The 72,089-nt window shown below is 34.7% G+C and overlaps 2 protein-coding genes and 1 pseudogene across 3 annotated transcripts; 1 reads left to right on the plus strand and 2 right to left on the minus strand.

Moving 5' to 3' along the window:
* Nucleotides 1-5,768: 5,768 nt before the first annotated feature.
* LOC139363940 (MARCO like) lies at nucleotides 5,769-24,091 on the minus strand. Its single transcript, XM_071099185.1, has 6 exons — nucleotides 24,030-24,091; nucleotides 20,674-20,832; nucleotides 19,331-19,389; nucleotides 14,236-16,031; nucleotides 7,240-7,322; nucleotides 5,769-5,880 (listed from the first exon to the last, which is right to left on the minus strand). Exons 1-6 carry the CDS (start codon nucleotides 24,089-24,091, stop codon nucleotides 5,769-5,771), a joined length of 2,271 nt encoding a protein of 756 aa, XP_070955286.1.
* Nucleotides 24,092-26,083: 1,992 nt separating this feature from the next.
* On the plus strand, nucleotides 26,084-31,361 carry LOC105467237 (uncharacterized; annotated as a pseudogene).
* Nucleotides 31,362-33,826: 2,465 nt separating this feature from the next.
* On the minus strand, nucleotides 33,827-45,443 carry LOC105466905 (serine peptidase inhibitor Kazal type 6). Of its 2 annotated transcripts, none has more exons than XM_011716087.1 (5): nucleotides 45,182-45,443; nucleotides 44,921-45,054; nucleotides 42,015-42,037; nucleotides 34,938-35,053; nucleotides 33,827-34,059 (listed from the first exon to the last, which is right to left on the minus strand). In XM_011716087.1, the coding sequence occupies exons 2-5, from the start codon at nucleotides 44,976-44,978 to the stop codon at nucleotides 34,014-34,016; spliced, it is 243 nt and encodes an 80-aa protein (XP_011714389.1). In that variant the 5' UTR covers nucleotides 44,979-45,054; nucleotides 45,182-45,443; the 3' UTR covers nucleotides 33,827-34,013. The 2 variants fall into 2 exon arrangements, with proteins under 2 accessions (XP_011714389.1, XP_011714391.1); XM_011716089.2 differs by having other exon boundaries at nucleotides 33,890-34,059; nucleotides 44,921-45,029; nucleotides 45,282-45,443.
* Nucleotides 45,444-72,089: the final 26,646 nt, after the last annotated feature.

The following is a 72,089-nucleotide window of genomic DNA, read 5'->3' on the forward strand; positions in this document are numbered from 1 at the left end:
TTCGTTTTATCATTAAGGTTAGAACCTTAGAACATAAAAATTTTCCATTAGAACATAAAAATATAATCACCTAGTTGCTTGGCCTTTTTCTTTATAGATGCTTTTAAAATAGTTCTTCATTGAATACGATATGTTCATATACATATTCTTTTATTATTATTATTATACTTTAAGTTCTAGGGTACATGTGCACAACGTGCAGGTTTGTTACATATGTATACATGTGCCATGTTGGTGTGCTGCACCCAGTAACTCGTCATTTACATTAGGTATATCTCCTAATGCTATCCATCCCCCTCCCCCTTCCCCACAATAGGACCCAGTGTGTGATGTTCCCCTTCCTGTGTCCAAGTGATCTCATTGTTCAATTCCCACCTATGAGTGAGAACATGAGGTGTTTGGTTTTCTGTTCTTGCTATAGTTTGCTGAGAATGATGATTTCCAGCTGCATTCGTGTCCCTACAAAGGACACGAACTCATCCTTTTTTATGGCTGCATAGTATTCCATGGTATATATGTGCCACATTTTCTTAATCCAGTCTGTCACTGATGGAAATTTGGGTTGATTCCAAGTCTTTGCTATTGTTTATAGTGCCGCAATAAACATACGTGTGCATGTGTCTTTAGAGCAGCATGACTTAAAATCCTTTGGGTATATCCCCAGTAAGAGGATGGCTGGGTCAAGTGGTATTTCTAGTTCTAGATCCTTGAGGAATTGCCACACTGTTTTCCACAATGGTTGAACTAGTTTACAGTCCCACCAATAGTGTAAAAATGTTCCTATTTGTCCACATCCTCTCCAGCACCTGCTGTGTCCTGATTTTTTAATGATTGCCATTCTAACTGGTGTGAGATGGTATCTCCTTGAGATTTTGATTTGCATTTCTCTGATGGCGAGTGATGATGAGCATTTTTTCATGTGTCTGTTGGCTGTATGAATGTCTTCTTTTGAGAAGTGTCTGTTCATATCCTTCGCCCACTTTTTGATGGGGTTGTTTGTTTTTTCTTGTAAATTTGATTGAGTTCTTTATAGGTTCTGGATATTAACCCTTTGTCAGATGAGTAGATTGCATATATTTATTCACCATATTACATAAAAGGGTACAATGTGTCAAGCACTATATGAGATGATAAAGACAAGTTTATCGGAGAAAGGAGATGCAGTCACAGTTCTCTGGGATCATTCACTGGATCTGTTAAAGTTATTGTCTATTAGAAAATGGAAACTCTTCTCCATCGAGTGACTATTAATCTGAAAAAGCTGTGTCAGGGAGCCTCCCACATGTCATCTTCATTCTTATAAAAATCCTAGTAGGCATTGACTCCATACTTTAGCCACAATTAAAGTGAGTAATAACTTAAATCAGCCTAATTGAGGTATTCGCATACCAAAAAGTTATTTTAGACATAATAAATTGATTTTTTTGTGAATATATCATAGATACGACACCATCATGCAATCAAATTTTAGATCATTTATATCACCCCCAAAAGACTCTTCTGATTCCAGTTAATCCCTCTTCTCACCCCCATCCCCAAGCAGCTACAATTCTACATTCTCTATTGTGTTACCTTTTCTGGACATTTCATATAAACAGAATATGTAGTCTTTACAATTTGCATTTTTTGTGTTGATAAACTACATCGTGTCGTTTATTTACCAACTGATAGATTCTTGGATTGTTTCGACTTTTTTGGCTATATGGTTAATGTTGCTATCAACACTAGTGTAAAAGTATTTGCATGGACATCTGTTTATTTTATTTATTTTTTTCTATTGAGTAAATATCAGTAGTGGAATGGATGGATGATTCACATGGTAGGTATATATTGAAGTTCTTAAGAATCTGACAAACTTTTATCCAAATTATCCAAAATGGTGTACCTTCTTACATTCCCACAAGTAACATAAGGGTACACACTTTATCCACATTCTCATGAACATGTTTTATTATCTTTTTTTTTCATTATAGTCATTCTAATGGGTGTATTTAATATTTTTCTAATCATAAACATATTTAAATTAGTATATGAAATTTGAATATAGTCTATAGTAATAATTAAGAAGAAAGATCAAACATTAATATGCCAAAATATTAAAATTGGCTGCCTTTGGATTATAGAATTAATTTTTCTCTCTTTTTTGGAATTTCTGCATATTACTTTTTAGTAAGAAGTGTATATCTATTGACATAATAAAAAACTGATGAATGAAAGTAATTTTACAGCCAAGGTTTCAATCACTGAAGCCAGATTTAACAGTAAAGAATTCAGACAGCAATTGATATTAAGAATATATAGATCCAGCATAACAAATGCAGTAGGAACACAGACATTAGAATAGGGGACATGCTGAGTTTGAACTGTACTTTCGTTCACCATTGGCCTCCATATCTAGCTCAACCCTTCTGCTGACAGTTTCTGCAAATCATTTTTAATACCTCTTATCCTACCATTTGCTAGATTTTTTTTTCCTTTTCTTGAGCTCCATGTTGCTAATCAGTATGATTAATATTCTGGTGAGATTTCTTCTAATCATCTAAATTTCAGGCTATAATGGGCTTAACATATAAATATGTTAATTTTTACATTTTAATGACTAAAGATCTGTAATTTTATAATATACTTGTAGTCATAGAACCCTTTAAGAATCTAATAATAGCTTTGGATACCCTCTTAAGAAAAAAGCACATAGAAAATTTATTTGGTATATGGTTTGATGGGCCTTCTGAGTCAATCAGTGTGTCCTTAAAAAGATCTTAAATCAGTTTTTCATCATGTCCAGAGACAAACTTTGTTAGAGAAACCTGGAATGTGGTATTGAATTGCAGTTTCTTTAGCTCTGCTAGATCCCTAAATCAGTATTCCTAAAGTGAGGAATCTTCATTTTTTTACATGCAATTCTGAGAGTCTTAGATCTATTAGGATTTACAAATTGTTGACCTAGGTCCTGAAGTGTTATCCCTGAAGGAAAGAACAGAATTCATAACTGTTTTGGCACTTTGGGAACAGAGGAATCACAGACACATACAATTTGGGAAAGTCTAGAAAAAAAAATCCAAGAAATCAGAAATTACTCTGGAACTGACTTTATTTGATGTGGAAAAAACTTGAAAAGTATGCAGGATTCATCAGATCTGTAAGATTCAAGCTGATCTCACAATGGAACTCCCAGGGAAATCGTTGTTTAAGGGGACTTGCCAGTGAATTTTGACTTCCAAGTGATTTGGTTCACATAAATGCTGAGCATTCTCCCTCATGATTCAGACTCAGTTTTCCATTACTCAACCTGAAAAAAAATGAGAGAAATAAAGGATCGAGTAGTTGTAGCAGCATCATAAAGATAAAATCAGATTATTCAAAAATCACTTGGAAAGGAACAGACCTAAATGCTCGCTTGTGCGGTTTTCATTGACTGCCCCAAGAATCTGTGCCCTTTGAGTCAGTTCCTTCTCATCTCTGGGCCAGATGGCTTATCTATAATATGAGGGAAGTGGTACCTAATGCCCTTCCTCATTCAAACAGCATGGCTACTGGGGACACTTAACTTTTAATTAATTTATTTCTGCAATAAAAATTTACAAAGCACTTACAAATTATAGAACTCTTGAAAACAAAACAAATATTCTTACATTATCCCCACCTTTCATAGCTGAACATTCAAAAATTCTAAAAGCTAAATTATCTAACATTTTTTAGCTGCATGTTACAATTTAAAACAGCTATAAAATTTATTTCTTTAGGTAGTGCGTAACTCAAAGGTTTGATTCACTCACCAAATCCAAACTTTGCTATTGTTATTTAGGATTAGCATGAAATTGAGAAGGCAACAATTAGTAATCAATTGGCTTCACAGTCCTTTTCATGCTCTGTTATGTTTCATTTGTCTGTCTTCTATTGCAGGAATAAAAACCTCATGAAAGCAGGGATTTCTGTGTTTTGCTTACCATTTTATGCCCAGTTCTTAGAGCACTTTCTGCTATATAATTGACATTCAATAAATATTTGCTAAATAAATTACTCAAAGGTAAACTTACTTCTACTTTAATAACTGAATAAACCACATTCTTCCAGGAATTGACTGAATTTACTGTTCAAGGTTTAATTTAAGTATCTTTTAGTTTTCTTTGGGCAAATAATAGCCTTGGTACTATTAAGAGAAAAATCCAGAGAAATGAAGAGTAATCATCTTTTATTCCCTGTGAAACAGAATAGCACTTCCTCATATAAAGAGATATAAAACCTTCTTACCACTTTGCTTCTTTAAGTATGCAGTGGTTACCATAGGTTTTTCCATTAGAACCACAGACTGGTTTGTAGACAGATTGACATTTTGTTTTTCTAATTGAGTTTTCGCTGCTGGCACTGCCAGTCTGTAGAAATGTGAAAGATTATTAGGTAGGAGTAGGGTAATTAATTTAATTCAGATATTGTAATAAAAATATTCATTATGCATTAATTTTTAAGCATTGTAATCAACCAATTATTTTATTGATTCTTGTATTTAATTCTTACAACAGAACTGGAAAAGGGGTATTTTTTGGTGGAGCAAGATAGCAAAGAGAAGATTCCACTGATCTTCCTCCCCACGCCAACAAGGACACCAATTTAACAACTATCTACACAAAAGCAGCATCTAGGTAAGAACCAAAAATCAGGTGAGGTCTCACAGTATCTAGTTTGAACTTTTTCACTGAAAGATGCACTAAAAAGGTGAAGAGAGACAGTCTGGAATTGCTGATGCCACCCGTCTCTCATCCCGTTGCAGAGGCAGCATGGCATGGACAGAGAATCTGTGTACATGGGAGAAAGAGAGCACAGCAATTGTGAGACATGACACTGAAATCAGTGCTGCTCTGTCACAGCAGAAGGCAAAACTGAGTTGAACTCAGGTGATGCCCACCCACAGAGGGAGCAGTTAAATCACGCCTAGTCAAAGGAGAATTGCCCATCTCAGCAATCAGAACTTGAGCTCTGGCAAGCCTTGCTACCATGGGCTAACGTGCTCTGGGGCTCTACATAAATTTGAAAGACAGTCTAGACCTCAAGGACTGCAAATCCTAGGTGAGTCTTACTGCTGAACAGAGCTCAGAACCACTGGACTTGGGGGGCACATGACCTGAGACATCAGCCAGGGTGACTAAGGGAGTGCTTGCACCACCCCTCCCCCAACTCCAGTCTAAAAGGCTCTCAGCTCCAAAACAGACCTCTTCTTTTCACTTGAGGAGAAGACAGGGAAGAGTAAAGATATCTAAGATGTTATGCATCTTGGATACCAGCTCAGCAACAATAGGAGAGGGCACCAGTTAGAGTCATGAGGCCCGTCTCCAGACACTAGCTCCCAGAAGGCACACCCTAGGCCAGGAGGGAACCTTCTGCCTTGAAGGGAAGGATCCAGTCCTTTCAGGACCATCACCTGCTGATAAAGAACTCTTGGGCCCCGAATAATCAGCAGCAATTCCCAAGTAGTACACCAAGGGCCTTGAGTGAGACTCTGAGACTTGATGGCCTCAGGTGAGGCTTAATACAATCCCAGCTGTGATGACTATTGGAAGAGACTCTTTCTGCTTGAGAAAAGTGGAAGGAAGAGTAAATAGGGCTTTGTTTTGCACTGTAGGTACCAGCTCAGCCACAGGGACATAGACCACCAAGCAGGCTCTTAGGGTCCCTAATTATAGGCCTTGGCTCTTGAGTGGCATTTCTGGACCTGCCCTGGGTAAGAGCAGAGACCAAGTCCCTTGAAGGATAAGTCTGAGGCCAGGCAGCAATCACCACAAGCTGACTAAGAAGCGCTTGGACCTTAAGGTAACATCGGTGGTAGCCTGGCAGTATTCCCCATGGGCCTTAGATGGTGGTGACCACAGGGTGAGGCTCCTCTGCCTGTGGAAAGGAGGGGGAAGAGTGTTAAAAACTGCATCTTGTGGTTTGAGTGCCAGCTCAGCTGCAGCACAATAGAACACCCGGTTGACTTCTAAGCTTTTTGAATCCAGTCTCTGGCTCCTGGATGGCCCCTCTCTCTGAACTGGTCCAGGGACTGGGGGAGTTCACCACCCTCTAGAAAAGGATGCAAGCCTGGCAGGCTTTGCCATCTGCTGATTGTAGAGTTCCAGGGCCTGAGAAAACATACATAGTAGCCCAGCAGTGTTACAGTGGTGAGACCCAGTGCTGTGCTGTCTTCAGGACTGACCCAGCTACTGATGGTGGCCACTGAGATAATTGTGTCACCTGATGCCCAGCTCTAGGCAGGTCAGAATATAGAGAGAGACTATTTGCTTGTAAGAAAGTGAGAGAAGAAAATAAGAATCTGTGCCTTGTAATCCAGATAATTCTTCTAGATGTTATCCAAGATGATCAAGGCGGTACCTCTATGTGTCTGCAAGAAACACAGTGTTACTGGGATTGGGGTGCCCCCTAATGCAAATACAGCTTAGATCACAAGATCACAGCACTCAAGTTCTTTCATATATCTGGAAAGCCTGCCCAAGAAGGATGGGCAGAAACGAGCCCAAACTGCAAAAACTAAAATAAATGCTTAACTCTTCAATGCTCAGATAACAACGAACATGCAGAAACATCAGGACCACTTAAGAAATCATGCCTCGCCAAATGAACCAGGGGCCAAGGGAGAGGCACCAGGGACCAATTCTGGAGAAACAGAGACCTTTTGGGCAGGTAATTCAAAATAGCTCTTTTGAGAAAACTCAAAGACATTCAAGATAACACAGAGAAGGAATTCAGAATTTTATCAGATAAATTTAACAAACAGATTGAAATAATTGAAAAGAATCAAGGGGAAATTCTGGAGCTGAAAAATACAATTGGCATATCAAAGAATACATCAGAGTCTTTTAGTAACAGAATTGATCAAGTAAAAGAAAAAATTAGTGAGCTTGAAGACAGGCTATTTGAAAATACACGGAGGAGAAAAAAATAATAAAATACAATGAAGCATGCCTACATATCTAGAAAATAGCCCCAAAAGGGCAATTCTAAAAGTTATTGTCCTTAAAAAGAAGGCAGAGAAAGATATAAGAATAGAAAATTTATTCAAAGAGATAATAAAAGAACTTTCCAAACATAGAGGAAGTTATCAACATTCAAGTACAAGAAAGTTATAGAAAACCAGGCAGATTTAACCCAAAGAAGATAATATCAAGTCATTTAATAATTAAGCTTTCAAATACCAAGGATAAAGAAAGAATCCTAAAAGCAGTGAGAGAAAAGAAACAAATAACATACAGTGGATCTCCCATATGTCTGGCCGCAGATTTTCTGTGGAAACCATACATGCTAGGAGAGAGTAGCATGATATAATTAACATACTGAAGGGGAAAAAAAAAACAACTTTAACCCTACAATAGTAAATCTAGGAAACATATCCTCCAAACAAGCAGGAGAAATAAAGATTTTATGAGACAAACAAAAGCTGAAGGATTTTATCAATATCAGACCTGTGTTATAAGAAATGCTAAAGGGAACACTTCGATCAGAAAGATAAGGCTGTGAATGAGCAATAAGAAATCATCTGCAAATACAAAACTCACTGGTAATAATAAATGCACAGGAAAACATAGAATATTATAACACCATAATTGTGGTATATAGACTACTCTTATCTTAAGAAGAGAGACTAAATGAGGAACCAATCAAAAATAATAACTATAATGACTTTTCATGATATCCAGAGGCTGGGCATACTGGCTCAAGCCTGTAATCCCAGCACTTTGGGAGGCTAAGACAGGTAGATCGCTTGAGGTCAGGAGTTCAAGACCAGCCTGGTCAACATAACAAAACATCATCTCTACTAAAAATACAAAAATTAACTAGGCGTAGTGGTGCACACCTGTTATCCCAGCTACTCTACTCCAGAGGCTTAGGCAGGAGAATCGCTTGAACCTGGGAGGCAGAGGCTGCAATAAGCCAAGATCACACCACTGCACACCAGCATGGGCAACAGAGTGAAATGCTCTCTCTCTCTCTCTCTCTTCCTCTCTCTCTCTCATTCTCTCTCTCTCTCTCTCTCTCTCTCACACACACACACACTTCCAATGCTCTGTTGCCTACAAGAAACACAATTCAGGCCATGTGCGGTGGCTCATGCCTGTAATCCTGACACTTTGGGAGGCTGAGGCAGGTGGATCTCTTGAGGTCAGGAGGTCTAGACCAGCCTGGCCAACACGGTGAAACCCCATCTCTACTAAAAGTACAAGAATTAGCTGGGCGTAGTGGCATACACCTGTAATCCCAACAACTTGGGAGGCTGAGGGAGAAGAATCACTCGAACCTGGGAGGCAGAGGTTTCAGTGATCTGAGATTTTGCCACTACACTCCAGCCTGTGCTACACAGTGAGAGTTTGTCCTCCCATCCCCCCCAAAAAAGAAAGAAAGAAAGAAGAAAAAGAATAAGTACAACTTCATCTGTAAAGATACACATAGACAGAAAATAAAGGGATGAAGAATAATACCCCATGCCATGCCAATGGAAACCACAAAAGAGCAGGAGTAGTTAGACAGAATAAATTTCAAGATAAAAGCTATAAAAAGAGAAAAGGTCACTTCATAATGATAAAGGTGTCAATTCAGTAAGGGCATATAACAATTGTAAGTATATATTTACTCAACACTGGAAAACACAGATATATAAAGAAAATATTATTAGAGCTAAAGAGAGAGAGATCCCAATACAATAATATCTGGAGACTTAACACCATGCTTTCAGCATTAGACAGATCTTCCATACAGAAGACACAAGAAGAAATATTGTATTTAATCTACACTATAGAACTGATGGACCTAATAAATATTTACACAACATTTCATTCAATGGCTGCAGAATACACACTGTTCTCCTCAGCAGATAAATTATTCTCAAGGATAGACCATATGTTAGCTCACAAAGAAAGTCTTAAAATATTCAAAAAATATTGCAATAATGTTAAGCATCTTCTCTGACCACAATGTAATAAAACTAGAAATCATTAATAAGATGAATTTTGAAAACTATTCAAACACATGGAAATTAAACAAAAGATACCTGAGTAACCAGTGAGTCCATGAAAAAATTAAAAATAAAATTAAAAATTTTCTTGAAACAAGTGATAACGGAAACACAACATGCCAAAACCTATGGGATACCGTAAAAGCAGTACTAAGAGGTAAGTTTGTAGCTATAAGGACCTACTTCAAAAAAGAAAAAAGCCTTCAAGTAAATAACCCAATGATGCATCTTGAAGAACTTGAAAAGCAAGAGCAAACCAGATCCAAAATTAATAGAAGAAAAGAAATAGTAAAGATCAAAGCAGAAATAAATGAATTAGAAATGAAGAAAACAACGTAAAAGATCAATGAAGCATAAGGTTGGTTTTTTTTTTTTTTTTGAAAAGTTAAATAAAATAGACAAACTGTTAGCCAGACTAAGAAAACAAGAGAGAAGTTCAAAAATAAATAAAATCAGAGATGAATGAGGAGGCATTACAACAATACTGCAGAAACTCAAAGGATCATTAGTGACTACTATAAGCAACTATATGCAAATAAATTGGAAAATCTAGAAGAAATGGACAAACTCCTAGACACATGCAACCTAAACTTGAACCATGACGATATTTAAAACCTGAATAGATAAATATCAAGTAACGAGAGTAAGCCGTATGAAAAAGTCACTCAGTAAAGAAAAGCTCAGTATCTGATGGCTTCACTGCTTATTTCTATCAAACAATTAATGATGATCTAATATCATTTCTACTCAAACTATTCTGAAAAATAGAGAAGGGAATACTTCCAATCCTATGAGGCCAGTATTATCTTAATACCAAAACCAGACAAAGTGACATCAGAAAAAGAAAACAACAGCCCAATGGATCTGATAAATATTAATGCAAAAATTCTCAACAAAATACAAGCAAACCAAATTCAACAACACATTAGAAGGATCATCCATCATGACCAACTGGGATTTATCCTAGGGGTGCAAGGATGCTTCAACATACACAAATTAATTAATGTGATATGTCATGTTAACAAAATAAAGAACAAAAACTATATGATCATTTCAATTAATACTGAAAAAGCATTTGATAAAATTCAACATCCCTTTATGATAAAAAGTCTTAGAAATCTGGATATAGAAAGATTATACCTCAACAAAATAAAGGCGGTGTTCAACAGACTCACAGCTAGTATTAAACTAAATGAGGAAAAACCAAAACCCTTTCCTCCAAGATTGGGAACACAACAAGGATGCACACTTTCACAACTTTTATTCAACACAGTACTATAAGTCCTCCTGGAGCAATCAGACAAGAGAGACATAAAGGGCATCCAAATTGGAAAGAAAGAAGCCAAATTATCCCTGTTTGCAGATAATCTGATTTTATATTTGGAAAAACCTAAAGACTCCACCAAAAAAACTATTTGAACTGATAAACAAATTCAGTAAAGTTGCAGGAAAGGAAATCAACGCAGAAAAATCAGTAGGATTTTACATGCCAATAGTGAACAATCAGAAAAAGAAATCAAGAAAGTAATTCAATTGACCTTAGTTACAAATTAAATTAAATACATAGGTATTAATTTGGCCAACGAAGTGAAAGATCTCTACAATAAAAACTATAAAACATTGGTGCAGAAATTAAAGCGGACACTAAAAAATGGAAAGGCATTTTATGTTCATGGATTGGAAGGATCAATGTTGTTAAAATGTTTATACTACCCAAAACAATCTACAGATTCAATGCAATCCCTATCAAAATCTCAATGACATTCTTCACAGAGATAGAAAAAACAATATTAAAATTTATACGGAAACAAAAAATACCCAGAATAACCAAAGCTATCATAAGCAAAAGAAAATGAAACAAAAAAGAGAACTTGGGGAATCGCATTACCTGAGTTCAAATTATGCTATAGAGCTATAGTAACCAAGATGGCATGGTACTGGTATAAAAGCAGATACATAAATCAGTGGAACACAATAGAGAACCCAGAGATAAATCCATATGTACACAGTGAACCCATTTTTGGCAAAGGTGCCAAGAACATACACTGGGAAAAGGGCAGTCTTCAATAAATGATGCTGGGAAAACTGGATATCTATATACAGAAAAATGAAACTACAATCCTATCTCTCACCATATACCAAAATCAACTCAAAATGGATTAAAGACTTAAATCTAAGACCTCAAACTATGAAACTACTACAAGAAAACTTTGGTGAAACTCTCTTGGGCATTGGACTGGCAAAGATTTCTTGAGTAATGCCTAACACAGACAACCATAGCAAAAATGGACCAATGGACCACATCAGGCTGAGAAACTTCTGCACAGCAAAGGAAACAATCAATTAAGTGAAAAGACACCCACAGAATGAAAGAAAATATTTGCAAACTACTCACATGGTAAGGGCTTAATAACCAGAATATTGTAAGGAGCTCAAAAAATCTACAGTAAAAAATCTAGTAACTCAATTAAAAAATGGGCAAAAAAATCTGTACAGATATTTTTCCAAAGAATAAATATAAGTAGATATTTTTCAAAAGTATAAATACAAGTATATGTAAAGGTGCTAAGCATCATTAATTATCAGAGAAATGCAAATACAAACTACAATGATACATCTTCTTTCCCAGTTAAAATGGCTCTTTTTCAAAAGTCAAGCAGTAAAAAATTCTGGCGAGAATGTGGAGGAAAGCAAATCCTTGTACACTGTTGGTAAGAATGTAAATTAATATAAACACATGGAGAATAGTTTGGAGGTTCCTCAAAAACTAAAAATAGAGGTAACTTATGATGTAGTAATCCCACTCCTAGGCATATATCCAAAAGAAAGGAAGTCAGTATATTTAAGAGATATCTCCACTCCCATGTTTATGGCAGCACTATTCACAATAGCCAATATTTGGAAGCAACTTAAGTTTCCATCAAGAAATGAATGCATAAAGAAAATGTGATACATATACACAGTGGAGTACTACTCAGCCATAAAAAAGAATGAGATCCTGTCATTAGCATAACATGGGTGGACCTGGAGGCTATTATGTTAAGTGAAACAAGCCAAACACAGAAAGACAAACTTCACATGTTCTCACTTATCTGTGGGAGCTATTTTTTTTAATTGAACTCATGGAGATAGACAGTAGAAGGATGTTTACTAGAAGCTGGGAAGTGTAGCTGGGAGAGGAGGAGAAGTGAAGATGGTTAGTAAGTATAAAATATAGAATGAATAAGACCTAGCATTCACTAGCACTACAGGGTGATTCTAGTCAAAAGTAATTGAATTGGACATTTTAAAATAACTAAAAGAGTATAGTTTGATTATAATACAGAGGATAAATGCTTGAGAAGATGGATACCCCATTTACCTTGATGTGATTATTACACATTGCATGGCTGTATCAAAATACCTTATGTAACCCATAAATATATAAACTTACCATGTACCTTCAAAATATTAAAAAATTACAAAAATTTAAAAAGAGTATATTTTGTCCTATTTTATACCTGCACGCATAAAGGCATAATGGATTTAAGTGACAAGCTTAACATTATGGGTAGATTAAATGTCCAAGATGTGATTCAAACTCTGTTATCTCCTCCAAGTTGTCTGCTCTTACTGTATGTCAGACTGCCTCTATTTTAATTTTCTGGAGGCTATTCTTCCTCTACATGGAAAAACAATAGTCAGGGAAAAGTCATACAAGCAAATGCAAAACACATACAGTCATAATTTGTTGATTCCCTTTTTTTTTTGGTATATCCATGGAAAAAAAATACAGGAAGTAGGATTATGCAGGATTCATTTAAATAATTCCTGATACGTTTTCTTTGGATGTGAGCTAAATGGCAGAAGCCTGTGAATATAAGGAAGCTCTGACTAGCAGGTGAGAACAGAGACATTAATGAGAATGATGAGACATTTTTGCTAGAGGATGTGGTATTCTCAGAGCTGAGATGTTATAGGGAGATAAAAAATACCTCCATATTTTCCAAATCATACAACCCTTTCATGAAGATCAATTTATTTCGCACTTACTCTGTTAACTGGACATGGTTATTTCTCCTATTCTAGAATAAATATAAAATTATAAAATTTTAAGTGACATCCTAAAAACTCAGAGACCTGCTGGTGATGGCATTAAGATCTGAATGGTAGGGAGTCTCTCTGAGAGATTGCTACTTCATGCCAGCCAAGTGACAATAACTAAGAGAACAAATGACTTTGTCTGGAAGGCTTGTGAGGGATGAAAATTTATGAGGTAAAAAAAATAAAGTTTCCATTAAGATGATAAGTTAGAGAAAGTGTTCTAGAAAATGGTTTTGAATGTGAGTATCAAATGGCATATTCAAAGCAATTGTTAAATAAATTAGGAGGCTGATTGTTGGAAGAGAGGCAGGCAAGTGAAAGTAAGAGCGCAGCAGGACTCAGAAGGGAATATGGGAGACATGTGCCTCAGATAGCTGTTCACCTATTTGAAATGGTGGCTTCCAAGTAGCAGGCATTTAACTATCCATCTAACATGCAATTCAGGAGAACTTACTCTACGCCACACTTATTCTAGGTTCTGGGGTTACAGGTTTGAAAATAAATGGTACTTTCTTCAAGAAGTTCATTATCTAGCTGAATAAATAGACACTCAATTACAAAGCAATAAGGTGTGTCTAATAATAGAAGAAATCATTAGTATTAGGAATACATGAGTGGAAAATCAAAGGGCTCTGTATGACATGGGTGGTGTGTGAGCAACAGTGACGTGAAATGAGGCTAAACAGTATGCAGTATAATCATGAAAATCTGTAAATTCTGTTTAGGAGTTTAAGTTACATCTTCTAGGTAGTATGAAGCCACTGGGGAATTTCAAGTAGGGTAGGATTTTTGATTTAGGAATATTACTTCAGTGATTTGTAGATTATGGATGGGATAAAAATGGACATGAAAACTAAACTTGGCAAAGTTGTGGGCTCAGTTGATGAGGATTTGAGTTTTTCTAGTATAGGTAGAGAGGTTTGAGTGGAAAATAATAGAGGGAAATGAAAGATAGAATAGAAGGGCAGTACATTCATTAATAATCATAAGTGTTATGCATGAAAATAATCAGCTCCAAAGTTCTCGCATTTTGTTTAATCAGTCATTGCAAGTGATTTTTTGTTAACACATTGTGGTTTTTAAAGCATTTTAAGTCTTGGAAAAGATAATTGCTGGGTCAAGTTGACTGAGAAAAAGAAGTTATTAACACTAACCTGAAAGTCCTTTATATTGCCATTGAAAGTGTTGTCGATATTTTTTCTTTGTCGTTGGTTGTAAAGTGACCTCAATTTTCTTTGTTGGCTAGATGATCCTGGTTTACTCTGATGCCTAGAAGATCCAAGATCTCCTTGCTGGCTAGATGACCCTGGCTTCCCCTGATGCTTAGAAGATCCTAGATCTCCTTCCTGGCTAGAAGACCCTGGCTTCCCCTGATTCTTAGAAGATTCTAGATCTCCTTGCTGGTTAGATGATCCTAGATCTCCTTGCTGGCTAGATGCCCCTGGCTTCCCTTGTTGACTAGATGCCCCTGGCTTCCCTTGCTGGCTAGATAATCGTAGATTTCCTTGATGTCTGGATAACCCTGGCTTCCCCTGTTTGCTAGAAGGTCCTTGATTCCCTTGCTGGCTAGATAAATGTAGATTTCCTTGTTGGCTGGATGACCCTGGCTTCCCTTGATGGCTAGATGACCCTGGCTTCCCCAGTTGGCTAGAAGATCCTGGCTTCCCCTGTTGGCCAGAAGATCCTAGATCTCCTTGCTGGCTAGATGACCCTGGCTTCCCCTGATGCTTAGAAGATCCTAGATCTCCTTGCTGGCTAGATGACCCTGGCTTCCCCTGATGCTTAGAAGATCCTAGATCTCCTTGCTGGCTAGATGACCCTGGCTTCCCCTGATGCTTAGAAGATCCTAGATCTCCTTGCTGGCTAGATGACCCTGGCTTCCCCTGATGCTTAGAAGATCCTAGATCTCCTTGCTGGCTAGATGACCCTGGCTTCCCCTGATTCTTAGAAGATTCTAGATCTCCTTGCTGGCTAGATGATCCTAGATCTCCTTGCTGGCTAGATGCCCCTGGCTTCCCTTGTTGACTGGATGCCCCTGGCTTCCCTTGCTGGCTAGATAATCGTAGATTTCCTTGATGTCTGGATAACCCTGGCTTCCCCTGTTTGCTAGAAGGTCCTTGATTCCCTTGCTGGCTAGATAAATGTAGATTTCCTTGTTGGCTAGATGACCCTGGCTTCCCCTGATGGCTAGATGACCCTGGCTTCCCCGGTTGGCTAGAAGATCCTGGCTTCCCCTGTTGGCCAGAAGATCCTAGATTTCCTTGTTGGTTAGACAACCCTGGCTTCCCCTGTTGGTTAGAAGACCCTGGATTTCCTTGTTGGCTAGAAGATCCTAGATTTCCCTGTTGGCTAGATGACCCTGGCTTCCCTTGCTGGCCAGATGACTCTGGCTTCCCTTGATGGCTAGATAAACCCAGATGCCCTTGTAGGCTAGAAGATCCTAAATTCCCTTTCTGGGTAGATGACCCTAGATTCCCTTGTTGGCTAGATGATCCTGGCTTCCCCTGTTGGCTAGATGACCCCACCATCACTTTCCGGCTAAATGACCCTGGTTTCCCTTGTTGGCCAGATGACCCTGGATTTCCCTGTTGGGTAGAAAACCCTGGTTTCCCTAGTTGGCTAGAAGATCCTGATTTTTCCTGCATATTAGAAGATTCTGGATTCCCTTTTTGGTTAGATTTTCCTGAATTTTTTAAAATCTCAGACTGGTTTAAAACTCCTGCTCTCCCTGGCTTAAAGTTTCTTGGTTTCTCTAGCTTGTTAAAATATCCTGGTTGTCCTTGAAGACTAAATGTTCCCAGATTTCCTTGTGTATAACTACCTCCTTGCTCATTAGAATCCCTTTGTCCTCCTAGATGGTTAGCTTCATTTTTTTTCTCCAGAATAAGTGCAGGTTCTGAATTCTCTTCTAGTTTGAAAACAGTGGTATTTGAAATCTGGGTTGAAGATGCTGGAATAATAACACAACCAGAAAAAATGAAAATAAAGTTATTTACATTAAATAATTTTAAATCAACATTTGTCCAAGATAACAGTATGTTTTTAATGTTTTCTTGTTTTTTTAACCAAACCCTAAGATAAAATCTTCCTATTCTTCCTCATATCCTGAATATTTGGGTTCCTCCTTTTTTTTTCTTTGCTGTACTACATGGATTTCAAAAATCAGAGGATCAATCCAACTTGCCCCATTTCTAAATCATAAAGTCTGAATTATTTGAATTGAGGCTTTATTCTACCCCAATTCCTTTAAGTGGTTTTCTGATCAATCAAACTGGCTCTGCTCAATGCTCATTATAAACTTATTTTTTCACATCAAGTACTTTATTTCTAATTTTCCAGCTTCACTTTAAAGGTGACGCCATCAACTTTCCAGACAGGAAAAGGCTGGCAGACGTGAGCCCCACTTTATTCTTCTCTCTTCCATCTCTATACATGTTATCTGTAGCCATCTTTCTTTCCATTTCCATCCCCAAAACAGATGTTTTCTTTCTCTTTCAGAACATGTTTTTTCAATCAGCTTTATGTTCACCATTTCCAACAAAAGGCCTAGGATCAATGACGCTCTCTCTGGTAGTTGTATTTCTTCTTTCTGTTTCAGTCAAACTACTTAAGAAAATGGTAAATATCACAATTATTTCTTAAAACCTATGTTTTATTGCTTCTCCAACTTATTTGGGAAGCCCACCTATGCCCTAATGAAATATATATAATTGTGTGTATGTGTATATGTTTTATGTTTTTTCAGATTATATTCCAAAGTGAGCAGGATCTAAAAAACAATAAATAAACAAATGGAGTGACTTTAGAGCTAAGTATAAAAGTAATGCATTAGGTCTATGCTTCTTATCCTTTTTTTTTTTTTTTTTTTTTTGGTAGAAGTGTTATTTTTCTCATCCTTTCTTTCTTGCTTGATAATTCCTCTTTCTTTATTCTCTTTCCTAATGTGGGGCTCTCTTAAAGGTTTTAATTAGGCTTACATTTTGTTTTCTGCATAGGCTTTCTTGGTAGTTTTTTTAATCTATGCGTTTTTAAATCATTCCGATGTTGATTATTTCAGATGTATACTTAGGGTCTCACTTGAATTTTCAATTGCTCTGCTTTACATTTCCATAAATATACACATTTGTACCTTCAAGTCAATTTAAGTAAAGTCAAATGATAATCAATTGGTATGCACTGAGCATGCTATGGTATACTACTGCAGGTGATTAAGGTCCTAGTCAAGACACAGAAACTTAGTAGCTAGCAACCTGCTTAACTAAACTGTGGTATAGTGTGGATATGGTTTGTGGGTATAATTTAGACATTCATTCAATTTAACAAAAAATATAAATTTAAAGAATTTGTTATTATAAAAGAACCTTAGAAAGAGCTAGGAATGAACAAGATATTCATGGCCCTGCCCACATGAAGCTGAGAAGTCGAGTAGTTGGGCAAATAAGTAGGACTTTATATTCTAGTAGAATGATCAATGCTATCATATGAGGAGTAAACTAGACAATAGTCTCCTAAGCAAGGAAGCAGAGAGTATGGAATCCTTTCTTCTTCCCGGAGGAGGAGTACATAAGAAACGTAAGATTCAATTAGAGAAATTAGTGAGCAAAAATAATTTTCTTTAGCTGAGAGATGAGTACATGTATGGATTCTTTCAGTTCTAGGAATAAAACATTGCTCATTAACAGTTACTAACACCAAGTAGAAATCAATTAAAGTAGATATATGGATGAAATAGGAAAAAAAGTTGGCAACATATTTTTATTAATGATTTTCAGTTTTATTAACAGGTGACACAAGTAAATGGAGCCAAATCCTAAAGATACAAAGAGTAAACAGTTTAAAATTACTTTCCTTTTCTTTCCGGTCTGTACCCCCCACTCCAAATCCCCCACAAAAATAATTTCCTACCTAGGACATAATTATTTCCTATTTCCTAGGAAATGGTAAAAGTAAAGTGCCTAAGACACCATCACATTTACAGGTTTTTGTGAATTATTTGATGGATATCCTATGTGTTTACAAACATATATGAATATAATTATCCACACAATTGGTGGCACAATCTACACAGAGTTCTTGTTTTCTCCAAGGACAACCAATATAATGAAGGTTTTGCTACATCAATACATATAGAGCATGTTTATTTATTTCCCCTCACTGGTTGCATAGTATCCTATTTTATGGGTTTACCATAATTTACTTAACCAGTGTTCTAGTAATAAACAGGTAGTTTATTTCCCTCTTTTGCTATCGTAAGTAATGAATCAATGAAAATCCTAATAATACATCATTTCTTACATAGATAAGTAAATTTATTAAATAAAAACTAGGGGTACATTTTTGAGTAATAAGAGGCAATTAAGATATTATAAGGTGGTTTCACCATCTATTTTTTAAGCTAAAAACTTGGAAAATAAGTATCTTCAGCTTTGTTTTATTTTGCATTTCTTCCCTTCTGATTTTACAAACTCTAGGATGTGCTTTGCATTGCTTTTCTGATTCATCTCTCTTCTTCATATTCCAATCTACATAATCACTGAATCTGGTATTAGTTAATACACTTTCTTCCATCACAAAATACCTTCTAGCACTTAGCAAGGCACTGAAGGTCACAACAGTTCTAGTACTTGCCACCATGAAATATGAAATATATGTTCTATAAAGGAATTTTATCAGAATATCTGTTTTTCCCCCTTAAAACACACACACACACACACACACACACACACACACACACACACACCCCTATTGCTCTCCTCTTTTCTCTAATTCTATCACTTAACTCTCCTTTTTTTTCTTGACTCTGTTACTTCAGCAGCTCCTCAGTGGCATTACTGTACAACTTTTCTTACATGTAATTCATTTTTAATATTACCACAAGACGGATATTTCTTAACAAGATGAATATTATCACTCTTGTACTCAAAACTCTGAAACAGCTTTGCAATTTTTCCAATGAGAAGAGAACCACTATTTTGATGTTATAAATATAAGAAGAGGGGGATCTGAGGCACTTTACTTTTATTATGTCATTTCAGTAGGTATAAGAAAGATGGTCAAGTCAGAGCTTATGATTTGGGGATAAATTAGAATCAGCTTCATTATCGTAACTTTTGTCTTGAGAAACATATTAACTGTGTTGTTTATTACCTTGAGATATTTACATCTCAAAGCTAGAAATTTACATGTCTGAAAATCACTTAACTTTACTGAGGTAAGGAATAGCGAAAAGTACCTAAGACAGTCAAGTACCTAAGAAAACACAAGTAATGGTAACTAAAGCTATTATCTGTAGAGTTCCTGAAACAATCCTATAGGAAAGAATAATAATTTCCATTTTGCAAATGAGAAAATTGAGATTCAAGTAGGTTAAACAAGTTTTCTCGAATCACATGAATGGGAAAAAGAATCAGGATTTGAACAGATTATTATTTTACATGCAACCCAGGATCATATCACAAAACCATTTCCTTACAAATTATGAACTTGAACATTCACAAACTCATAAGTCCCTTAGTCTAAATTCATCTTTCCAGTCTAATGTCTTGCTTTTCCTATTCCCTTGTATCTGTTTCTCTTCAGCCACACCAAACTATTTACTCTTATTTCATTCAGTCACTGTTTTTATGACTCTGGATCTACATTTATTTTGTTGGAAATTTACCTTCTTCCATTTCTCTGTCTAATGGATTGCCTATTTTTAAATATTTTGACAACATATTGCTAAATCACTTAACATTTTTAATTCTTTACTCTGAGATTTGGAAGGAAAGCTATTGACTGTGACTTTCTTACCTGAGAACATGGCCAGGAGCATGAAGAGAAAGAAAACGAAAGCCCTCATGGTACCGCCAGTTGTTTCAGACTTGGCTGTTGGGTGGAGTTAAGCCTAACTCTGCAGTAGGTGCTCTTCAAATAAACCATGCTCACTACCACCATGTTATATATTGGAAAAAATTCTTCACCCTAACTGGAAAACACTGTCACTGTCTTTAATAAATTACAGAGTAATTTTCACAAACTGGAAGGTATTGCTTCTTGAATAAACTGTCATTTTCAAAACTAGCTCCATCCATGCCCCAACTCCCATAAATATTCAAACTTTAATATCTGTCTATTAGATATCTTCCTTCCAGAAGAAAATTAAAATGATGAAACCCATCTGGGAAAGTGGTAAATTCGGTGTTCACTTTTTTATTGTTAAGGGATGGCTTATCTTTAGTTAGTGTTATTTGTTCTCCACGTTTATATGGCCACAAGAGAAACTTTCAAGTGATTTATGTGTCAATTATTTACCTTAAATTATCTTTTAAAAGCAAGTAAAAATGCATTGAATATTTGTCATTAGTAGTAATGAATGCATACAGTATTCATCAAGATGAATGATGACAAGTAATGCAGTTTTATGAGGTAACAGGAGACAGTAGAACTCATGTTTAAGAAATACATTACACAATAGGCATTGTTGCTTCAAGTTATTATGTCAAACAACAGCTCATGGGAAAATCACCTTGGGATTTTTAGTTGGTCATAAGCTCAATGTTATTAGACATTGGAATATTGTCTTCAAGATTGGTTTCTCTAAATAAGAGAACCTTGAATCAATTGGAGCATGTCCAAAAGATAACTTTGATAATGTGAGGTCTGGAGACCATAAAGCATGAAGTAGATTTATGGCAGTAGGAAATTTAAGCTCAGAAAAGCACAAGCTCAGGAGTGTTACGGTCATTGGCTGCATCTTCTCAAGGGCATCACTATGGAGAAGAAAGATATCATTTGAACTGTTTAGTTACAGAGAGCAGAAATAGTATAAGGAAGTTCAGGATAAATATTTTAGAGTTCTAAAGAAAATTTCAACTTTGGGAGGAGAGATGAACTAGACCATTTTTCCAATTACTTCCAATTCTAAGACTTTCAGATTTAGTGGTTCTGGATTGTGTTTGATTTTCTCTTCAACTAATTAGAAGAAGGAGAAGTTTGAAAATAATAGATGGTTTCTTTTAATCAAACAAGCAATTTTATGGCATCAAAAGAGACAAAGTTTAAGTTTCCTATAGTAAGAAAGCAACCTTTTCTCCCTGCATAATTATCTTCTAAACTGACTGGATTTCACATGAGTATCAAAGGAAACTTATGGAACCAGATAGAGTTGGATTTTTATATAACAAACACACACACAAATATATATATATATATTTTACACACATAAATATATATACACACTCAAACATATATGGATGGATTGTTTATATATATACAAACAAATACATGTGTATGTATATGTGTGTGTGTGTGTGTGTGTGTGTATACACACTTACAGCTCAGGTTAATTTTTCAAAAATTTTATTGTGATCTGCTGTAATATACAGATAAAATTAAAGAATTCTGCAATGAAAACCCACTGATATGGTTTGGCTGTGTCTCTACCCAAATCTCTTATTGAATCTCATAATTCCCACATGTTGTGGGAGGGACCCAATGGGAGATAATTAAATAACGACAGCAGTTTCTCTCTTACTGTTCTTGTTTAGTGAATAATTCTCACAAGATCTGGTGGTTTTATAAGGAGAAACCCCTTTTGCTTGATTCTCTCTTCTCTTATCTGCCTCCATGTAAGACATGCCTTTTGCCTTCTGCCATGATTGTGAGCCCTCCCCAGCCACATGAAACTGTGAGGCCATTAAACCTCTTTCTTGGTAAATTACCCAGTCTCAGGTATATCGGTATAAGCAGCATGAAAATGAGCTAATCAATACACACACCATCAAGATTAGTCAATTAACATTTTGCTATATTTTTTCTACTATATCTCTATCAAAATAGGTAAATTTTATAGAAGTTATTTTCACATGCAGATATTCATTAATGGAACTCAATGTAGTAAATTTCCAAATAACAAATGGGTCACAACAGATGCATTTGTATTTTGCCTAAACAATTGCCTCTTAAACACTCAGTGCTCTCATCTGTCCTGCCCATGCTTTTTTCTAACTCTAGCACTGCTGATACAACACAATAGCAATATCAATAATAAATGTTGTTGAGTGTCTTGTAGGTCGGGCAGTAATAAAGTAAATTCTCATCAAGTTCATACTCTGAGGTCTTAGAGACTGTCTATTTGTTGAAGGTGTTCTTGGTTGCATGGAGTAAGATTGCTCCATCTCTCCTTATGTACTTATTTTCCAAATCATTTCAGAAGGCTTTTTGACAAATTTTTTTTAGATGCTACAGTTATCTTAACTGAAACATTAAATTTTTCTTATAATAATGGAAATTTTCCCACCTGTGGAATTGTCTTCCATTTTTACTCTCCTTCACATTTGAGAGTAAGGTCAAAATTCTGGCTTGGAGCAGGCTCACCACACCCACATATTTAAGGAGGAGGATAATGTATTTCATATGTCTTGGAGTGAAATGATAGACCAAGGCTTTTCTTTCAGTAGTCATTATACTTGGTGGAAACAACAATAGCAATGGAGTCAAATGACCCAAAGTGTCTGTCCTTTTTTAGCTATGTGTTATGCAAGTTAATCTTAATCTCTCTCTCTCTGTCTTTCTCTCTCTCTCCTCTTTCTCTATATACTTACCTATCTAGTCATCTCTTCACTTTGCCTACCCAGAGAGTAAAAAATAACAACAGCTATTTGTAAAATAGGAGGATCTCAGCAAAATTCTAGCGGTTGAAGCTCTTTAGACAATAATTTGTTGGAGGTGACTTAAGATGAGAATTTCTGATTCAATATACATTTATTTTTTTAAAGATGAAACTTGTCTGTAAACGTATGTTGTTAATTGTGGTTTACTAAGGGGAACATAACTCCTAATCCTGGGACTCCTAGATTAAGAGGCCTGTTTGACCTTGAGCAGGTCTTCTCATTTTTACATGTAACATTGCTTTTTGAATTGGATAAAGCTATCTCTTCCCTAGCATTTTAGTGAAAATTAAAGGAGCTAATTTATAAATAAAAAATCCTTCTAAATTAAAAGTGTGATTTGTAGTCACTATGATTAACCATCTTTATTATCTTCATAAAGAAAATCATGTTACAACTTCAGTCATTGACCGGTCTGTTCCAGAATTCCATAAAACTCACCTGCAAAGAGGAATAAACAGGCCACACTAATAAAAAAGCAGAAGGGTACCTGATGGCTTCTTGGTCAATAAGATCTGCATGGTTTATAGAAATATGTTAATAGAGTTCACTGTTGACGTTCTACAGGCTGTATTTTAAGTGGATATATGAATGAATCTAAGTACCTATAAATGTGGCAATCAGTTACAACCCCCACCTTAATTATGTAACGTATTTCCCCAAAGAGTAGAGACACCAGAAACCAAAGAAACGTCAGGCCTTAACAGACAGGAACAGTAGTCAAAAACTAATGTTTAGGTAGACTGAAATGTACTACAAGTAACATACCCATAGTTTCCACTGTTTAGCCCATGGTGATAATTACAATCGAGTCATCATCTTCCAATTTGCATAAGTTAGACTTGCCTCCCTCCAGTAAAGCCTTGGATCAGAGAGCTTTCACTATGCAGTAACCTATAGGATGATTTGCACAATTTGTGCACAATTTTATTACTAATAAGTCTTGGTGGCACAACTATCAGGGAAATAAAAATGCTGATGTGAGGAATTTTGAAGTCAGGGGATTTAATGGACAAAGTAAGAGGGCACTCTCAACAATCATTGAATTAGAAACTCTAGACATTCAAGGTGAATGTGAATCATGGGGCTGTTTCCTTCGGCCTCTTGCTTTTAGTCAGCCTATGCATGATAGTTTCTTGTTTACTTGGTTTACCTGTTTTACTTGGTTTACTTGTTACTTGGTCTTGTTTATGTGTTAATTTTAACAAGTAATTCACAGGCTGACTTTGGTCCTTGTACATATATGCCACGCACACTTGTGTTCTTTCTCTTTCTCAAATCCATCATTCACTGTTTACCTTATTGTTGTTACTGTTTCCTCTTCCTGAAAAACTACTGAGCCAGAAATGTAAATGGCCATTTCTTCTTTCCAGAAGTAACAGTTCAAACATTACTAGTTCAGTAAAGATTTTCCCAACTATTTAAAATATTCCAGCCTAAATCAATGTGTTTTATTGTTATCATAATACTTTTCAACATCTGAAATTATCTTTTTTATTTCATTAATTATGTGTATATTTTCTCACCATCAAATCTACACTTACATACACACAAATATACATACAAACACAGGTGCATACACACTAGGATATTGCTCATGGATCTTTTGTTTTGCACATGGAAGCACATAGACACCATTTGATTTTACAAATGTGAACCAATGAAAAGTCCTTTCTTCTTTGAATATAATAATTGAGGACTGATTACTCTAAGTATTATTAGATGCTGAAAATATAGTAACAACAAAGATATATTCATAGAGCTTACATTCTTCATTTTTTTCTAAAACACTTAGTGGGTGGAACCTACTGATTATTAGTATTTTAAAGATGAGTAAGAGAAGCTCATAGGCAATAGGAGAAAAAATTTATTTAAAGTTATACACAAATAAGTAGAGGACTACTAAAGAGACCATATTCACTTGGAAGTAGGATGGAGGAGTGGTTGAGCAGAGATGGTCATGACCAGGCTCCACAAAGGACCTGCCCCTCAGAGATATTAGAAAGTGTTGAAGCACTTGAAGGAATAACCAGCATTCTAAGAATAAAGAATACTATAGAAATAAAACAAATAAGAATGAAAGTATTTTTTTTTTTTTTTTTTTTTTTTGGAAATGAGAGTAATGGTTAGACGCAAATGCAGAGATGGAACTTTAAAAAAAGGTTTTTATGTGTCCTTCATGTTTTTTGTGCTTGAGATCTACTAAGATCTTTGTATCTATGAGTTTGTAGTTTCTATCAAATTAAGATTATTTCTGTTATTTCTTCACATTTTTCATAATTTTTACCACTTCTCATAAGCTGCATGAAGTCCCACAACTTACTAATTCTCTCTTCATTTTTTTCTTCAGAATATTTTTTCTGTTTTCTTTTTGTTGATTTCTAATGTTGTGTCTTCAAGTTTACAAGCCTTTTTTTCTGCATTGTCTAATCTGTTGTTACTAACCATATAGTACATTTTCCTCTCCAAGCATTGTGTTTTCTCATCTTTAAAAATACACTTTAAAAAAATACATATCTTTCTTGAATCTACTTAATATGTTCTATTTTTCTTTTACCTTCTTGAACACATAGGATAGCTGATTTAATGCCCTCATCATCAATTATACTATTTGTCTCATTTCTGAGTCTGTTTACCTGATTTATATTTTTTCATATTACAGGTTATATTTTCCTGCTTCTGTGGATACCAGACTTTGAATTTCACTTTGTTGGACACTGGATTTTAAAAAATTTTCTTTAAATACTTTTCATCTCTGTCCCTGGATACAATTAAATTACTTGGAAAGGGTTTGATGTTTGTGTGTGTGTAAGACTTGCTTTAATGTTTTGTTAGATAAACCAGAGTAGCCTTTATTCTACGGCCACTTGTACCCACACACTACAGAGGCAATGCCCTACCGAACACTCTACATGCTACTCATGTATTATGAAGTTTTTCACTCTGTTGGTAGGACCACAAAATATTTTCAGTTCTGTGTGAACTCCAAGGATTATTATCTATGTACTTCATTTGGGGTGTTCTTTTCTTGGCCTTGTGTAGTTTCCTAACACACACATCATGATCAACATCGAGCTGAAGACTAGAAAGGGTGTCTCTGTAGAGCTCCCAACCTCTCTTACTCTGCCCTATGAACTCCAGTTGCTTGTCTTCACCTCATGGAGATTTAAGGTCCGCTTAGGTTTCACCTTCCTGTGCTTTCACCTGAAAAATTTCCAAGGAGCAAACAGGTGCCATTTTAGGTCTCACTTCATTTATTTCTTCCCTTGAGAATCAATGTCCTGTGCCTGGTGTCCAATGTATGAGAAACATTGTTAAGTATATTTTGTCTAGTTTATTAGTTGTTTTAGGTATGAGGGTAAAACCACTCCCTCTTACTGCATCTTGGTCGAATCTAGAGTTTTATGCTGAAGACTTGGGTTTATATTATTCTTACTATAAAGGTAAGAGAGTCATATAAAAAGCATCATGATTAAAAATAATTTCAAAGATCATTGCTTTCACTTTGTGAAAAATTACTTTAAGGATGTAAGGGTTGTGGGGTACTGGAGTGTATTTGTGAAATTATTGTCTAAATATGCAATAATAAGTGAGAGCTTGTATTCTCAACTAACGTATTAAATATTGAATCTCACAACTTATCCTCTCTAACTTATTGCATCTCATACCAGTATCATCAATAATTCAGAACCCAGAAAAAAAGTCACATACTTACAGCCATCAAGTCAACAAAAAATACACTGAGGAAAGGATACCCTATTCATTAAACGGTGCTTTGAAAAGTGGATAGCCATATGTAGAAAAAAGAACTGGTCTCCTATCTCTCACCATAAACAAAAAATTAACAAAAAGATGAATTAAAGTCTTAAATGTAAGACCTGAAACTATAAAAATTTCAGAAGAAAACCTAGGAAAAATTCTTCTGCACATTGTCCTAGGCGAAGTGTTCATAACTAAGACCTCAAAAACAAATGCAACAATAACAAAAGTAGATCAATGGGACTAAATTAAACTAAAATGTTTCTTCACAGCAAAAGAAATAATCAATAAAATGAATAGAAAACCTACAGAATGGTATTTGCAAAGTATGCATTCAACAGAGGACTAATATCCAGAATCTACAAGTAACTCAAACAATTCAGCAAGAAAAACAAACAAACTAACAAACAAACAACAAAAAAAGTGGACAAAGAACATAAGCATTTTCCAAAAGAACACATACAGTTGGCCAAAAAGACATATTTTAAAAATCACAACATGACTAATAATCAGAGAAAGGCAAAATACAACCACAATGAGGTGCCATCTTACATCAGCCAGCATGGCAATTATTAAAAAGTCAAAAATTAGCAGATGTTGATGAGGATGCAGAGAAAAGGGAATATTTAGATACTGTTAGTAAGGATGTAAATTAGCACAACCTCTATTGAAACAGTATGGAGATTTTCAAAGAACTAAAAAGAAAACTACAATTCAATTCAGCAATCCCACTACTAGGTATCTACAAAAAAGAAATCATTATATGAAAAAGATACCTGCACTTAGAAGTTTATCGCAGCACTATTCACAATAACAAAGATACGGAATCAACCATCAGCCTAAGTGTCTATAAGTGTACGTCTACATAAAGAAAATGGAATACTGCTTAGGCATAAAAAATGAAATCATGTATTTTGCAGCAACAGGAACTGGAGACCATTATCTTAAGTGAAATTATTCAGGAAAAGAAAGTCAAGTACTGCATGTTCTCATGTTCTCAATTATAAGTGAGAGCTAAATAATATGTGTACATGGATATAGGGAGTGGAATAATAAACATTGAAGTCTCAGAAAAGTGGGAGGATGAGAGAGAGGTAAAGTATAAGAAGTTAACTAATGGATACAATGCACACTATTGGGGTGGTAGTTACATCGAAAGCCCAGACTTTATCACTATGCAAAAATTCACATAACAAAAATGCAGGTGTACCCCCATATCTATTTTTAAAAGTGAACATTCTTCTTTAACATATTTTGGCGTTACACAGTCTGCTTACTAGACTACACATTTCTATTCCTCTCAGTGTATTTCTACCATGTCATATTTCTCATCTAAGCACAATAGTACAAGCACTTCCTACAAACCAGGTATGTACATTGCTTATTAGCAAGTCGAAGTGAGTTTCTTTCCAGATTCTCAGATTTTAAAAACAAAACACTAGTGTCCTTAGAGGGGTGGGAAGGAATGCATACACAGTGATGTATTTATGAGATTCTTATGTGTTTGTGAATATAAAACAGTAAGAAAGTTTTCAGTAAGTCCCAGAAATCAACCTATAATTAGTTATGACACATATAGGAGGGGCTGGATATGACTTTAAAAACTCAGTAAGAAAGTATTTAATGATGTTTGTTTAAGCCTATAAAACTTTCCAAAGCATTGCTCATCTAACAAGATCAGTGCCACAGAATGAGTTAGATTTTATTGGATGAGCTAACAGTTTCCTGTGAAATGAGAGCTTAAGGACTGTGCTTATTAAGTCAAATATTCATATAATAAAGTAATTTAGGTAATTGCCATTGTTGCTCTGACCTGAGATTTGTGAGATTCTTTCTACTACTACCATTTTCGTTGCTCAGCAAATGACCTCATATACTTTTGTGGCAACAAAATTGAGAGTTAATTTTCTTCATTTATCACTACTAGTTTGTTGGCATCCACTCTTGTACCCTTACTCCATTCCTGAATATCAATCCATCTCTGACTGCTATATATCTCCTATTCTCATTTCATCCCCTTAGAAATTTTTAGATTAAAAAGTCATCTTGGTTGTATTCTTTTTTAATAATTTAATTCACAAACTATATTTCCCCAAGTGTTTTAAATTACTTATATATCCACATATATATATATCCACATATACATATACACACATTTATACACATATAGTATATAATTTTTAATATTAGAACATGCCTTTCCCTAGTGGAAAAGCGTGAGTTTCTAAAGCAGCAGAGATACACGGACTGAGCCTAGTTCACATGTTTTCTGTTCTATCTTTGTTGCTATGGTTTTTGTCTTGATGGGGCATTTAGTTTACAGGTCACCACATTTCTTATAATTTCTATTATCCTATCACCAGGTGCTTTACACCAGACTGGACTCTAGACATTTGATTTTTTAAAAAACTTTACTATACAGGCCAAAGTTGTTAACCATTAAATGTAACAAATCTCCAATAACATTCTAATGTAAATTTGGTTATAATTTAAGTTCTTGATCCCACATCCCATTTATTAGCACTAAGTATGTGTCACTCATTGCATTATAGATTGGGAATACAATAAATAAAAGACTAAGAATACTCCTACTCTCGAGATATCCCTACCCTAAAGAGATAAAGAAAAAATAAAAGGTAACAATTATTAGTTCTTTGGGAAAAATTAAACTATTTATAAAATGTGTGTTCATAGCAAGATTGGTAGTTATGAAATATCTATGTTGGTGCATTAAAAAAAAAGAAGAACGAACTCAAATCAGCTACCAAGCTGTGTAACTTAAATGACTAGACAAAGAAGGGCAATCTAAATTCAAAGCTAACTGAAGAAAGGAAAAAAATAATGATGAAAGCAAAGATGCATGAAATAGAGACTACAAAAACAACAGAAAAAATCAACAAAACCAAAACATGGCTTTTCAAAATGATAAAGCTTTAGATATATTGACTAAGAGAAAAAGAGAGCTCTCGAATTACTAAGATCAGAAATAAAAGTTATATATTAATATGAATCTTACGGAAATTTTTGAAAATTAAGAGACTATGAACAATTGTATGCCAACAAATTAGATTAACTAAATAAAATGAATAAGTTTCTGGAAACACAGAATCTACCAAAATTTAATGATGAATAAATAGAAAATCTGACTAAACCTGTAACTACAAGATTTAATCAGTAATCAAAACCACCTATTGAAGAAAAATTCTTGATCAGATGACTTAACTAGTGAATTCTGCCAAACATTTAAAGAATTAACACCATTTTTTCCCAAATATTAAAAAAGAACACTGTCTAACTCACTCTATGAGCTCTGTATTACCCTGATATTAAAGACAGGTAAAGAGAGTACACAAAAAAGGAAACCACAGATCAATAACATCTGTGAATATTAATGCAAAAATTGCTCAACAAAATACTAGCAAACCATATTCAGCAGCATATTAAAGGAATCACATACCATGATCAAGTGGGATTTATTCTTTGCTGCAAGAATGGTTCACCATAGAAAGTTCAGCCAATGAAATACACTAAATTAGTAGAAAAAAAGGGAGAAAAAAAGCTCATGATCATCTCAATTGATGCATATTTGACAAAATTCAACATGACTTTATGATAAAAACACTCAATAAACTAGGGATACAAGGAAGCTTTCTCAACTTACTAAAGGCCATATATAACAAACTCAGAGCTAACATCAAACTCAGTGGATAAAGAATGAAACTTTTTCCTTATGAGAGGAACAAGATACGGATGTCTATTTTTTCTACTTCCATTCAATATGGAATTGGAAGTTCTAGCCAAATAAACTAGGTAAGAAAAAGCAATAAAATACATCCAAATTTGAAAGCAAAAAATTAAATTATTTCTGTTTGCAGATGACATGATCTTATAGGCAGTACCCTAAAGATGCTGTAAAAGAACTTTTAAAGCTAATAAAAATATTGAAGTTGCAAGGTACAAAATCAACACACAAAAACCACTTGTGTTTCTCCACATTAACAACAATCCCAAAAAATGAAATAAGAAAAGTTCACTTACAATAGCATCAAAAAGATTAAAATACTTAGAAATAACTTTAATAAAGATGTAAAAGCCTTGTATATTGAAAACTACAAGTTCCATCCTCTTCCACTGTCCCCGTGGTTCTCAGTTCCTTTGTCTGCCAGAGGAGCGGGAGTGGCCAGGTAGCTCAACCTCACCAAGGCTTTTGGTGCACTGGGGCCTGCAGGCACCCAGCACTTGTCCTGCCAATGGCAAACGTGCCCAAAAGAAGGCCAAACTCAGCCTAATGTAGGGGCTGTGAGGGAAGAGCCCAAGATCTGCCTAGTTGTCAGGTGAACCTGCTCCTGCAAAAGTGGAAACAAACCCGAAAAAGGCATCAGGAAAGGATAAATCTTCAGACCAAAAAAAGTGAAAAACAAAAAGGAGAAAGTGGGAGCAAAGAGAAAACAGGCCAAAGCTGATAACCAGAAACTATTTACCTGCTTAAAATGGAGAAACTAAAACCGAGAAGAGTCCAGCTTCTAATGAGGCCAGAGAGAAAGAAACCAGGTCTGATTAAAACTATATACCGTGTTTTATCAGTGGTCCTTGTCTCTCTACATGTACAATCCAAAGGAATATTTTAATCAATTATTTTGTAAATGCAAGTTTTTTAATAGCTCTAGAAACATATTTAAGAAGGAGGGAATCCCACCTTCCCATTATATAAGTGTAAGTGCTTTTTATTTAAGAGGTGAAATGGTTCACTGGCAGTTATTTTTGGGTACAACCAGAAAGTAGTGTGGGATATTGAATTATGGGAGGCTTTGACTATCTTAGACGTCAGTTTAACATTCCATAAATGGGGGGTTAATTTTTATATCCTCTAATACAATGCATACACTAAATGGTAATATGGAGTCACAGTCCTGCATTTAATGTCTTCAATATTTTAAATTACATCTATTCCCATGTTGTTTTTTGTAGAATTGTTTGTTTCCTGAAGAAAATCACTCTTGATTATGGTTCTCCCTGTCAGAATTGTGTTCACTTTGTAACATCTTTTTGGTCATGTTAGTCCTGTTTTCCTCACAACTTTGTCAATGTGCTGTGAAAGATTAAAGTTTTGAGTACATAGTATGTGCATTAGATTGTGAATTGGTGGGGCATATGTGATAACTTATTAACATGTGAACATACTGGGACTTTATAGCCTCTTAAGGAAAATTTGCCTCCAAATTTTAAGTTAGAAAGCCACTGGAATACCTTTTTTAAAAAAATCACAATGCCTGGCTGTTTAGATTTTCAGTTTGTATCTTAAGAATTGTGTACAAATTGAAATGTCTTTGTATTGACCTTCAACACATGCAACAAAATGTCAATTATGAAAGAAAACTACAAATCACTGTGATAGAAACTAGAGAAGACATAAATACATCACAAGACAACTTCTACTCATGGATTGGAAAATTTATTGCTAAGCTGACAATACTAACCAAAGTGATGTAGAATGATTCCAAGCAGACACATAACTGTGCTTTATTACTTGGATTCTTTTAGTATGCTCACCAAATCTGAAGGGTAAGCTGTAGTGTTACATATTAGCGATTAAGTGCTTTACATGCATCATATCCTTAGTCTTCATCATAAAATGAGAATGTAGATATTATTATCTTTATTTTTCAGATGAAGAAACTATGATACAAAGAAATCTAAATGACTTGCTCAAAGGCACATAACTTACATCAGAGCCATGATTCACATTCTGGTCTGTGTGACTTGAGGATACCCTCTCTTATCACTGCTGTACCCAAATAACAGATTATGTGTTCATTTTTGTCCTTCAAGAGGAATAATCTTTAACCAGGGAACAGAATTCTCATATAGTTTTTCTAGCATAATATAACCTATTCCCTGGCTCTTTATCTAGATATTGAATACATCTCTTAGTCTGGCCAATTCAGTCTTCTTTAATTATGTACAATTAGGGATAACATCTATGTGGATAAAATATATTTGATATTTTAAAATCAGAAATATAATCTTAATATGCATTGTTAGAAACACACTTCACACATCAAGGTAAAAGAAAAAATATTAACAGTAACTACAAAGTCTCTCCTGAATTAGGCTCATTCCTCTTTGACATCTTCTATTATTTGCCCATTTAGTCAGTCCTCTTCAGTCACCAATGCTTTCTTTCTAAATCTTGAACAAAACAAGCATGCTCCACAACCTTAATGGCTATTTTTAGTGTCTCCTTTTGCTCTTCTTCAATATATTTATTTGGCCAGTCTCTTCATCTCTAGGTCTTCCAATAAAAACTACGGGAACCAACTGATTTAGTACTGCAAATGGTTACCACCTTTCCCTAAGTATTTTTCATCCATATTAACCTATTATTTTTTTCTAATAGCCTTTATAACATTCTATCTTATTATGCCATTTATTATAATATTTATTGTTTTAGTCTATTTCTTACTGTTGGAATTTAAACTTCATTAAGTATTGAAGGGTCATTGGCCCCTCTCACTCCCATCCACGCTGTATCCAAGGCACCTAGAACAGAATCTACCACAGAGTAGGCCCCAGTAAATGTTTGTTGCTGGAGTGATGGTTATTACGTTGTAGCTAGAGATGTATTCTGTCTGAGTTTCCCAAGTAAGGTGTTATTTATAGAAGCACGCTTTACTACATGAAAATACTCAAAGAAAGAGTTCTCAATACTTTCATGTGAATGTTCAGAATAAGATATATATGTATCAAACTGTGGATTTTCGTAGTGTTGAGGCAGTACATTGAGATTGAGCTTATTATCAACAGAGCTGTGCTTTAACCTTCAGTCTTCTTTTAACTGGAGCTGTTTTATTTGCTAAGTGACTGGATTGAATATTCACTATTTGTTGTATATTTTGTTACGTTATATCTGGTATACCTTATGATATTGCTATTACAGAAAACCAAACACTGTATGTCTTTAGAAATTATACAGTCCAAATTTTCCATTCAAGATGCCTAAAAAAATGGTCTGTAGAAAACAAATATTTTACTTTTATATAACATACTTTTTCTGAAATTGGGAAGAATGAATATTATGTGATCTAATAAATGATAGTAACTTAAAATTTATTTTAAGTAACTAAGCATAACATATGGTCATGTTGCCAAAATCCTTCATTATAAACCTGGAGATTCTAAGAATAAAAGAAAGGAAGGGATTTTCCCAAGATCTCACAATGACTGGATGGTTAACTTAGATAAAGAAAATAGGTTTCTTGATCCAAGTTTATCCCAGGTCAATTATTCTCTGTTGTATGCATATATTTTCTTGATCTCAAAGTAAGAACACAGTCAATGCTTTTGCAGAATGTACTTTATTGACAAGTGAATCAAGAGAAATAGACATACGTTCAACTCCTCAAGACCCAGGCAGAGTGGGTATGTCTTTATGAATTAAAAGAATCCACTAGCAAAAGTATAAGCAGAAGTGAGAAAAGAAGGCCGCAAGAGCTGGCAAGTCACCAAGAAACACTGGCTTTTACTCAGCATTTTCCAGGATGCTTTAGGCTAATCTTCCCACCACTTTTCCTACAAAAAAAGAAAGACAAATATATATTCAGTGCACTATCATAAGTATTCACCACAGAAGTTCAAAACAGGTTTAACAATGGCACTGTCCATTTAATAATTTGATTCCATAAATTCCATTTATATGATTCAGAAAATGTTAATTGAATGCACTCAGAGGTGACATCTGGCCAACTGTGGAAAACATGAATCTTAAACAAATCTCAGAGTTTTCATAAGTCTTAGACTTTTTGGTACCAATTGCTCATTCTCCAAGAGTAAATATGTATACAATTAAAAAAGGTAGAGGTCACAGGAGAGATAATGACAAAGGGACTATAGTTCTTTTCTGACAGAAGACGTAAGAAGTTGAACCAGATATTCAGGTGTTTGACATTTTAGAGCAAGTGACACATTCAAGCCCTCTCAGTAATATGCATCTATTAATTCAAATCTCATATTACACCACCAACTTTATTCTGAGAAAAGTTTGGTATTAATCAGTCAGATGTGTTATATATATATAAGTATAGACATATGTTCATTACATATTGATATTGCAAGTTTTAATTAGAAACAAATGAAAACCTTAAAACATCAAAATTATTAAATATAATAAGTTATATTGTATAAGATGTATGAATGTTTTAAAAAACTTCTCTAAGATAATCAAAATTAATAATAAAGTAAAGTGATTAAGATTATGTTTTCTAATAATTTAGTATGTAATGTTTTTGCTGCTTTTGACCCATCTGTTTTCAATCAAATTGCGTGAAGCTTGCTTCTTCAGTCTCTATGGGGACGGACGGGTGTCTTCTATAATACCTCAAAAAAGTGTCATAGTCTTATTCTGGAAGTTTGTGTTTCCAAGGATCAGCTTTGATGAATATAATACTTACACCATGGCCTTACAGAAGGCACATTTATTGCCGTATGTCTGGCCATCAGAGCCACAGTGTGGGTTCGATTCCCGAGTGCAGTAGACCTTGGGGTCCTGGAACTCACCACAGTCAACCTACCAAAGTAAGCAGAGTGACATTGGCGTCAGTGCATTCTAAGAGATCATCCTTCAGAACAGAAGCTTTAGACAGTAAACTTTAAAAGCCATATATAAATAGTTGCGACATAAAGCATTCTGAAATATAAAATTGCTCTCCTTATCCAATGTATTCTACTTATCTGCTTAAGTAAAACACATTAAATATACTTGAGACATTTTCTTTGAGTCACAGTTAACTCATTACAAGGAAAACAGATTGTATTCAGGAGTAAATTAATGATGTAGTCAAATGCTATATGGGTAAAACCTCTTGCTCCAACATTAAACTATTCCAACTGAGAGTGCTTTTGGGTCATGAAATGACTTTTTAAACATCATATTAATGTGCTCTAACAGCACTCCTTCTGTATTGCTATCAAAACATAGATGGGCCAGACGCAGTGGCTCAGGCCTGTAATCCCAGCACTTTGGGAGGCTGACTCGGGCGGATCACGAGGTCAGGAGATGGAGACCATCCTGGCTAACACGGTGAAACGCCATCTCTACTAAAAATGAAAAAAAAAAAAATTAGCCGAGTGTGGTGGCAGGCACCTATAGTCCCAGCTACTCAGGAGGCTGAGGCAGGAGAATGGGGTGAACCCGGGAGGTGGAGCTTGCAGTGAGCCGAGATCGCGCCACTGCACTCCAGCCTGGGTGACAGACCAAGACTCCATCAAAAAATAAAAACAAAAACAAAAACAAAACACGGATGAACCTTACAATGGGCACCAGACATCACCTGATGCTTGTTACTTTTCCCTGTGGATGCAATATCCATCCATAAGCTCTTGAAAACAAAATTCTAATGTGTTTATGTGTAAAGACATAAACTAATATATATATAGGATACATATATCTCTAAAGTATATAATACTTTATACCTAAAGTATATAGATACTAAATGTATCTACTTATATATATTATAAATACATATTTATATACTAAATATATATATACTTTAGAGATAGAGTCTTGCTGTGTTGCTATATATACACACATATATATACACACACATATATATACACACACACATATATACACATATATGTTTCAGAGATAGTCTTCCTATGTTTTCCAGGCTAGTCTCAAACTCTTAGCCTCAAGAAATCTTCCCGCCTCAGCCTTCCAAGTAACTAAGATTATAGGTGCATCTAATGTCTTTTTATTACCTTACCCTGTTTCAGAGTCTGTGGAATTTGAACTTTTGTGCTTACTACAAACATTTAGTAATGGCTGCCGAGTTGCTGTGTTTAAAATGATTCTAAGGTTGCATTATTGTTGAGAACATATGTTATGCCTGATTAATAATTATTATTATGGGCTCCATAGTAGGAATGGTTGCACCTGTGCCACTAACATATCCTTTCAACTACAGTTGTTTTTCAAAAGTGGTCTGGAGTTTAAAGATTGTTTTCAACACAATGTCAATTAAGTCCACATTTGGTGTGTAAATAACATTTGAGCCATTATTTCAAGAGTAATGACAATAAGCAATAGTTAAGCTGAACCCCTCCAAATATATCTGTGTGGAATGAAGTGACATTTATATATGGAGAGAGGAAACTTGCTTTATCTCTATCCTAGTTCCACTAAAATGATACTGTCTTGTGTTTATCAATTGCTTCATAATATTCAAGCTACTTTCACATAGATTATCTCAGTTGGGCCTAGCACAACTGAACCCACACCCAACTATTTTCTTCCTCTGCCCCATGGAAGAAGACTAGGAAGAGCAAAGCATTTCAATAAATGAAAGCAAATCAGTCAAGTGGAATATGAACAAACTTCCATAGAACACATAAATATCATACTCTTAAATTTTAGTGGCCTTCGATGATCTCTGAAGTAAGCTGAGAATCATGTTTTAGAACCTGTTCTGCCATCGACTGTCTGTGTTATCTTGAACACAGGACTCAATGCCTGCACCTCAATTTTCTTAACCAAAAAACAGCAAACAAAGAACACATGTCATACTTCATTTTCAGATTCCCAAGGTTTTTATAAGGATCAAATGCAGTCATATAAAAGTTGTAAAGATTTCATATAGAATATTTGAAATAGTTCTGGATTAGGAGTGTAGAAAGTAACCTCATTACAGGTCTATGCTAACTACAGTAGCTCTAAAAGATCTCTGTGACTCATAGAAAATGGTCAACACTATGAGATTAAACAGTATCAGGGGACTCTTCTAGCTTTGATGGTTCAAGATTTACCAGTGAATACTTTCCGTGATGTGTTTTAAATAAAGATCTTATGTCCTTTACTACGGCTGAGTGAGAGAAATAGCAACTTTTACCCAAATACTTCCTCCTTTAATTTTAGAGAGCCCTCTAAACTCACTGTGTGAGACATTTTAACATGGTGACTGGGCAGGAGATGACCACTCTCTGTGGGCCCCAGCGGTTGAAGAAGGTGCAGAATGCTTCTGGAAATTTGAGCTTACGTGGTCAGTCAGTCAACTAAAGACTCAGGATTATTCATACATAAGTCTAGCATTTTTAGGTTTACAAATAAAACCAATGAAAATTTGCAATCACACAAATGTGGATTTGGGATATAGGATGGCATCTCTTCTTTCTATTACTGATAAATCCTACCTATGTGGTTAAATTATTTCCATTCTTTACCATATCTGTTTTCCTAATTGCTACCAAACTTGGCTTCCTCTCACCCTTATTTCCCTCCCCTTTCTACTCTATTGAAACTGCTCTCAAAAATACAGAATACATCTATTGGTTGTTTTAAAACTTTCATGATTTGCTTATGATATGTGCTACTCTTCATCACTCCAACCTTTTTGAAACTCTTTCCAGACTTTCATTATATGTCAGTTCTCTGGTTCTCTGTTTCTTCTCTCTCTTACTGTCTTTTCTTTTTTCTTCCTGAGTATTAATTATGGTCATTTCCTAGATAGTTTAATATACTTGGTTTTCTCTTCCTAATGACATATACTTTCCCATATGGTACTGAAAAATTCCAGACTTTTTAAAATTAATTTTTTATAAATATCTCAAACTCTAACTCTCAATTGTCATATATATATATATATATATATATATATATATATCCTTTTACTCAATAATTTCATTCATACTTAAGAAATTTATGTGCAAAATACAACTGTTTCTTTCCAAACTAGTTTTATATTCTATTTTTTCCATTTTTCATGATAGCAGCATTTTTCAGATTCTCCAACCTTCCCTCAGATTGAAACACTGCCATTTATTTTCCCTTGTATCACCTTCTTCATTGCTTTACTTCATTTTCTTTTCCAGTTCCAAATTTACTGCCTATACCAGTCCTCAACATTTCTTGTCTGAACCAATAAAATAAGTTTTTATCTCCTTAACTTCGGCTGGGTGAGAGAGATAGCTACTTTTGCCCAAATACTTCCTCCTTTAATTTTAGACAGCCTCTAAACTCACTGTGTGAGACATTTTAACATGGTGTCTCTTCCTCCTTTTCCTCCTAATTTCAAATTCTTCCTGCATGTGGACACAACTAATGTGCTTATCATATTATTTGCTTAAGTGAGAATAGTAATCACCAGCTTATATTTACTTAAGAAATTGTACTGCTCAAAGCTCTTTCACGTGCACTACACAATGACCCTCTATTGCTGATTAAAAGCAGTATGCAGCCATGGAAAGCTCACTCCATATGGAGTCAGAAGTCTTCAAGTGCTGACTTGACAGCTTTACTGCTGTTGGTAGACGTAAGTCAGCTAGACCTCATTTCTGAGGCTTTAGTTTTTCAATTTGTAGTTAAGTTATAGGTACTAGATACCATTCCCAAATCGTATTTAGACATTTTGTCAGTATATTAATTTTAAGCAAAATCAAGCTAATTAGGAAAAATAAAAAACTCCAAACTCATTAGAGTCATGGAGCATTGTTTTACCAATGATATGAAAATTCACCAGTTCTTATCTTAAAATACAAGCAAAAATAAATTCAAGTATTTCAAAAAGTATTGTAACAGAAAATGGTTGCCAATCATTGCTTTTAAAAGGCTTGTTCTGTTCATTCCAATTCGGACTATTCATCTAAACAGCTCTTTGAGGATATGGTTCCCAAATACAGAGCCTGATAGGAAAATATAAAAATATTAAAAGCAATGCAGTAATATTAAATATTAAAGGCAATACATTCAAAAAGCAAAATGTATTCAGTCAAAGGGCTATCTTTATTCTGAAAATATGACTTTTAAACATTTTGGTGCTATACAGGAAATTACTTAATGAAATGCTAGTGATGATAAATAATAGTTTTATTTTACTCTTATAGTTATTATTGTGCTGTTTAATCTAGCTCCTTGGCAAATTAAAGAGTTGTAAGCATATTAGTCATTTACATTTACAGGGAAAATTTTACTGGACTATGATTTCCAAAAGTCTGGCAACATGATTTTGTTTAGCTTGAATAATCTTTTCAAATGAATGTGATATTTTTTAAAGTCCATAATTCAGACTGCTAACTATAATTTCCCATCAGATGTTTCATCATGTAGAGAATTCTTGGCATGAGAAGAATGACTTGAGTGTTGGAGGAAATCTTACTTCCTTTTGTTCTGGCTGGATCAGGCTTGTGCAAGCATGCTCCTAATGATAGTTTCAGTGTCTTCTGCTGGCATTGAAACTTCCACCCTCCCTCCAGGCATGGAAAAGAGAAATGACAGCCTCTGTGCCATTTAAAAGTATAGGAACTTCCCTGTCATTTATGGTTGAGTGGAGAAGAGACAGCAGCTTTGGCAGGACAGGCTTGGTTGATAACAATTCAGAGAGTTAGGGCAGGAAGGGGTTTTAGAGATCATTGAATTCAAACCTTCATCTTAGTGATGTGGAAACAAAGGCAAAGAGAACAGAAACAATATTTTTCAAGTCATACAGCAAGTAAGTATGAATGAGGACTCCACTCATCTGTACTATCTGACTCCAGAGCCAATGCTTCCCAATACAGCTTGCCTCCTCTTACCTAGAGAAAAATGCTCAGTTTTCTTATGTATAAATGCCATCTGGATAGTTAATTAAAATGCAGACTCAAACTCCCTATCTTTCTGATTATTATTCAATGTCTTGCATGATGCCTGGGGATCTGTATATTTAGTAAGCAATCCAGGTGATCATGAAGCAAACGAACTATAAACTTTGGCCCTTCTCAAGCATAAAATCAGTAAGTAGTAAAATTTAAATAAACTTTAGAAAACACTCTGCCGTGGCACAATCTTGGCTCACTGCACCTCCACCTCCCAGGCTCAGGGGATTCTCCTGCCTCAGCCTTCCAAGTAGCTGGGACTACAGGTGCTCCACCACGCCTGGCTAATTTTTGTATTTTTAGTAGAGACGGGGTTTCACTATGTTAGCCAGGCTGGTCTCTAACTCCTGGCCTCAGGTGATCTGCCCACGTCGGCCTCCCCAAGTGCTGGGATTATAGGCATGAGGCACCGTGCCCAGCCCTTCAGTAGGTTTTAAGGAGCCCCCAGCCCTCCTTCTCCCGTTTTGGGTCTGACCAGCTATACTGCTCCATCTCTCCCAGCCACACACCCCACCAAGTACTGCACAGGGACCCCCGACCCAGGGTCCCTACTCTGTGAGATAATGTGAAATATGTCTGTGGACCAAATGCAATAAAACTTCTGTTTGTAAGAAAAAAAAAATCTGAGAAATCAAGCTTCAAAGAAGGGAAGTAAGGTGTGTGTTAATGAGAAAACTAGGATTAAATTCCATATTTCTTAATTCTATGAGTAATGGTTTTACTATATTTTACTACCTAATGAGATATGAAATGTGTTGGCTGGATGTTGTGTCCTTTCCTTGGGTGTTTGTTTTCACGTTTAGTATAGACCATACTATCATGCTTATTTAAACATAATAATACAACTTTAAGGTATACAGTTTCATATGACAATGCCAACACACATGTGCATGTGTTAGACATACACCTAAGTGCACATGCATGTACACGCACACACACACACAAATGCATCATCACTTGTAAGATGCATCCTAATTTCTGAGATGCTAAAATGGAAAAGAAAAACAGTCTTATATAATGCAGTGGGTACACTAGGGTTGGAAAATATTTCCAATGACTGCCTACTCCAATCAGTTAGCAGTAGTGTCCAGAAATTTTCACGTCAAAGGCATAACAAGGTACACCAAGGCTAAACAATAACTGGTTCCAAAACCAAGTAGAAATGCTTAATATGGACAAAGGAGCAGGATTGGCAGAACAAATAGTATTTGTGTTGTCCTTTGACAGTTAAAATGAAAAAGATAGAAAGACACTGGTGAACTAATTCGGGTGAAAAAGATCCAACGATGAAGATAACTTGTGCTCATTCCAATTTTTAAACCAAATTTTATTAAAATCTGAGTGAATCAGTCTGTGTGTCCTCAATACAGAGCAATAAACTAGTTTCTTGTCTACTTTCAGTTCTTATTTCTGAAGAAAGAAACAATAACCTATATCCTAACTTCTTCAGAGGATGTTAATTTTTAATCAATAACTAATACACATATAGCCTTTTATGGCTTGCCAAATACTTTCACATTGTTTACACAATTTAAATATAATTGCAATTCCATGACGTGAATAATACTATATTTTTCTATAATTGTGGAACTTGCAGCTCAGAGAAGTTGAGTAACTTCCCCAAGATCACATAGTGAAATCAATGATAGAGCATGAATTTTATCCCAGATACTTCCTGTTTTTATGTATATTTATTCTTCCCTAAAAAAGTATGAGAATGTGTGGTTAGGTTCTTTTAAACTGACAAGAGTTTAGTTAAAGAGTAATAATTTCTGCTGATGCCTGCCTAAAGTTTGCCTGCTCATTGTTTTTGCTCTGTTAACCATAGACAAATTCTTTTTGGCCAGTGAAGATCTAGCCAAGCACTACCCAGGCAGAAAGAAGAGAGAAAAATAGGCACTGACCCGTCCTCCCTGACTGAAGACACCTGAAAAAAAAAAGCGCAAAAGTCAAACATTGTAATTCATTGATGTGCAAAAAGTGAGATTTTCAACATTAGGAAATTCCTAATATCTATTCCTGGTACTTGGCTATCATGGCATGTTTTTTTGTTTGTTATACTTTTCTTTTCTTTTTTCTTTTCTTTTCTTTTCTTCTTCTTCTTTTTTTAATCTGCTCACTTCTTAAAAAGGTCGTATAAAGACATGAACCATGAGGAGGTAATAATTGTTGGAGGTTAGGGTGGGGTAGAAAAAAAGTGGATTAAGGATCTGGCAATTCATCTTACAGTCCTGGCCCAAGCACTAATTTACTATGGAAATGACCTTATCATCGCTGGTCTCACTTTGAAGAAGTTGAATTGGAAAGTATCCTCTACCTTTGACATTTCAAGGTTCATTTCATGTAGTTCCTCCCAAAAGCCTTTGCCACAGACGGTTGGGAAAGAGATGAAGTTTGTAGTTTGTTCTTTGAGTTTGAAATTGCTCAACTTTTAAAACTTGGCCCAAATGTAAACTGGTAAGGAACAACTCATTCATTCTTGCGACTTATTTCTCCTTTTACGTCTCTTTAAATTCTTAAAAAGGGAAAAGATCTCATATACATATAGTCTTGTTTCTCTCCCTTTTCCTTCCTCTTAATATTGTATGTGTAATTTTAGTTTATGACTAATTAGTTCAGTGGTTTAAAATACTTAAATAATAAAATCCCTCAGTCCAGTCTTGGAATGGGCTGCTGAGTTTTGATCTGTGGCCATTCCTATGGGACACCTTTCCCAATCCCTCTCCATGTAAGCCCAAGGGCACCACAAAGAGAGTGTGGATTAGCACAATCTATCTCCAATGATGGTCAACACTTATGGGATAACAACTACAAATTCCTTAAAGCACAATCTCTAATAATAAAGATAAGGAGAAAACAAGTTTTTGTTTTTTAATGTGAAGGAAGGTTACTGTTCATTTTTTCAGCAGTGATTACTAGCCTCATTGATTTATAACTAGCAATATGGGTGATTATTAACATGACAAATTCTTAGGGCAATCACTTAAAAATTCTATTATATAAAATCAGAGAGTTCCTGGACAGTCTATTTTTTTAAACTCTAAGTGGTTTTTATAGCCAGGGACAATTTATTATTATAATTTTCAGTCAATTCTCTACTGTACCAATCTCTCATCAAAAGAGGAGAGATTTGTCTAATGTCTCATACGTAGGAAGTGGCAAGGCAAAAAAAGGATTAATATTCACAATGACAGAATCCAATTTAGTACTCTTTTTATTAAACTTTATTATGGCAATAATGTTAATAGACATTTGTTAAACATGCACTATACCCCATCTACTATGTTAAGCATTATACATGCCTTTTTCTCATTTAATTCTCCATAAAGAGATAGTCCTTTATGTGTTTATTTTATATATGAGTGAAACAAACATCAGAAAGTTCACAAAGCTATATAATGAAAGTGCCAGGGCTAAAATTCACTTTACTCTGCCTCAACATTAAGGCCGTTAGGCACTATGGCCTCCCAAATACTATCTAGTATGTCTGTGAAGCATCCATGCTTTGGTAAATTGTGCTAGTCAACCAGATCCTGTTAAACCTCAATTCACCTTTGTAAAGAGAAGAAAAGGGAATAACAATTGATTTCTGAGACAATCTTTGCAACTAAACTTTACATAGTCAGATCTATATTTTTCTGCCATCTCAGCTGATTGAACTACCCATTAAGGTTATTTGGCTTTAGTAGTCAAGCTTACTCCATAATATCACAGGAATCCTTTATCCATTTTTTTCTTAATTTCTAAGTGTATTTGTTTATGTAATTATGACCAGCTACAGTGAACATTGGCTTCTCTCTCAACTAAATCTCATTGATTTTTTTTTTACTTGTACAGCCATTTAAAATCTTGCATAGTAGTAAAATTCATCTGCTACTGTCACATAAATGATACATAAGATATGGAGGGTCCGAGGGCTTAGTTTTATTTCTAGTATTTTACAGATGAGAAAATATCTCAGAGTATTATGATATTTCTTTAAGTGACACAGGCCATGAATAGAAGAGATAAAACTAGGTCTTGGATCTAAAAACTAGCATTTGCTTTGTCCCCTACAATGTGAAAGAGTAGAAGAATAAGGAAGGAAAGAAATAGCTTATGATGGACCTGCTCATCTGATGCCTCTGTCATGAAAAACATAACCTTGAAGTGTGATTGTGCTTTGGTCATAAAGTGGCCAAAGATATTCTCCTTCTTGAAGATTATTTAGCTCACCAGAAACTTACGTTTCTGCATTCCAAGTTTCAATTACATATTTTCAAAGATTTTCTCATTGACTTTCCATTTTCCCTATTGTCTTAATTTTAATTATTTGAATTTATGTGTAATAATAACTAAGGGGAGGAAAATATTCCTTTATTCTGGAAAGCAAAACCAATATTTAATGCAATTATCCATCCTCCAGTCTAGTTTTATGGAACAAACATCAAATGTGATGCCAAGAGAATCTGATTCAAATTCCAAATCCTAACTACTGGTTGTAAGTCTTTTGCTAATTTTCTCAATTTCTCTGTTCCACAGTTTCTTATATGAATAGCAGAGACAGAAATGCGTTATTATGAGTCTCGGAGACAATATATAAAATCCCTTGGTACGTGCCTAGAATATGGTATATACTCAACAAATCACAGTAATTTTTATAATTATCACCATAATCATTGTCGTCATCACAATCATTATCATCATTACAATAATCTCTCAGAATTGGTCTTTCACATCAAAATCATTTGGATTTTGAAATATGATAAACAACTACTCATCATATCCAGTTCAGTATAAATATGGGATCTTAATTTAAGAAAAAACTTACCTGATAAAAAGCAGAAAAGAGCCAGAGAGAGGAGCAGAAAGATACCTGACAGCTTCATTGTGCCAGTTGGCTCACTCAGATCAAGGCTGCTTTGTCCAGCTCAGGTTCTCTGTCAAGACAATTCCCAGAAAGCCCTAAAATACATTCAGACCACATGAGTCCTATGCAGTTTATGCATTTATTGGGGCCTGTCAACACTTTAAATAAGTGCTTCATGCTCCCCATCAATCTTAAAAATTGGGACAATTATGTGAGTCGCACCTCAGATTTTATTAACAGAGGATGTCATTTTCTACTGGTAGCCTACATTTTCCTAACAACCCATACATCCTTCCGGCTCTCCTCTCTAAGGTTTCCCTACATTATGGGGATGATTCACTGGTTGAGCTCCACTTGATTCTTCTATTTCTTGCAGACAGGTCCTTCATGTCTGTGGTCCAAGTGAGTAACCACAGGATAATGGAATCTTGGGTGTAACTTGGATTTTTAGAGTCCAAATCATCCAAGGTGTACCCAAAGGAGACAGATATTCCACACTGTAGCCAGAAATGAATTAGAAGAAGCATTTTCTGAGCAGAAATCAGCTTGTTAATTTTTAAATCATTATTGCAGTCAAATGCCAGTGGTTGTCCAGTTTTGAGTCAAAATAAATAAGGGAGTCAATTATTTTCTTTAATTTGTAACAAAAATTTACTTTTTAAAGTTACTGAATTGATTTTTTTTTTTTTTTTTTTTTGAGACGGAGTCTTGCTCTCTTGCCCAGGCTGGAGTGAAGTGGTGCGATCTTGGCTTACGGCAGCCTCTGCCTCCTGGGTTCAAGCGATTCTTCTCCTGCCTCAGCCTCCCAAGTACCTGGGACTACAGGTGCCTGCCACTGTGCCCAGCTAATTTTTTTATTCTTAGTAGAGACGGAGTTTCACCGTTTCGTGAAACCGTTCATGGCCAGGCTGGTCTCGAACTCCTGACTCATGATCCGCCTACCTCGGCCTTCCAAAGTGTTGGGATTACAAGTGTGAGCCACAGTGCCCGGCCTGAATTGAATTTTTGAAATGAGCAATATATTTCCTTTTTTTATCCGAAAGTAAAAGAAGTAGTCATAAAGACCTTGATAATCTTCACTACTTGAAAATATACTTTTCATATAAAAGTTAGATGAATAGCATTAACTCTCATGCCCAATTTAATTGCAAGAGAGATAAAAGAGTGTGATGCCATAACCTTCTTTCAGGAAACAACAACAGAAAAGAATGGTTGTAGTGATAATGAGAACGTCTGCCTCAAATCATAAACTGCTATTTAAAATATCATGAAGGAAATTATCTTAAAATCCTTTACAGAACGATGTAGGTCAGATGTTAAAAGTATTCAAAGACACTACTGAAAAACCTTAAAAACTGTATTTAAAATTTTCTTGAACCCTTTATGGGAAAAGGAGTCAAAATATCTAGAAAAACAGAATATATGGGAAATTGCTTAAGTCATGACCTTTAAAAACAACAATTGTACAATTTACCCACTTCTGATCTTTAAGTATGTTTTCTTATTAATATGAGATAATATAAAGATCAGTTCTTAAAACTAAAGCATTGCATAGCTTGGTTTTAGGTACTGCTGTGACCTTCCTCCCTCTTTCCATTCTACTTCCTATGTTTCTTCCTCCTTTGACCACCATTTTTTCTCCTTCTGTGACTAGAATGTACAGAATTAGTCTAATCATAATCTTATGTCAAAAAGTGGCAAAAGTTTGAAAGCATCAAAAAATAATAATAAAGAAAACAAGGTAACAGTGGTAGTCGATCATATGCCATCATTAAATTCATGGTGACATTTCTAAACTTCCTGTTTAAACTTCCTCCTCTCCGCCTAGAGTTTCATTTTTGGTCTTTGCTTCTCATATTCACCTCTAAACTCTCAGTCACTGTTCACCTAAATATTACTATCTCCCTATCTTCCAGTCTTTCCTTGCCTGCTTTCCTCTGATCTTGAAGAGTTTTTTTTTTAATAGGTTTTTTAATGTAGAATTATTCTTATTTAGAATGATTCTATCCTCCTTTTCTGAATATTTTCAATTCTATATCCTCAACACTTACACTACCTACCACAAAAACGCTTAGGAACATGAAAGCACAAATTAAGCATTGGCTGTGGATAAACATAGGGAAGGAAATATTATATCATATATATATATATATACATAGTTTAAGAAATAATCTGGTCCCTAATGATTGAATCATCCTTTCTGTTAGGTTTCTGAGGCCACATGAAAGTTTTTGGTTTTGTTTTAATACAACCTAAAGGAAAAAGTAAGAAACATTCTGTGGGAAATCACTTAATTGGCTCTTTAAATAAGAAGTGGAAATACTAGAAATTAATGAATTATAGGCAATTATTCACAGACTGTATACAATTATAGTCTTTTGGCTGCAAGGTAAGTAAAAGACAGCAGTTTTAGTTTTGTTTTATTTAATACCCTGAAGAAAAACAGGAAAAGTTTTAAAAATCTTAACATTTAGGAATAAGTAAACGTCAATATACTGACTCAGGCAAAAGCAAAAAAGAAACAGGAAAAATAAAAGAAAGGGAGATGTGAGAGAATTCAGTAGAAGGCATGGCTCTTATATAGACGTGCTAGAATGCAGTCCCAACATACATACAGTGGTCTTCCAAAATATAGCCATGCATACATTTTTATGTAAAGACACAGACCCTATAAGAATGTATTTTCAATGTAAAATTTATTATACTATATTATTAATTTTTAAATCATTATTGCAGTCAAATGCCAATGTAAAATTTATTATATAAAAATTATACATTTACTAAAATATTACTATTTACGGTAGTATATAAAATCATCTGCATTTTATTTAATAAACATGCAAGGGACTTTAAGGTAAATTTTAATTCTATCATTTTTGCTGCCAACTATATATATAATATTATTTCATTTATTGAAATGCAGCTCCATTACTTTCAGAATGCTTAGCTCTGAGTCCAAGGAGGTACCTATATCTGTGCCTGTGTGTTTTAACATTTTACTTGTTCATATAAATTTTCCTTTTCCCAATATTGTTTATATATAGTAAAATGTATTATTTTCAAATGTCACTTCTCAGACAGCTATGTACTCTATTTTCTCTCAAACCCCTGAACCCTTCCACCATTTGGCACAGGGCATGAGAGAGAGGTTTTTCTTTTTTAATAAAAAAAAGGACAGCCATCACATTAATCCAAAAATGTACTAATTAAGGAAGTCAGTGCTTGTCATTAAATTATAAAGTGGTCTTTGTTAACATCCTTAGCCGTACAATAGACTAAAGTCAAGAATTTTTTATTTGTAACAATCCAATCTTTATTCAGAGTGAAGATTGTTTTTCTTAGAACTTCCATTGGATCACATAGGAAAGATGACAAATATTTCCTAGAACTAAGAGGAGGGATTCGGGAAGAGAAGGAAAAGGGGGTTTTCGAACTTAGACCTCATTGTCCTGGTTTAGTTCAAATCCCTTGGCTTTTGGAGGCATCTAAAGCATTATTCGGCTTATCATGGGTGAAACAGAGTGGGCAGTATTGAGGAAGATATCCAGGTATTTGGACTTTATAGCAGTCTTACAGGGGTCTGCCATGCTGCAATGAAGATCAGAAAAAGCAGCTGAAATTCATAGTTCCCAAGATAGTCAAGTGGGGAGGGGGCTCATGAACAAGAACGGTTTTTATTTCAGAACAAGGGGCTTTGAGTTAAGAGACATTACAGTTGATAGCTTGATGGGAGGAATCACATAACTCCGAAAAGTGTACTAACACGTCAAACAGATAACAGGGAGCTGGGGAATGGAGACCCAGGTCCTCTATGATACAGTGACCATAGGAGTCATATTACACTGCAAAAATTCCTGGAGAGAGAGAAGTCAATATCCAGGGACCAATTGGTAAGAAATACCTCACCAGGTGCCAATGTCATGCAAATGTCATGAAGTTATGTAAGCTTTGTCCTGGATTCAAATGTTATCTTTGGGGAGGGAAAAAAAGGGGGAATAAAAAGGTAGAACCGGAGAGACACACTAAATATGTAAAATGTGAGTGCTTAGTGGGAGAGATTTTATTTTTTCTCAATGTGGTATCCATTGTACTTTCAACCATGCTTAGCAATTAATAGCCATTCAGAAAATGTTTGTTGAATGACTGAGATTGAAATACCTTTAATTAATGAGATATTTTCTGATATTACATTGACATGAAGATAACAATTAAACATAAACATTTTAATTTTTGACACTTGCAAATCTTAGCTTATATAAAATTTGACCTACTCTACTTGATGGATTAGATTGAATTATTATCAATGTTCTGTCAGAATAAAACAAAACATAGACTCTTTGTCATTTTGAGAAACATTTACCCCAATCTTCCAGTCAATATTTAAAAATGACCTAAAGTTCTACTGAGAAATACACATTGTGGCTCTGTGATAGATTAGAATAAACACAGACTTTGAGTCCAGATAGACATGGGATGTGCATTCTACTTCTGCCAAATCTCTATGATATGGGAGATGTTAATTAACCTCTCTGAGTTTTAGTATTCTTAACAAGAGTAGGTTTCTGGGTTATTTTCATACATCATATGCCGATTTCACTGACAGTCTTTGATTATAAACACTTTTAGTTTTTTGACTAAACTTTGCATTCAGTCCCTCAAGATTGCTTAGGCTTGACTACGACTTCACATTAGCGATAATTTCCACCTTTATATCAACTGAAAATTTAATAAGTATGGCTTCTTGGTTATCATCTACGTCACTGCAGAAGTGCTGAACAAAGCAAACTCAAAGATATTTCACCACCTTGTTTCCAAGGTTAGTCTACTGAAATCAATATTCATATATCTTATGGTATGGTACCAAACTTCTCATTCTTGTGAAGTACAATGAAGGAAGTTTGGCATGACTCACTTGTAATGAATTTATGTGGGCTACTAGTCATCCTCGCCTTCTTTCCTAAATGCTCATATTATCATATGTCCTGCTCTTCCCCATCATAGACTCTACACCTGTTCTAAAATAAGTTCTTCCTCATTTCTCATTTATTTTCATTACATATCTATTTGCCTACTTTAACTCACAGTGTTGCCTTGCCTGGGATGTTATTTTCTTTAATCATTATATCTCTCAATTCTATATATCAAACAATAAAAATCCAAATTATGTTACTCTTCACAGAACATTTCTTTATCCTCCAAGGCAGACATTCTAAACTGGTAGCATAGAGACAAACTCAGGCTTGTTAATGTATTGATTTAGCCTATGCTGTGATTTTAAATGTATTTCTAAATAATCATCAGCTTTTAAAAGTTGAATATTTAAGAAAAATAGCCCGGGTGCAGTGGGTCACACCTGTAATCCTAGTACTTCAGGAGGCTGAGGTAGGTGGATCACTTGAGGTCAGGAGTTTGAGACCACCCTGGCCAACATGAAAAAACCCCATCTCTACTAAAAATACAGAAAAATTAGCTGGCTATGGTGGTGCACACCTGTAATCCCAGCTACTTGGGAGGCTGAGACACAAGGATCTCTTGAACCTGGGAGGCAGAGTTTGCAGTGAGCTGAGATTGTGCTGCTGCACTTCAGCCTGGGGGGAAAAAAAAAAGAAAAGAAAAAGGAAAAAGGAAAAAGAAAGAGAAAAATAGTACAACAGAAGATTTTTCTGAAAATATTTGGGCACTTCATTGCCATGGCAAACGTCAGCTGGAATTTAGTGGTACATGCCTCATTTAAACGTGCTCTTATTTCACTCTTTTGCCTTGCTTATTGTTGGCGCTTGGATGCATTTGAGTTTGAGAATCCTGCCCTTTGACACTAATAATACTTCTTAGTTCTCAGAATATGTGTATTTACTTTTCTTGTGAAACTGTTCTACATTATAAACTTACACCTATAAGGTATTTCTTCTATTTGTCTAGTTGCTCTTTATGAGTAGAATCTGTACCTTATTAATCGTTCATTCTTCAAATTTTCATGTAATATTTAACAATTACTGCATAAATATTTATTCAAAAAGTATGATTAAAAATAATTACCACTATATGATTATCAGGGATTATTAGTAACTATACTGACATTTTCCAAAATTTATCTTTTTCCATATTTATGGAAGATATTTGCCCATCTCTAGTTTTCTATTATTGCTTTCATTTCTTTGATTTCTTTCTGACATATTTTAACACAATAGCAGTCTCACTTGGGAATCTCTATATTCTTATCTGTTTCCTAATGAGATAAAAGGAAAAATTTCTAATAGTCACTGGCTTTTGCAGAAGAGTACATTTCACTAAGTACATAATTGGAAGTCAGTTTTTCCAATTTGCAGATTATTGAGTGACAATTCTGTCTCTGTTCAATTCATATAACCTGTGTTACTCATCACTTCTGCTCCACCATTTATCCTCCCTTCAGATCCCTTTTCACCAGGATCAAAGCAATCTACATTTCTCTAAATTATGTTTGCCACAGTGGAAATCGAACTACGTCACAAAGTATAGTTTGCAATATAAAACTTTTGAAAGTTGACAGATATTATGAATATTAATAAAGCATTAAGTAGTTTATATTTCAAAATCTCTTCTTAATTTGCTTTATTTTTTATTTTTTTATGTTTTTGGATATTTCTTCTTAAATACATTTATTAAAGTTGAATTTTGTACATGTGTTTTGTGGTAAGTCTCCTCAAATCTCTTTGCTTTTAAGTTTTAGTGTTTCCACTTAACATTAATTCAGAGAATTATTCAAGAAGCGATTAGTTGAGCATAGCCTTAAGAACAGGACAAAAGGTCGCCAAGATCCCTAGGTTTAGAAAAAACTAGGTCACAGTAACTTTGTTTTCTTTGTTGACACTATAACTAAACTGATAGGTATAAGGTATATGCAGATACAATGGATTTGAACTCAGCAAGGCATTAGATAAGCTCTCATGCTGTCTTTGCAAATGGATAAAGATGCACGGGTAGAATATTATACCTGACTGAACAACTGAACAAAAAAGTGCCGATAGATTAATTAATATAACCAAGAGGAATAGAATCTTGTCCCAATCAGTATGTTTATAACTAACCTAAATGATGATATATGAAGCATACTATAAATAAGAAATCAGAGCTCTGTTTACCACTTTTTGTGGTTCATTTTCTTAACATACATAGAAAGCCATTAATCAAGTTTCATCTTGTTCATTTTGACTTTTCATCATTTTTAGTATATAAAGATCTTTTTGACTCCTGACATAGAATCCCACCTTCAATGATTGCATCCGAATTTGGATTTTTAAAATGAATCTTTAAAAAAATAAGATCATTTAAAAGATCAAAGAGAGTGAGAGTTACAAGGTAATCCAAAGCTGGGTGCAGTGGCTCATGCCTGTAATCCCAATACATTGGGAGCCCGAGGCAGGCAGATTGCTTGAGGTCAGGATTTCGAAACTAGCCTGGCCAACATGGTGAAACCCAATCTCTACTAAAAATACGAAAAAAAAAAAAAAAAATTAGCCAGGCATGGTGGCAAACGTCTGTAGTCCCAGCTACTCAGGAGGCTGAGGCAGGAGAATCCCTTGAGTCTAGGAGGCAGAGGTTGCAGTGAGCCAAGATCACACCACTGCACTCCAGCCTGGGCAACAGAGGAAGACTTCATCTCAAAAAAAAAAAAAAAAAAAGAGTTTAGGTGGGATTTCTGGGTATTTACCCAAAATACTTGAAAAGAGGTCTCAAAGAAATATTTCATATATTCATAGTAACATTATTTACAGTAGCTAAAATGTAGAAAATGTAGAAGCAACTCAAGTGTCTTTCAACAGATAAGTGGATAAGTAAAATGGGAAAACAATGTGTATATATACCACATTTATATATACTTGTTATTAAATGTAGTATGTGTTTCTATACACACAAGCATATTTATGCACAGAAAAATGCAATATTATTCAGCTGTAAAAAGGAAGGAAGTTCTTACATATTCTGTAACATGGGTGAATCTTGAGGACAGTATGCTAAGTGAAATAAACCAGTCACAATAAGACAAATTTTGTATTATTCCACTTTTATGAAGTACTTAGAATGGTCAAAATTAGAGAGACAGAAAGTATCATGGTAGTTTCCAGGGCCTGGGGAAAGTGGGTAATGCAGGTTATTGGTTAATAGGTATAGAGTTTCAGTTGAGGAGGATGTAGTGTAATAGTTCTAGAAATGGATGGCAGTAGTAGTTGTACACACAATGAACACACTTGATGCCACTGAATTGTTGAACTGGACACTTAAAAATGATTAAGATAGTGAATATTAAGCTATGCACATTTTACCATAATTAAAAACTTTTTTTTTTTTTTGAGACAGAGTTTCACTCTTGTTGCCCAGGCTGGCATGCAATGGCACGATCTTGACTCACTGCAACCTCCGCTTCCTGGGTTCAAGCAATTCTGCCTCAACCTCCCAGAGTAGCTGGGATTACAGGCACCCACCACCACGTCCAGCTAATTTTTTTTGTATTTTTGGTTGAGACAGGGTTTCACCATGTTGGCCAGGTTGATCTTGAACTGACCTCAGGTGATTCACCTGCCTCGGCCTCCCAAAGTGCTGGGATTACAGGCATGAACCATCACGCCCAGCCTAAAAACAAATTTTTAAAAAGGTCCAGGTTAGATAGTGGGGAAAGTGTTCAAGAGAATCAAGCTAAATTCTATTAATAATTAATTCTGTGGTCATTTATTTCCCTCTTCCTAGAACTTTTATAAATTTGTTCCTACTAAGTTGCTCTGTTACATTATTTACTGATTCATGCTTAGTCTGTAGCATGAGATTATAATGATCTTAAAGCAGAATGTGTGCTTCTTTTCTTTTTCTCTTAAATTCTACTACTGATTTTCCTGGGCTGAGTCTGAGCTTACACAATATGTCTTGAGTGAAAAAATACAAACTGTTTTAATATTTATTTATATTTTTAATTTGATCTTTTACTTTTTGTAGAGACAGGGTCTTGCTATGTTGCCCAAGCTGGCCTCAAACTTCTGGCCCCAAGCAATCCTCTAGTCTTGGCCTCCGAAAGTGCTGGAATTATAGACCTTAGCCACTATGCCTAGCCATTTTTTATTTGTTAGTCTTTTTGCTCTCTTATGTGAACTGCCTTCATATTTTTATGCTATTCTTTGTGGAAGTTTTTCAATGGTTTCTAAAGGTTTGTTTGTTTTTAATTCTTCTATGTTCTCATACTAATTTGCACTTGCCTTGAATATAGTACTTACATTGTGTTATCCCTGTACTCAAGAAGCTCATGGTTTAGCAAGTCCAATACATACAATATAATTCAAACATGATGGGATAACATCCTGGAAAACAGAATGTGCCCAAAGAGCTGTGAATACATAAATAAAGAACCAATTAATTTTGCTAACACAATGTCATCAGAGAAAGTCCCATTTAAAACATACAGTTGCACAGGTATGAATCTTGAAAGCTAAATAAGAGTTCTGTGGCAAAATAAGACTACTTGTAGATAGAACAGTAACGTGGGATATTGAAGAAGGGGACACATATGCAGAAAGAAAATTAAATTACCACTCATGAAGATAGACATGAGTGTGTGAAGAATGTTGATTGTATTAACATCAAATAGTTCAGGAGGCCAGAGCACTGGATATCAGGTAAAGATGGCTGAAAAGGAGACTGAAAAGAGGCCAGTAAGTACAAAATAGGTCATGCAACATCATGATGTTTTCAGTAAGTACAGTGGCCCAAAGTGAAATGAGAGCTGGGTCTAAATCACACAGTAGTAAAAATTCTTGCCAACATACTGACTTTCCCTACCATCTTAAATCAGAACATAATAAATGTCAATGCAACCCTCTAGAAAATGTAATGGAAAATAAGCAAGGTAGAATTGCATATTGGTAACAATGAGAGAAAAAAATAAGAAATAGTTTCATCCCAACTACATGTCTGGTTTTTCCCCTTCCCTTTGAAGTTTAATTATAAGCATCAGAGGAAGCCTCTTAAATGTTTGCTAAGACACTGAAATATGAGAGGGAAAGTTTGCCAAAAGGTCTTTTAAAATAACAAGGGAGCAGTAATGCCCACATCAGGTGATTTACTTTAAACAAATTGTTATCAGGTTTGCCCTCAAATTTGGGAATAAAAATCCTCTGCAATATTTTTATTTCTAAATTCAAAAATTCCCATTATATCTGCTACACAAATTCTCCCCCAAGCCTATTATCTCTGGTCTGGCCAAACCACCCCAAGGAAAAATAACTGGGTGTGCCTTCCCGTTGTTTAACTAAGCTTACTCAATAAAATTAAAGAGCTTTAGCTTGTGATTCAAAGTTCTTCTGCAATATGGCATACTTCTCTTCTTACTCCATCTCCCAGTTTCCCTTCCAGTTATCAGAGACTTGAACCACTAGTTACTTTACAGTACTTTTGCCGATTAATATTTTCTCTGCTAAAGCATATTTTGCCACCTCTACCTCTCAGAATCTAACTCAATTTTCCTGACTAATCTAAAATGAAGCCTACTGTCAAATGTGTTCTGCAGTTATCCAAGAAGGAATCAATAAATATCTTATTTTTTTTTCTTTTTTTATTTAATAGAGACAGAGTCTAGCTCTGTAGCCCAGGCTGGAGTGCAGTGGTGCGATCTCGGCTCACTGCCAACCTCCACAGCCTGGGTTCAAGCGATTCTCTTGTCTCAGCCTCTTGAGTAGCTGGGACTACAGGCACGCACCACCATGTCTGGCTAATTTTTTTTTTTTTTTTTTTTTTTTTTTTTGTATTTTCAGTAGAGATGGGGGATTTCGCCATGTTGTCCAGGCTGTTCTGAAACTCCTGACCTCAGGTGATCCACCTGCCTCAGCCTCCCAAAGTGCTGGGATTACAGGCATGAGCCACTGCCCCCGGCCAATCTCTTCATTTTGACTTAAAATGAAGTATAACATTTTATCTTTCATAGCATATAGCATGTCGCATATCATGGGTATATGCCCTGCTAATAAATTATTTATTACTTAAAATACTAAAACAAGTAACAAAAGCAAAATAACTACGTTGGGTGGAATCATCAATACCTGCATGATTTAATTTCTAAAGCTAGCATGACCCAATAACTCTATATTATTTCCATATCCTAATGCAGGTAAATTTTGCACTGTGCCTTTTACTACAAATGTTTTACTTAGGGTAATCCCAGTTGATACAACAAATAGCCCCTTTGTGTAACAATTTGTAGAGGATAGAAGTCTGTTTCTCAATAGTATAACATCCACATGAGTGTCCCTAATTCACAGGCAGTTTGCCTCCAGGCAGTGGTGGAGATACCCAGTCTCCTTTCATTTCTGGCTCTTCCATTTTCAATACATGGCTCAAATTTGCCCTGTTCATTTGCATCAAAGTGGTGAGAAGAATAAAATATTGTGATTCTTTAAAGGTGGCTTAAAAGTGAAATACAACATTTTTGTTCATCATTGCTGAGAATTAGGCATATAGTAACACCATATGCAAAAAGGACAGAGAAATAGATTCCCTTATTAGACTTCCAATTCCCAGCAATGTTCTATATCACAGTTTTGTAGTATGAGTTTTGTAGACAATTAGGCCCTGTGACCAATAAAAAACTGTGCACACCCTATTGTTCACATGTGGGACATACCCTGCCCCTTAAAGGACACAATCTAAAGTCTTATCCTGTCATTGCAACCACCAGAAAGTTCAGGGTTTCCAAAAGTAGCTCTTTATGGAGACCTATACACTATCAACTCCTCACCCCTACCCCATGCTTTTTATACAGTAGAAGAATATGAACAGGATAACATAATTTAAACTCTCATTTAAAAAAAAATGTAATGAGATACATGTAGATGTCATTGACACACAGCACTGATAAAACTTGCTTACCTGGACTGGTTGACACCCCCTGGTCTGGCAGTGGCATATATCCTTTTATAAGACTCTGAGTCTGTTATTGAAAATAATGCCCTTGTCAGCTGTTCTTGGTAGTTTCTTGCCATGCCCTCTGATAGGCTCTTGAACTTCTACCAAGAACCAAACTGAGATAAAATTTGAAAACCACATTTACTTTTTGGGGCTGTACTACATTCAAAGGCTACTTCTTTATGGCCAATTTCTGGGTCTTGAAAATTTATTGAAGGTCATAGGTTCTTTAATCTAGGCTTGTTGTTTATTTGACAATATAAATCCCTCAACATTTAGAGTGTTTCTTAACTATTTGTTTTATTTTTTTTCCATATACCAGTAACTATTTCAAAAGTGTCCTAAGTTCTTTCCAACCACAATTCTGAAGCTTACCTTTTTTTTTTTCTTTGATCTTCTACCTCTGTTTCTAAATGTAGTGGTTTAGTTTGTGGCCATCTGAAACTATAAGCTTAGGTGAGAAGAAGTCAACTGTCTTAATATGATCATGGCAACAAACCTGAAAACCTTTTTTAAACTCAGAAAATTCATATGGCTTTTGTTACTAAAAGCATTTCTTACCTTTTGGGTGTCTAGAATAAAACAGTTTTTAAATTTCCTTTACAGCATCACATTTCTTAGTATTCTCTACATTCCCTTTAATTTCTAATTACAAGTCTCCAAATACCTGCCTAAGATCTTTTCTGTATCCTATCATGTTAAAATAAGAAAATAAAAGCCAAAATACACGTTCACTCTGACTCTTTCCAATCTTTTCCTCCAGAATGACAGGCTCAGGCAGCACATGATCTGACTTTTAATTTATCACAGTCTGGCAATTTTAAAACAGTCTCAAAACTGATTACACTCCTTTCATTGAGAAGTAAGGTCTATAGTTAATGTCCCTGAATCTGGGTAGGCTTGGGATTGTGTTAGTCACTAGACTGTGTCAAAAGGGAAGGTAGGTCATACAAAGGCACAGAGGGTGCACCTGGCTGTCTGGGAATCCCTGCTGTCAGGATGCTCCTTGGTATGCACCTTTTTGGACTGTAGCCACCATACTATGAGAAGCACAAGTTACACAGGGGTGTTACATGTCCATGTTCCAATAGTCCCAGCTGAGCTCAACCTTCAGTTTTCCCTGATGGTGATCAACGTGCAAATGATTTCAGCCATTTGAGCCATTGCAACCATTTGAATTGTCTCCAATCAAGCTCCACACCATGGGGCAGAGACTATCCCCTGTCACTTCCTCACTGTTCCTACAGAATCCATGAGTATAATAAAATGGTTGTTGTTTTATACCACTAATTTAAGACTGGTTTGCAATGTATCACATGAGTAGTACCAAGTTTGGTATTTGGAGGTTGTGTTTGGCAATAATAAAAATCTATACCGTGGCATAGTTATGAGGACTAGTTTTTTGTTAGAGCTAGAAGATCCTTGGGAAACTATTTAGCAGTATCCTGGTGAGTCTCAAGGGTGCTGTTGATGACAGCTTAAAAATGAGGAAAATGCTACTGGAAGCTAGAGGAAATGAGACTTTTTTATTGAGCAATGAAAAGTTTAGCAAAACTGAGGCCTGAAATCATATGAAAACTAGGAAAAATTACATCTAATGAACTAGCAGACCTTGCTAAGGGTATTTCTAGGTTAAATGCTGAAAGTATCAACTGATTTCATTAAAAGGTATAAAAAAGAGAGATCAGTTAATCAAAGAATAATTCTATCTCCAAGTAGAAATTAGGGGAATATAAAGGATCCAGAACTTTCTGGGTTTGAAAACATAATCGTCATCCTCAGAGAATTTCAGAGCAAAATAAAATTCTGATGCCGCCAGTAAAACATCTTGAGGTAAAGAGAAATTCAAATATGTAACTCAAATCCTTTAAACATTGGATAGTTTTCAGATGGTCCCTCATAGGTCCTTTGTGTTAGACAATAGACTTTCTAAATATCTCAAGGTTATATCTCATAAACTGTCTGTGTGAAACAATAGACCCTCTCTGTAAATGATATTGTTTGACAGAAACCATAAAGGGAGCCAAAGGCTAAGGTGGGTTTATCTCAAGGAGATTTGAGTTATAACTTTTGTTCAATAAAGTGTAATATCAAATAATTCATAAAGAACACAACACATTTTTGAAGATATTAAACAAGCTAAGATTAAATGGGACAGACAGAAAAAATGAAGAGACTGTGTTTTGTGCAATTTGATCTTTAGTCAGGAAGCAGTCTAAGAAAACTGCTCAACTATAAATACAGATCATTTTTTAAGAGGGAAAACTAAAAGGTGACTCAGAGGGAAAAACCAAAACACCAGAAGGCAGAACTGAAAACTCCCAAGTAGCTGTACTGGGCCTTAATCAAAGGACTAGCAATCTGTGCTTGGTCATTGGAGATTTATGATTAAGGAGTTGGCACGATAAAAATTATATTTAGACAGAATTATTCTGGCTGAACATATACTGTTGATTCACACTGTTGAACATTGAATCTGTACTGAAATGATGGAAGCAAGGATGGTAATTAGGAGATTATTGTAATAATTTGAATGAGATAAAGCAGTGGTTTGCGCTAAGAAATTAACAATGGAGGCTGTTGAAAAGTCATTAGTTTGGGGGTGTATTTTGAATATGGGTCAAAGAATTTGCTGATGGATGTTAAGTGTGAGAAAAAAGTGAAGTCAAGAAGATTACAGGGCTTTTGGTTTAGTAAATGAAAAAACTGGAGTTTCCATTTTGTGAGTTGAGGTATAATGAGAGAGACAGAATTTTATAGGAGAGGAAATGTCAGGAGCTTAGTTTGAAACAGAACAAGTGAGATATTTTGATTAACTATTCAAATAAAAATACTGAGTAGGATATTGTATATAGGAATGTAGATTTCAAAGAAGAGATACAGATTGAAGACATAAATTTGGATAGAGGGTAAGATCACTAAGATAATAAATATAGGTAAAATAAATAATGGGTTGAAAGACGGAAACTGCAGCACTCCAATATTTAGAGGTCAGGCTGTGAGGAGAAATTTGCATAGAGACTGAGGTAGAATGTGTAGAAGAAAGCTATGTTGGAAGCCACATAGGTGGGAGCAGGGATGTTTTAGGAAAGAGTGATTAATTATATGAAATGTTGATAGGTAAAATGAAATGAAGATCAAGAACTGATCATTGGATTTTGCAACACAGAGGCATCTCTGACTTTGATGATAACAATTTTGATGTAGTCATGGGTTGGACCCTGATTAGAGTAGACTTTAGGAAAAATAGAAGAGAACACACTGGAGTTAGTGTGTATTAGACTATGCTTTAGAGGATTTTTGGCCTAATGACAATAAGATAATGAAGAAAAAATCAAGGAAGACATAGAATCAAGGAAGTATTTCTTTTTCTTTATGTTTTATTTTTAAATGAAAGAAATAACAAGATGTATATAAGCCATCTGGAAAGGTCCAGGAAAAAAAGTAAAAGCGAGAAAGCTGGACATTAACAGAATTGTTGAAACAACATTCTTGAGAAAGTAGGAGTAGACTGTGTGAACAAGGAGGAGAAGCTGGTCTTTTAAAATTTTTCTTAATCTTTAAAGACTAAGAAGTTGAGGCAAAATTGACCTACAAAACATACATATTTAAAATGTTCAACTTGATACATTTTGACATTTGTATACACCCATAAAACCAACCATCAAGAAAATATTCATATCCATCATCCCAAAAGTTTCTTCATGTCCCATCACCCCCAGGCAAACACTGATCTGCTTTCTGTGACTATAGATTCGTTCCATTGTTTTTAGAGTTGAAATAAATGAAATTATGCAGGATTTGTTCTTTTTGTCTGGCTTGTTTCACATAGAATAATTATTTTGAGATCCATCTCTGTTATTTTCAAGGGATTATTTTTCCATTCATGTATATTCTTTGATGGAGTATCTACTTCAAATCATTTAAAAATGATAAAAATCATTTATATCTGGTTAAGTTTCGAGAGCATTATATAAATTCTTCTTTATCAAACATGTGCTTTGAAAATACTTTCTCCACCCTGTAACTTGTTTTTCTCAATTAGAGTTTTTTCAGAAAACAGAAGTTTTTAATTTTGATAAAGTCTGATTTACAAATTATTCTTTAATGGATGATGTTTTTCATGTCATATCTAATAATTTTGCCTACTGTAAAATCATAATTTTTAAAGTTATATAGTTTTGATTTTAGTTCAGGGATCCATTTTGAATTAATGTTTTTATAATTGACATTCATTGTTTTTGTCTATGTACATTCAATTGTTTCTGCAGCACTTGTTGAAAATCATTTTTTTCCACTGAATTGTCTTTAGATCGTTTTAGAAAATCATTTTTATATGTATATGGATCTAGTTTTGGACTTTCTATTCTGATCTTTTGATCGATTTTTCTATGTTGACTCCAATGATATACTGTCTTGATAACTATAGCTTTATAATTAGTCCTGAAAAATGGTAAGGTTAGTTTTAACATTGTTCTCCTTTTCAAAGTCGTTTTGACTATTCTAGGACTTTTAGATTTCTGTATTAACTTTAGAATAATCTTGTCAATTTCTACATAAAACATTGCTAGAATTTTAGTAAGAATTGCGTTGAATATATAAATCAATTGGAGAAGAATTGATATTTAGCAAAAATGATTTTTTGACCCATGAACAAGGTATGTCTTTCTATTTATTTAAGTTTCCTTTAATTTACCTCACCATGTTTTTTAAAAATTTTAATGTATAGGACATTTACAAGCTCAACAGATTTCATATTTTTAATGCTGTTAGAATTGCTTTCATTTAAATTTCTGATTGTTTGCTCTTAGTTTATAGAAATACGATTTGTTCTGAAAGTTGAATGGTGATTACAAGAGGCTGGTGGAGGCAGTTAGGTGGGGAAAGGGAACATGATCAAAGTTTCAGTAAGAGAGGAAGAATAAGCTTTAGTGAGCTATTGCACAAAATGGTGAGTGTAATAACTAATAATGCATTGCATATTCCGGAATTTCTAAAAGAGTAGATTTTAAAATGTTTTCACAACAAAAAAATAAATATGTGAGATGATGGATTTGTTAATTAGCTTGATTTAATCATTCCACAATGTAAACATCACATTATACCTTATAAATACATATATTGTCATTGTCGGTTAAAAATAAAACTGTAAAATGAAATACAATGTATTTTGTATTTTGTTGCCATATCCTCTAACGTATTTTGTTATTATATCTTCCAACCTGGCTAAACTCACTTGTTAGTTCTAATATCCTTTTTTGTGGATTGCATCACATTTCCTACAGAGACCATCATTTCATCTTCAAATAAAGAAAGTTACAGTATTATTTCTTACTTTCTTATCTGAAGTTTTGTTCTGTTCTTTCTTTTTCTCTCTCTCTCTTGTCTTACTGTGCTGGCTGGAACCTCCAGAAAAATATTGAAAAGAAGTAGTGAGAGGGGAAATCTTTGTTTTGTACTTGTTTAAAGGAGGAAAACATTTGAGTTTTCATAATTATGATGTTTGCCACAAGTTTTCTATAGCTGCCCTTTATCCAGTTAAGAAAATTCCCTTCTGTATGTAATTTGCACGGAGTTATTGCTGTTGTTGTTTACATTAACAAGAAATTTATGTTGAATTTTAGTCAAATGTGTTTTTGTTTTTCACTAGCAATCACTTGGTTTTTCTTTTCTAGTTTGTCAATACCTTGAATTATATTGATTGAATTTTAAATGTCAATCAACATTGCATTTCTGCCTGAGCCCCAATTGTTCATTATTAATTGTCCTTATTATATATTGTTGCATTCTATTTGCTAAAATTCTGTTTAGGACATTCCTCTCTATTCATGAGGGATATTTATCTGCAGTAGTTGCTTCTCTTATTTATTCTTTCAATGTCTTTTTCATTTTTTTTGGATTTGTTAGTAGGTTAACGGCAACTTTATAGAATAATTTAGTAAGCATTCTGTTTTCTTTAATATTACATGTGATGTGTATAGAATCAGTATTTTTTTCTTTTAAGTTTTTGGTAGAATTAACCAGTGATGGCACCAGAACCAATGAGTTTCTTATCTAGAAATTTTTATCTAGAAATTCAATTAATTTAAGAGATGCAGGACTATATAAATTAATTTTCTTGAGCGAATTTTGGTAGTTTATGTCTTTAAAGGAATTCTTCCATTTCAACTAAATTGACAAAATCCTTGATATAAATTTTCTCATAATCTTTCCTTATTATTATTTTAATTTATGTAAGAATTTTAGGGTTGTTGCCTCTGTCATTCTTCTTATTGGTGATTTGTGTCTTCTGTCTTTTTTTTCTGATTGGTCACTGGACGTTTATCAGTTTTATTAATCTCAAAGAACTACCTTTTGCTTTGATTGATTTGTTTCTACTACTTTTCTGTTTGCTATTTAATTGTTTTCCCCCTTTGCGATTTATGATTTCTTTTTTATGCTTATTTTGGTACTATTTCCTCATTTTTTCCAGTTTCTCAGAATGTAACTTGAGATTATTGATTTGAGATCTTCTTTCTTTTAATAAAAGAAAATGTTCAGGGTTAGTCTTTGTTAGGGACATGGAGACCTTTTCCACAGTAACAGAGAAGAGTACAGTCTGGATGCTGATGTGCTGGTGGGAACCTGTTGTAGATCTTTTGGAATTGCTTCTGTGTTCTCAGTCACAAAGGAATCTTTCTTATCTGAGAATAAGGATGCCAAAAGAAATAAATGTAATGTTCTTTGGCTTGTATTCAGCTTTACTTCCTATTAATATTGACAACTTTCACTTTACTTTTTTCATTTAATTGTTATATTTTTTACATGTTTTTATGTTTTTTAAAAATTTTTAAATTGGTTTTTGTAATGTGGTTTTTAAATACTTTTTCATCTTCTTGTACAAGGAGATATTATAGTATGAAGTTTTTTGTAATGATTGCTGTTTGAATTGTGTCGTTTTACTATTTACAGTTTTTAAAAAGCAGATTTAGTGCTCTAGTTGTCAAGGCTCAAGATTTGAGCTTTAACATCTCAGGCAAGCATTGCAACTCAAACCTCAGATCATATTGCAGAACACAGGAATACTTGCAAAATAAGCAAAGTAGAAAAACTGATTTTTAAAATCTTTTTCTCTATAAAATAAGCTATTCCTCACCTTCTTTACATGAGTATGTCATTTTAAAAAGTGCATTTACTGTGCTATCTCATTTTGAATATCACAATTCTGTGAGGTGCTTATTAGGTACAGTCTAATTTTACCCACGAGTAAACCGATGCTTAGCAAGATTAAATGAATTCTCAAAAGTTGTACAGAAAGTGAACTGAAGAACTGGATCAGAATGCTGATCCTTCTTATTGTGGAATATCTGGCTTATGATATTAGATATAGATAATATACCTATAGCTAATATAGATATTAGACAGTACTATTTCCTAGAATCAGTCCAAAAGCACTAAATTGACACAATATCAGCTTGCCTAGAATTTACATTCTTATATCGAAGACAAAAGAAGTAGTCACTTAACCACATAATTATAAATGTGTTAGGTAGGAGAAGTAGAGAGTCCCAGGAAAGAGTGTAATGACTTCTCCTCTTAGTCAAGGGCCATTCTGTAAGAGTCAGTTTCACAGAAAGAAAGACACAAACTTCTGCTTGACTGCTTAGGATGCAACTTTGCAATATGGGAATTTCCTCTCCTAAAACGTAGTCATAATGCTAACAAGTCATAGTTTCCTTTGGAACACTGACAGAGGAGGAGATTGAGTAATCATAGAAGCTAAGTTATTATTATGCAAAAAAGTATACCTTTGGCATATTTATATTTTCTTAATAGTCTTATGTATTCCTGTCTCATTGCCAGAAAATGTTCAGCCAGCCGAAGAAATTGAGCAAGGCCCCTACCATTACAACACACATATTCTATTATTATTGCTTTTAGTCATACAGGAATTTCCTCAAAAAGAAAAGTTAAGAAGGGTCATTTTATTTTGCTAAGTTATACACATTTTTCATTGGATGGTCCCAGTTTTTCCTAAAATTCATTATATCCCAAATTAAATTTCTTTTGATCTCTACTGAATCTGCATCTCTTCGTTGTCTCTTTACTTAATGAATGTGACATTGGAAGGGATATACTTCACCTCAGAGTTATATTAGGTTTATATGTCTATATTATCCAGTCATTAAAATGGCATGATCTTCTTTAGCACAGGTTGAGCATGCATAATCTGAAAAATCTGAAATTCAAAATGTTCTAAAATCTGCAGCTTTTTGAGCACCAACATGGAGCTCAAAAGAAAATGCTCATTGGAGCATTTCAGATAACAGATTTTTGGATTAGGGATGCTCAACCACTGGGTTTTCTGAAAATATTCCCAAATCCAATAAACAAAACCCAAATTCCCAAACACTTCTCGTCCCAAACATTTCATATAAGGTATACTGAACCTGAAATATTTTTAAGTAAGAAGAAATCATAAATCATTGTTTGCAGAAGCCTGATTTCAAAGGTCTTACACAAATAGTATGGATGTCTATTAGATCACAAAATGCAGAAAATCTTGAGTATACCCATTTTTATTTGATTTTTGTGTATGGTCTAAGATAAGAGTTCAACCTGATTCTTTTCATGAGGAAATCCAGTTTTTCCAGCCCCATCTATTAAAGAGACTATCCTTTCCCTCTCATGACCTTTTGATTCTGAGCTTCCTATTCTGCTACATTGAAATGTTTTTGTTTTTAAGCCAGTTCCATACACTCTTTTGATTACTATAGCCTTGTAACATAACTTTAAATAAGAAAGTGTGACACCTCTTCGTTTTTCTTTCTCAGAATTACTTTGACGATTTGATGTCTTTTGTGGTTCCAGACAAATTTTAGGATTTTTTTTTTCTATTTCTGTAAAGAATTTCATTGGAATTTTTACAGAAATTGTGTTAATTCTGTATATTGTTTCGGGTATTACAAACATGTTATCAATATTCTTCTTCTAATCCATGAGCAAGGGATATCTTTTTATTTATTTGTGTCTTCACTTTTTTTATCAATGTTTTGTAGTTTACAGTGTATAATCTTTCACATTTTTGCTTAAGTTTCTTGCTAAGTATTTTTTATGCTTTTGAAAATGGGATTGTTCTCTTCATTAATTTTTCATATAGGTTATGATTTGTGTACAGATATGCAATTAATTTTTGTGTGTCAATTTTGTATCTAGTAATTTTACTAAATTCATTGATTCATTATAACTGCTTTTTTTGTGGAGTATTTGGGAGTTTCTACATTTAGAATCTTGTAATTTGCCATTAGAAGTAACTTTACTTCCTTATTCTTTGATTTGTGTGCCTTTTTATTTTTTGTTCTAGTCTGATTGCTCTTTGTAGTATTTCCAGTACTGTAATGTGTTTGAACCAAAGTGACAAGAGTGGGCATCCTTGCCTGGTACTGGTTCCTAGAGGAAAAGCTTAGTTATTCCCCATTGATTATAACATTAGCTGTGGTTTTCTCAAAAATGGTTTTTATTATGTGGAGGAACTTTCCTTCTATACCTAAACTATAGAGAGCTTTGAATCAATAAATAATGTTCAACTTTGTGAAATGCTTTTTCTGCATCAATTGAGATGGTAAAGAAGTTTTTAAATCTTCTATTCTGTTAATGTGACGTATTACAGTGATTGATTTGTGTGTGGTTAAACCAGGCTTGCTTGCCAAGGATGAATCCCACTTGGTCATCATGTACTTTTTTTTTTTTTTTTTTTTTGAGACGAAGTCTCGTTCTGTTGCCAGGTTGGTGTGCAGTGGCATGATCTCGGCTCACTGCAACATCCGCCTCCCAGGTTCAAGCGATTCTCCTGCCTCAGCCTCCCGAGTAGCTGGGATTACAGGCACCTGCCACTGCACCTGGTTACTTTTCGTAGTTTTAGTAGAGACGGGGTTTCACCATGTTGGCCAGGTTGGTCTTGATCTCTTGACCTCGTGATCTGCCAATCTCGGCCTCCCAAAGTGCTAGGATTACAGGTGTGAGCCACCACGCCTTGTTGTCGAATTCCTTTTGACAATATTTTATTGAGAATTTTTGAATTAATGCTCATCAGAGAATCGCTTGTCTTTTTTTTTTTTTTTTTGTGGTATCTTTGACTTTGGTATCAAGCTGGTGATATAAGGACTCATATAATGAGTTTGGGAGTATTCCCTTAATTCTATTTTGGGAAGAATTTAAGAAAGATTGGTATTAATTCTTTTTTATTATTTGGTAAAATTTAGCTACAAAGCCGTCTGGTCCTGAGCTTATCTTCATTGGGAGGTTTTAATTACCACTCCAGTCTCCTTATTTGTTATTGAACTTTTCAGACTTTCTGCTTTTTCTTACTCAATCTTTGTAGGCTGTATTTTCTAAGAAATTATGTTCTCTAGGATATCCAATTTATTGACCCTTATTATCCATTTTATTTTTGAGGGATGTATTGTAATACCTTCTAAGTATAAGGCCTGAAACCCCAAAGCTCTTAGAATAAAACATAGAGGAAAAGTTCTTTAACGTTGGCCTTGGCAATGATTTTTTGGATATCATACCAAAAGGAAAAAGAAAAAAAAAATGATACAAATTGGGCTACCTCGAAGTAAAAAGCTTCTGCACAGCAAAGGAAACAATCAATAAAATAAATAAGGAACCTACATATTAAAAGAAAGTAGTTGTAAACCATATATCTGATAAAAATTAATATCCAAAATATATAAAGGGGCCATGTGCATTGGCTCATGCCTATAATCTTAACAATTTGGGAGGCTGAGGCTGGCTGATCGCTTGAGCCCAGGGTTTCCAGCCAGACTGGGCAACATGGTGAGACCCTGTCTCTACAAAATATACAAAAATTAGCAGGATGTGTTAGCACACGCCTGTAGTCCCTACTACCGGGGAGGCTGAGATGGGAGGATCACCTGAGCCCGAGGAGGTCGAGGCTGCAATGAGCCATGACTGTGCCACCACATTGCACTTCAGCCTGGGTGACAGAGTGAGATTCCAACTCAAATATATACGTGTGTGTGTGTGTATATATATATATGTTCAAAAATACAAGAGGTAACAAGTTTTGGTAAGGGTATGGAGAAAAGGGAGCCCTGAAACATTGTTGGTGGGACTGTAGCTTAATAGGCTATTGTGGAAAACTGTACAGAAGTTCCAAAAGAAATTCAAAATAGAAATACCATATAACCCAGCAGTCCCTCTTCTGGGTATATACCCAAATAAGAAGAAATCATGACCTTGTAAAGATATCTGCACTTTCATGTTCATTGCAACCTTATTCACAATAGCCAAGATATGTGAATAACCTAAGTGTTCACTGATGGATGAATGGATTAAAATCACTGGCATATGTATAAATGTACAGAATATTATTCAGCCCTTAAAACAAATGAAATCTTGCCATATGCTGCAAAATGGATGAGTCTGGAGGACATTATGCTAAGTGAAATAAGCCAGACCCAAAAATAAAAGTATTGCATGATCTCATTTATATGTGAATCTCAAAATAATTCAAATATACAGAAATAGAAAAAAAAAGTGTTTATCAGGGGTAAGGTTGGTGGGGAAGGGTATGAAAATACAGAGATGTAGGTCAAAATATTTTTTTAAAATAGCCCATATGTAGGATAAATAAGTCTAGAGATCTAATATACAACATGAGAACTATGGGTAATAAAATCACCCATTCCTACATTGGGATTCATGCTAAATTAGTAGATTTTAGCTATTATTGCCACATACACCAAAAAATGTTTACACATAATACACACATACACACATAAAATGAAAACAAAGTTATCATAGAACAAAAATCATTTTATTTGTTGAAATTAAATGAACAATTTTGGAAATGAAAAACTGAAATTGTCTCTGCGTATGGACAGTATGATCTTATACACAGAAAACCCTAAAGATGCCACAAAGAAAACTGCTAGAAAAAATAAATTTAGTAGAGTTGCAGCATACAAAATCAACATACAAAAATTAGTATTTATAAACTAATAATGAACAATCCAAAAAAAATTTTAATCCCATCTACAATAGCAACCAAAAAAGAAAACACTCAGGTGTAAATTTAATCAAGGAGGTGAAAGATTTAGATACAGAAAACTATAAAACACTGATGAAAGAAATTGAAGAAAAAATAAATAGAGAAATACCTGTGTTCATGGATTGGAAGAATTGATATTGTGAAAATGTTTATACAACCCAAAATGATCTACACATTCAATATAAAAAGTTCAGTCTTTTTATATAGAAATAGAGAAAACAACTCTTAAACTTGTATGGAGCCACAAAAGGCCGTGAAAAGCCAAAGCAATACTAAGCAAAAAGAATGAAGCTGGAGGCATCACACTACCTGACTTCAAAACGTATTATAAAGTTATTTTATGCCAGCACCATGCTATAAAGACAGCATGGAACTGGCATAAAAACAGATATATCCACCAATGGAACAAAATAGACAGATCAAAAATAAACCCACAGATTTTTATCTAATTGATTTTTGAAATAAAAGTTAAAAATACACAATGAGGAAAGGAAAAGGAGAGTCTCTTCAATAAATGGTGCTGGGAAAATGGAGTATCTGCATGAAGAAAAATAAAATTGGATTCTTATCTCATACTATATATAAAAATGAACTCAAAATAAATTAAAGATTTATATGTAAGTATTGAAACTGTAAAACTAGAAGGAAACAGGGGAAGAGCTTTATAACATTGGTATGAGCAATGTTTTTTTTTATCTGAACTCTAAACAAAGGCGACAAAGCAAACGTATTAACACAAATGAGATTGCATCGATTCTGAAAGTTTCTGCACGTCCAAAGAAACAATAGAGTAAAGATACAGCCCACAGAGTGGAAAAAAAAAATTACAAACCATGCGTCTAACAAAGGGTTAGTATTCCAAAATACATAAGGAATTCAAGCAACTAAATAGCAAGAAAACAAATAATGTAACTAAAAATTGGCACAGGACCTGAACAGACATTTCTCAAAAGAAGGCATACAAATTGCAAACCCGTTTATTTTTAAATGCTCTACATCACTAATAATTAGGGAAATGCGAATTAAAACCAGAGTAAGATACGACTTCACACCTGTTAGAATGGCTATTTTAACAATGAAAGATAAGAAGTGCTGGCAAGGAGGTGAAGAAAACAGAACCTTTGTATGCTCTTAGTGGGAATGTAAATTAGCACAGTCATTATGGAAAACAGGATGGAGGTTCCCCAAAAAACTAAAAATAGAACTACCATATGATCCAGAAATCCCACTCTGGGTATATAGCCAAAGGAATTTAAGTCAACATGTGGAAGAGGTATCTGCCTGCTGTATTCATTACAGCATTGTTTGAAAGAGAAAACATATGTAAACAATCTATATGTCCATCAACAAATGAATGGATGAAGAAAATGTGATATATTTCCAAGTGTGATACACAATGGAATACTATTCATCTTTTAAAAAGAAAGAAACTCTGTCTTTTGCAGCAATATGTACAGAATTGGAGAGCATTATGTTAAGTGAAATAAGCCAGGTACAAAAAAAAAAAAAAAACCCGTTCCTAAATACAGTTATGCATAGAAGAAATGTACCTAAACACAGTTATGGCATATATGCCAAGCCCACAGCTAACATCATACTTAATGGTGAAAAGCTGAAAGCTTTTCCTCTGAGATAGGGAAAAGGACAGAGATGCCCACTTTCACCACATACTCACACTTAAGTGCAGAATGTTAAAAGGTCAAGTTCTTAGAAGTAGAAGTAGAGAGTAGTATGCTGGTTACCAGAAGCTAGAAGTAGGGGTGGGGAGGAAGGAATGAGGAGGTGTTTATCAAATTGTACAAAGTTTTGGTTACACAAAATAATAGGCTTATAAAATTTACTGCGCAGAAGGATGACTATAGTTAATAAAAACATGTTAGCTATTTAAAAATAGCTAAGAAAGTAAATTTGCAACGTCATACCACAAAAAAATAAGTGAAGTGATGGATATGTGAATTAGACGGATTTAATCATTCCACTTTCTATACATATAACAAAACATCACATTATATCCCGAAAGTGTACACAATTATGATTTGTTGAAAATAACAATAATAATTAATCAATAAATTTTAAATTAAAGAAAATTAACTGTGGTATAGATTTGTCTCTTTGTTTTCATGTTATTTTAAATAATAATGACTTTCTGGCAGCCTACATAGGCCCATATCTAACTCATTCCAAATTTTTGCTCGGAAAATACATGGAAAACAGTTTACACAAGTCTGTCTCTCTGAATTAACTTTCTCAGGGTAAAAATAATCTAATCAGAAAGAAAAAAAAAAACTCCATAGGATTAGAAGAGTAATATTTAGTCCATTCGTTAGTTGCAAATATTCCATTAGTTAGAAACATTTCCCAGTACTCTCATCCAATGTGGAACCTGAATTAACATAAAGGCTGGATTATGTTAGGAGGTTTCATCTTCCTGGGGAGAAGGATATTATCACATTAGATGACGAGAAATCTGCAGCTCATAGAGATCTAGCAGTTTTCCCAAAATCATACTGTTATATGACAAGTTGACCAAAAGTATTGTCAAAGTTGTTGGTCTAAAGAGCAATGCTTTACTGCCACCTTATGAGCAAATAGGGTTTGCTACAAGTCCTAACAAGAGTTCATTACAGTTGAACTTGGGCTTAGAGAGTGTCTTTTGCAGAAGAAATAAAGTGTCTTGTATGTCATACTAAGATGTTTATTTCTATTATAACTAACCAAGGATAGTAATTTTTAACAGGTAATATTTAAATGGAAAATTACGGTCAGAAGAATAGAATGGAACCTGAGATAACAGTTAAGACGAATAGTAAAATAATATTAAAACAAGATGACTTTAATTAAATAAATGTTTATGGGTTTGATCAATATGTAAGCTAACATAAGTAATATGTATTTACAGTATATTAAAATTGAGTTTGAGTGAAAAGGGGCTTAGAGAGAATAAGAGCATTAATTTTCATTGCATCAAAACATGTGTAGAAGCAAACTTAGAAAAACATAGGATCCATATTAGATAAACTGACTTTCAAGATTCCACAAGAGCCAGTGAAATTAAGATGTCCAGTGTCTGCTCCTCAAAGAAGACATTTATGAGGCCAACAAACATGAAAAAAAGCTCATGAGCACTGATCATTAGGGAAATGCAATTCTAAA

This window comes from Macaca nemestrina, chromosome 6 (assembly GCF_043159975.1).
Source record: "Macaca nemestrina isolate mMacNem1 chromosome 6, mMacNem.hap1, whole genome shotgun sequence".
NCBI lineage: Eukaryota > Metazoa > Chordata > Mammalia > Primates > Cercopithecidae > Macaca > Macaca nemestrina.

Excerpts from the sequence above, each read along its gene's own strand:
- LOC139363940 (XM_071099185.1), bottom strand. The coding sequence starts at position 24,091 with ATGGCCATTTACATTTCTGGCTCAGTAGTTTTTCAGGAAGAGGAAACA. Across the intron at positions 20,833-24,029 it reads GAAACAGTAACAACAATAAG|TGATGCCCTTGAGAAGATGC; the intron begins GTAAACAGTGAA and ends TCTTCTCCATAG. Across the intron at positions 19,390-20,673 it reads CATGCTCCAATTGATTCAAG|GATTGTTTCAGGAACTCTAC; the intron begins GTTCTCTTATTT and ends TCTTTCCTATAG.
- LOC105466905 (XM_011716087.1), bottom strand. The coding sequence starts at position 44,978 with ATGAAGCTGTCAGGTATCTTTCTGCTCCTCTCTCTGGCTCTTTTCTGC. Across the intron at positions 42,038-44,920 it reads TCTTTTCTGCTTTTTATCAG|GTGTCTTCAGTCAGGGAGGA; the intron begins GTAAGTTTTTTC and ends TTTTTTTTTCAG. Across the intron at positions 34,060-34,937 it reads GCCTTCTGTAAGGCCATGGT|GAAAAGTGGTGGGAAGATTA; the intron begins GTAAGTATTATA and ends CTTTTTTTGTAG.